The 72,089-nt window shown below is 45.5% G+C and overlaps 2 protein-coding genes across 4 annotated transcripts; both read left to right on the top strand.

The window, feature by feature from the left end:
• Nucleotides 1-9,043: 9,043 nt before the first annotated feature.
• On the top strand, nucleotides 9,044-11,384 carry LOC123092814 (uncharacterized). 2 transcript variants are annotated; one of them, XM_044514647.1, is made up of 4 exons: nucleotides 9,044-9,166; nucleotides 9,292-10,660; nucleotides 10,756-10,882; nucleotides 11,106-11,384. In XM_044514647.1, exons 2-3 carry the CDS (start codon nucleotides 9,378-9,380, stop codon nucleotides 10,871-10,873), a joined length of 1,401 nt encoding a protein of 466 aa, XP_044370582.1. In that variant the 5' UTR covers nucleotides 9,044-9,166; nucleotides 9,292-9,377; the 3' UTR covers nucleotides 10,874-10,882; nucleotides 11,106-11,384. The 2 variants fall into 2 exon arrangements, 1 of the variants encoding a protein (XP_044370582.1); XR_006444873.1 differs by lacking the exon at nucleotides 9,044-9,166 and having other exon boundaries at nucleotides 9,226-10,660; nucleotides 10,756-10,962.
• A 15,438-nt stretch (nucleotides 11,385-26,822) lies between these two features.
• LOC123092813 (uncharacterized) lies at nucleotides 26,823-28,980 on the top strand. Of its 2 annotated transcripts, none has more exons than XR_006444872.1 (3): nucleotides 26,823-28,248; nucleotides 28,344-28,550; nucleotides 28,694-28,980. XR_006444872.1 is itself a non-coding variant. In XM_044514645.1 (3 exons), exons 1-2 carry the CDS (start codon nucleotides 26,966-26,968, stop codon nucleotides 28,459-28,461), a joined length of 1,401 nt encoding a protein of 466 aa, XP_044370580.1. In that variant the 5' UTR covers nucleotides 26,824-26,965; the 3' UTR covers nucleotides 28,462-28,470; nucleotides 28,694-28,978. The 2 variants fall into 2 exon arrangements, 1 of the variants encoding a protein (XP_044370580.1); XM_044514645.1 differs by having other exon boundaries at nucleotides 26,824-28,248; nucleotides 28,344-28,470; nucleotides 28,694-28,978.
• Nucleotides 28,981-72,089: the final 43,109 nt, after the last annotated feature.

The raw sequence follows: 72,089 nt of genomic DNA, 5'->3' as shown, positions 1-72,089 counted from the left end.
TAAGAGCGTTTAGAATACTAAAGTAGTGATCTAAACGCTCTTATATTATTTTACAGAGGGAGTAGTACATTACACCCAGTATTAGGTCAAGATATAAGAAGGCAAGACTCTTCATTGAAGAGTAAGAAAAGGCACCATAATAAACATGTGGTCAGCAAAGGGCCAACTAATACAGAGAGAAATAATTAAAGGTCTTCCCGTCAGATGACTATAAAAACTTTAATTCTGTCCCTGCAAGAGCACAAGTCACATGCCAGTGCACGGAAGTTATAGACCATCAGCAGTTCTATTGTTATCATACGTTGAACATGTGTAATGTCATATTCTGCAGGTAAGTCGATAGGGATTTTCACAAGTTTAGCCTCTTCTTTTGGTCATACACCAGGTTGCTGAGTTTGGCCCTCCAAGACGACATCGACAAGGTGCTTATAATTGTTGAGGTTAGTGGTTCTTAGCAATCTAATGCAACATAACCTTTTTCGAGAATAACACAACTATGCCTATCAACCAATCAAAATTACATATCGTAGCATATCAATCACAATGCATGATGAAAAATTGTATGTCCTGATACATTGATTCTTTTAAATGCACTTCCAAAATATACGTACTCCCTCCGGTCCAAATTAATCGACGCAACTCTTGTACAACTTTAATACAAAGTTGAACTAAAGCTGCGTCAATTAATTTGGATCCGCGGGAGTAGTAAAATTCGTGTTGCATATAGCACATTCCGCTATATATGGCTCATTTCTGCACGTCCCCCTATTGTTTTTACTAAAAGAAGGCAAAGGGACCGTCGAATAGAAATACATATCTCAAAACTATCTTCTCAGAGATGGCAATATGTTCATGAAGCATAACACAATTAAATTTTTGTTTATAGCGACAGATTAGTTGTTTTATGCATAACAGTTTCAAAATTTACCTAAGACTCATTTCTTTTCATATACGGATAAAAAATGCAACAAATTTTGACTTCTCGTATTACTTCATATTGAAATGATAGCGGACTCTTAAAATAGCCATTTCAGTAGAACTTCAAGGTAGCCTAAAAATGGAGACAAAATAGAAACCTGAAATACATGGTCACTTGAAAATCCTTAGAAAAGATTTGGCCTTCTTAAAAAAGAGAATTTTCCTAACAAAACTCCAAAAGCCATAGGTTCCTTCGATACTTGAATTGTTGCCTATGTTACCTGCACACAGGAGCAGTTTAGATACTGATACAACACAAATATATGGCATGAGATGGAAACAATTCTCTTACTTGCTGCTGACCACCACTGATAAGTATTTCTGTATCTACTTGTCCAGTAGCACCTAACACCTTGCCAAAGCACAATTAAATATCAAATATGCTTGGGGAACACATTTCAATATTAATGGCTGAAATAATAGCATCAGAGTTAAAAAACACAAAATGACATTGGTGTAGAAGTTTAGTTTGAGAAGAAATATTGCAAGTGCAGCACAGCTAGAAGCTGATTGTCTAGTTCAAAAATATAGGAGCTTGGAAGTACATAAGATAGGAAGATTGCCGCAAGAGAAACAAAATGTCTGAATGAGCTAGACAACCATAACTCTATGAAAGACATTCAGATTCCGATGCCAGTTAACTCAATCAAAAAGACATATTAGAGGCTAGCCTGAACTATAGGCAGTTGGGTTCCCTTTTTCTTGAACAGTGCATCTGCAAATTGCAATTGTTTGAAACCTTCTGAAATCTCATCCATTTATTTATTTATACTACCAAGTACTCAGGTCTGTGCAAAGAAGAATTCTGTCCATAATACCCACATCCATGAATTTTGTATAACTTGTTTTTATATAGTTATATGTTAATTTCGAGTTTCATTTCATAATACTGAACTGTGAATGTCCTGTGTTTTGCACTTCAGAAACAGGTAATTAGAAATGATTAGGTTTTACAGGCAAGCCCATAGGGATTTCACAAGAACAAGACTCTTCTTTTGGTCATACACAGCAACACAACTAGACCATACATGAACCAATCAGATTTGTAAACCATGGTTTATCATTGACAATGGAGGAGTAAGAACATAGTGGGAGATTAATGATTGCTCACAGGAGATAAATTCGGCGTCCTCGTCGAGGCGCTTGCTGTTGATAGAAATTCAGTTCAGATTATCCTATTTCACATCCATAGAATATGTGTAGGAAAAATAATAATAATCATACATGTACTATACAGAATACTATAGTACTCAGTGTGAATCCTAGTCCATGCCAAAAGGAAAAAAATAGAAGAGGCTCTGCAATATTGGAATAAATTTAGAAAAGGACATATTGCCTTAGAATAAAGCAAGTAGAGGCGATAGAACAAGATTCCTGATAATGTCCAACCTAAATAAGAAACCTAAAGTTCTCCTTTAACGATCCATAGTAAAAATAGAATAAGAAACTGAAAATTCTACTCTTCCATATGTAACTTTCAATTACCATAATGGAAAGAATATCCTCTTGCCTTCACCATAAGCCATACATCAAATTGTTTATTTAGATACAACAAAAACCATAACTAAAACAGAGCCAACTTTCAGAAATAAGGACCTGATAGCATGTCCGAATTGGTCCAACTGACCATGAATCATGGCTGCAAGCATCAATCGACTGAATCTCGTAACTATGACAAACATGTAGTGGGATTGGTGAAGAATTACCTATGTATTTAGTCAGCGAAGGGAAAAGTAGTCTCATATGGGTAGCACAAAAGCCACTAACAGTGCTGACGTTCTCCACCATGGCTCCGTTCTGTTCCTCACACGTACATCGCTAGCAGCATGAATAGTGTTTGCCGCATCACCTACTATGGCTGGCATAGAGAATACTTGCAGAACAAACAGTAAAGCAAATAAATGAGCCACGAGTGTACATGCATCTTCTCTTGAATGCAGATTAGCGTCTACCGAAGCTGATGTTGCTACTGCAGATTGGCGTCCACCTGCAGATTAGAGAGACCGGTGACAAGCGCGCCGGCCAGGGCGCAACGATGACGGCGACCCGGGGTGGGGGTGGGGGCGACGGCGCTGAGGTGTGTGCTAGGTCCAGTGGGAGGGCGAGGAGCCCCGCTGAGAACGTGTTGGCGAGGGCGTCGGGAAGGCGGCGAGGAGGCCAGAAGAAAGGGTGCCCGTGAGAAGTAGTGGGCAGTTCGGGAGAGGGAAGTGCGAAGGGCATGGTGGGTCCTGGCGGCTCTGCTGGAGAAGGGTGAGGAAGGATGCAGCAGGCGGCGAACAGTGGCAGCTAACGGTTGCGGGAGGAATGGCGTAGGGGAGGAACCGCTCGTGATGTGCCGTTCGTTGGGAGGAGGAGGGGGCAGTAGGTTGTGCCTCGTGCGGGCGTGCGTTGTTGCTAGAGTTTTTTTTTGAGGAAAGCATAAGCTTTATAACTTAACTGTGCTGGCTAACATCGGCCGTAGCACGCACCGCAACAATGTCTGCTACATCATACTCCCACTGCATATAGTGGTACTAATCACACAAACGCCCTATAGTAGCAAGTTCATGGGCTACAGAGTTAGCCATACGGTGACAAACAAGGATTACATGGTGAGAAAACGACAGCTTTAGTTGGTACTTCATGTCCTCAATTATAGCTGCATAAGCCGAGGAGTCTGCTTTGCCCAAGTCCATCGCTTCCATAAGCAAATGTGAGTCGGTCTCAAAGATCACTCTGACAATGCCCAAGTCGGCAGCGAAACAAATTGCATGGGAGAGGGCAATTGTTTCTGCAGCAAAGGCATCATGCACATTCTCATGCCTCCCTGCCCTGGCTCCTATGATGGTTCCATCTGCAGTTCTTGCCACCACACCCCAGCCAGCAAAGTCATCACCAGGCATGAACAATCCATCCAGGTTGATCTTGATCATGTCACCATCCGGTGGCCTCCATCTATCTGGCGGAATTTTCTTTGGAGGGGGCGAGAAAATCTCTTTGTATTCAAGAGCATAGCATTTTGCTTGCCGTGACACTTCTTCTGCTGCGATGGGTAGCTCGGCCTCCCTTAGCTTGTTCCTGTTGCTCCACCAAAGCCACCAGAAAGTGAACACAAGAATTCTTTTTCCCTCAGGTAGACCCCAGAGGTAATCGAACATCGTATGCACCAAGTTAATGTCTTCCAGTTCCATTCTCTCCTTCTCTAGAGCCATTTTCTCTCCAGCCTAGTTAAACCGATTTGCATTTTATGAAAAGGTGTGCACCATCCTCATTCACCCTTCCACAGAACAAACATTTGGTGTCAGCAATGGGGATTCCTCTATGCTCGATGTTGGTCCTTAGGGCTAATGACTGATGCTTCATTCTCCATGCAAACATCTGAATGTTCTTCGGGAACAGTAACTTCCAGATTCGTTTCCACGTATCATCTTTGGTGCTATCTAGATTGCCTGGCGGTGATGTGCTCATCCCCGCACCCCCGTTTTGTTGTTGATTAGCTAGCTGTACATGAAGCTTGTAGGCATTTTTAACCAAGTGCGAGCCCTTTGCATCATACTGCCATGCTATGAAATCATGGACCCCTTCCCTGAGTGGGATTGCGAGTATGTGTTGCGTGTCGTCCGCCCAGAAAGTCTCCTTGACCAACCATTCATCCCAGTTTCCGGTCGCCGGGTCTATCAAATCGCACACTCGCTCCAGGAGATGTGCGCCTCTCGATGTGATAACATGCCGCAACCAGGGTCTTGGAATCCAAGGGTCCACCCAGATATTAACATCCATACCATCTCCAAATCTACAAATATAGCCCTCCTTGAACAGCTCAAGTCCATGCAACAAACTCCGCCAAGCATAGGAAATGCCATCTTTTCGGGCTGCCTCCAAGATATGCGTGTCGGGAAAGTATTTTGCTTTCAGTAGCTTAGCACAGAGTGTGTCTGGGTTCTGAATAAGTCTCCAAATTTGACGAGACAGCATCACTACGTTGAAGCTATACATATCCCGAAATCCAAGCCCACCCCTCGCCTTTGATTCTGTTAGTTTTCGCCAATTGATCCAGTGCATTGTGTTTTCCTTCTCTTGCTGACTCCACCAGTAATTGCCAATAAGTGAGCTGAGTTCCTTGCAAAAGGTTTTTTTCAAGTAAAAACAGGACATAGCAAAGGTCGGAATCGCTTGCGCCACAGCCGTGACTAGTGTTTCCTTCCCTGACTTTGCGATCATCCTCTCCTTCCACCCATAGACCCTTCCAGCCATACCACTCTTTACAAAGGAGAATGCCTTCTTCCTCGATCAACCCACATGTACGGGTAGGCCAAGGTATTTCTCATTCCATGTTTCACTCCGAATCTGCAGCACCTCCTTCACCTCTTCCTTCACTGACGTTGGAGTGTTTGGACTAAACATAATGGCAGATTTCTCAATATTGATGCACTAGCCCGAGCAGTCCTCGTAAAGGTCAAGTATTGCTCTCAACACTGCTCCATGTTCTTGGTTTGCTTTCAACAGCAGCACCGAGTCGTCGGCAAACAAAAGATGGGACACCACCGGGGTTGCACTACAAACTTTCACTCCGCTGATCCTGTCGGCCCTTTCTGCATCATGGAGTAAGGCTAAAAGTCCCTCAGCACAAATGACAAAAATATACGAGGACACCTGGTCCCCCTGTCTTAGGCCACACAAAGGACAGAACTGCTGAGTTAGCTCGCCATTCACCTTGATCTGATAGCGGACCGAGGTTATACATTTCATGATCAACTCAACCCAAGCATTGCTAAATCCCAACTTGGTAAGCATGGCTCGCACAAAGCTCCATTCGACACAATCATATGCCTTACTCATGTCAGCTTTCACCGCTGCCACCCCATCTCTTCCCTTCTTTTTATTGAGTAGATAGTGCGACACCTCATAGGCCATGAGGATATTATCCGTGATCAGCCTTCCAGGGACAAATGCACTCTGGTTCTCTGATATGATAGCTGGGAGGATCAATTTCAGACGATTAGCATTGACCTTGGACACATGCTTGTAGATTACATTGCATAAGCTGATGGGCCGGAGATCCTCAATCAGGTTAGGGTTCTTGACCTTCGGGATGAGCACAACCACCGTATCATTCCACCCTTCCGGCATCTCAGCCCCATTAAGAACTGCAAGTACTTCTTCGATAACCTTGTCCCCCATAAAGTGCCAATGACGCTTTTACACTAGAGATGGCATTCCATCAGGTCCAGGTGCCTTAAGATCACCAATATGGTCCAATGCCGCCTTGACCTCTTCTCTAGTAAATTTAGCTTCCAGTATAAGCCTCATGCCCTCTGTGATCCATGGCTTGACTTTCTGAATAAGCTCATTCATCCTGGTGCCTACTGATGAGGGGAGTAGTTCCTGAAAAAACGAGCAAATATAGTTAGAAAGTCCCTCTCCCTCCTTCACTACTGATCCGTCCTCCCTTCTTAACTCCTTCACTCTATTAGTCTTCCGTCTAGCATTTGCCACGGCAAGTACTTCGTGCTTCTATTACCATCCCGCAGCCATGTAACATGTGATCGCTGCTTAGCTTTTATCTTCTTCTTCTCTTCTAACTCTTCCACACCACACCGAAGTCTAGCCTCCTCCCTAATCTTGGTTTCTGACACCGGGGCACATATACACTTCTCCAAGTCTCATTTTGCTTTTTTAAGTCGGCCTTCTAGCACCCTCGCAACTTCTTTGTGCCATTTCGTCATTCTTCCTGCAACACTCCGCAGCGCTTGGGCCACATTTGCTGTCTCTCCCAGCACACCCTCCTCCCATGCTCCTTGTATTTCAGCGCTACAACCTTCTTCCTTGATCCACCAAGCCTCGAACCTGAACCACCTATCCCCACGTGCCGGCGTTCTGCCTTCTCCTTGGGTGCACACTATAACCGGCCGATGATCCGAGTGTCTGGGCGGCCCATCAAGCACAGAATAATTTGGGAACATCTCGCACCAAGCTGAGTTAGCCGTGGCTCAGTCCAGCCTTTCACATATGTAATTGTTGATGTCCTTGATGTGATTCCTCCAAGTATATTTATCCCCTGAATAGCCAATGTCGCTGAGTTCACAAGCTACCAAAGCTTCCCGGAAATTATACAGCATGATTTGTGGCCGCAACACTCCTCCAACCTTTTCATCATCCGAGAGGATTTCATTAAAGTCTCCTAGGCATAGCCATCGCCAACCATCCTGATGTTGTTGCCCCAACAGTCTTGGTGTACGCCATGTGTCTTTCTTCCGCTTTGTAACTGACTCACCATACACACCTATCAACCTCCATATCCTTCCATCCTCCTCCTTCACATCAACATCTATATGTCTCCTACCGTACGATCTGAACGCCACGTCTATACCGCGTCGCCAGAACAACACCCCCCCCTACTTCTTCCTTCCGAATTCCATGCTGTCATATGAACAAGGCCAGTCATCCACTTGAATTTCTCGAGCTCTTTCACCGTCATTTTCGTCTCCGCCAAGAACACAATGTCGGGCTCCTTCGTCCTCCCCGGGTCGAGGAGGCTGCGAACTACCGGGCCGTTCCCGAGCCCTCGGCAGTTCCAACCGATGATTTTCATTGCTCCTGGCGGGGCTGCTCTGACAACCCGGCCGATATGCTAGTAGTGATGACTTCCACCTCCTCCACCTCTCCTGGAACAACCATCTCTCACCAACAGTTTTTCCCTTCTTGTGGTCCCTCTCCAGATCTTCATCCACCAAACTCCTCTTCTAACCTAGCACCACTTCCCTCTCCTTCGACCTCTCTATTGGTCTCTCCCTCCCCTCCTTGCTAAGCTTCTTGAAACGTTTGCCATTTACATTTCCTTTCTTCCCTCCCCCCCCTCCCCCCGCAGTCCCCTTCCTACCAGCCTCCTTCTCGTCTCCACTCCCAACACCTTCATGCACAGCCTCGTGACCTTTCGGATCCACCACCATATCCTTAACCTGATCACTGTTATTAACTCGCTGGTCATCTCCAACCTCTAGGACCCCAACATTCACCGTATCCTTCCCCTCACCCCCTCCTCCTTCCAGCAGTAGTTTCTTGGGGTTGCCCGTTCTTTCTCGCGAGAAATCAATTTTTGATGGGTTGGGCACTTCTTCTCCTCCTTCTATCTTGCCATCAGCTCGTCCACTAGACCGAGAATCACTCTTCCTCCAAGAAAGACTGTCGCTGCCACTTCCCGTTTTATGACTCGACCTGTTATAACCAAGTGTATTGCTTCCACCACCAACACGCCTTGAGCTGCGCCAAAACCCCTCATCTGATCCTGTCTTCCTATACCCCATATCTGCTTTTCACCAACGGCAAATTGTGGTGCTTCTCCTTTCATCAGTTTTTCTTTACAGTCCTTCTCCCCATGTCCGATCATCCCACATGTGTAACAGAAATCGGGCAGGTACTCATACTCAAACCGGCACCATCCTCCTTCTCCTTCCCCCCTCATACTCTCAGCTACCTCCCCTTGCTTCCTCCCAGAACCCCGGCTCCCTTCATCCACCTCTTCATCCAGCGTGAACCCTCTCATGAGGGGCTTATTTATCATCATCCGGATCTTTATCCTCAAGAAGTTCCCTATTGCGTTTCCGTTAGAACCCTTATCCGCTTCCACAAACTGCCCTATAATGTTGCCTATCTCCTCAGCTGACTCCGCATTCATCATATCTAATGGCACATCAAAAACCGAACCCAGCTCGGAATATTAGTGAACTCATAGTCATCCAGTCTTTTGCTCGGGTTGAAATCTTCCACCACAACTAACACTTTGTCGAACATCCACGGCTCGCTGTCTATCGCCTTCCTCTTCCCGGATTCCTGGAAGAAAGCGAATAGGAACATGTTCTCCCCCACCTCCTAATCGATCCCTTTGATAGGGCACCACACTTTGCCTAGAGAAAGCTTCGCCGCATCAGGATGTGCAAGCTTCTCTGAGATCACTTTCCCCACCGCCTGCGCCTCGTCACTCTTCCCCTTCTCCTTGGCTGCGATTTTGATGGGTTAGTGACTTGATGCGTGTTTTTAGCGTTAAACAACGGAGGATTAAAGGGCCATTAGATCTTGTTGATAGATCTTGTAGTGGATACTCCGCTCGGAGGAAGTTCAGCAGATTCACCACATCGAAGCGAGGGAAGGGCGAGTGCTCCGCGGCGAATCCGGGGCGGCGTGCTTCCATCTCCTCGGGCGGCGTCGTCAGGTTCATCTTCGGACACCCCCCCCCGCGGTCGCAGTCACTGGGTTAACTGTGTAGACCCGTTTCCCCTCGACCCGTTTCCCCAGGCGCTCGGACTGATTTCCCCTCGATCCGAGCCACACTCGTAGGGGCTACCCCCATATAGTTGGTGGACGCGGGACGGAGAAGATCCCAGCAAGCCGATCGAGGTTCCAATTTGAAGAATCTGTGCAGGATGGGGAGAAAGTTGCCCCCTTTTGCCCCGGCCGTGGTGTCGACGCAGACGGCGGCCGGAAGGAAACGCAAAACAGCCTCCTTGGCTCCGCTCACCCCCAGGAAGCGCTGGGTGCGGGCAAGCGGTGGCTGGGCGTCTCTGCCCATCGACATAATCTGCCTCATTCTCCGGCAGCTCGTCGCCATCGGCGGCGGCGGCGACGTTGTGGACTACATCGCCTTCCGCGCCGTCTGCTTCGGCTGGCGCGCCTGCACGCCCACGCCGCGTGACCCCACACTGCGGGATCCGCGCCTCCGGCCGCGCGCCTGGGTTGCGCTGTGCGACGGTGACGCGGTACGCCCGGACGACGCCTGCGAGATCCCCTTCTTCCACACGCGCACGGCCAGGTGCATCCGCGTTCGCCTGCCAGAGCTCCGACGCCACAGAATCGTCGGCTTCACCGACGGCCTCGTCATCCTCCTGCACAAGAGCACCACCGCTGTCCGCGTGCTTCACCCCTTCACGCTTGTCGCCGTTGACCTCCCGCCCCTCGCCGCCGTGTACCGCGAGGTGATCGGGCCAAAGAAGCACCATCTGCTTGAAATGAATGCTGTGGTATGCAGCAGCGCGACCTCCGCGAACTCCATCGCTGTCATGGTCTGGTTCCACTCGGCAAGGGTGGTGCTCGTCGCGGAGCCAGGTTCAGACTGGAAGGTACTCCATCGAGGGATTTATGTTCGGAGCATGCTGCAATTCCAAGGAAGGCTCTACGCCACCTTCTCGGCTTCAAAAGAGATCGTGCAGCTATATCCACCGAGACAACCACGGCTTGAGAATTCGCTGGTGGTTGCTCGTATTCCAGATATATTTGGTGAGCACATTTTCTGTCAGTTTTTCCTGGTGGAGTCTGGTGGACGAATGCTGCTCGTTGTACAGTATCCCCCTGGTCATGGAAGAAAGATGGAATGGTCACGACAAGTAGGCTTCAGGCTCTATGCAGTGGATTTGTGCAGCAAAGGCATTGGTAACTTGATTCCGGTGAGCTGCCTAGGTGATCGTGCGTTGTTTCTCAACAGCGATCGATGCCTGGCTGTTTTGGCCAGGGACCTCCCTTCTCTGAGCAGCAACTCCATCTACTTCTCTTTACCGGACAGCCCTGTTGTGGTGCACTCATTGAGGACTGGATTGTCGGAGCAGTTGGCGGAGCACTGCCAAATACACAACTCGGTGGATAGGATCCGCCCCTCTGTGCGCCCATTTAGCATTGTTGATCATCTTCTCACCTACTGCCATCCTTCTCACTGGTAAGTATCACTGGCCAGTTTCCTTCCTTGCATCCACACTGTACGTCTAATTCTAAGTTAAGTTTGATGGCCTTCCCTTCCACCAACATGTGTAGGATTGAAGGACTCATGTTTCATGAGTACCATCATATACCTGATTCTTTCAAGGAATTGAGGAAGAACATCCAGGCAAAAGATTCACGACTGCGGATTCCGCGCATCATGGGCCAGTGAAAAATCAAGGTACGGCAACTACAATGCCAATGGAGACTAAACCTCTTGGAACGGTCCTAGTTAACTCTGTGTGCACAACTTCTAAGCTGGTAATCTGTTTACGTATCAAATTTTATCACGCTGTTGTACATTCTATTTGACTCGACTCAGACATTATCTTATTTTAATGCGATACAACTATTAAGAGTGAACCAATTCTAATTATCTTTTTGGTGAACAACAATGTTTATAGGTTCTGGAGACATATGCCAAAGAAGTGGGGAGAGTCTGAAGCCATGCTGAGAAATAGGGGCACCAGCCTGAATACAACAGCCTATTATTCTAACAGTCTCATCCGGCCACTACCGGTCTGCAACGTCCGCAGCAGTGTGTCATAAGAGCATGTTCTGCCACGTCCGCAGCAGTGTATCATAAGAGCATGTTCAACAGATGATGTAAAACGGTTGTTGCATTTTAAAAAACTGTCCGCAGCAGTGTATCATAAGAGCATTTTAAAAAATTTGCTTCCGCATCTCAGTATCTCAATTTGGTCCCTCAAACGTTTACAGCAACCCAAAATTTTAGTTTGATGTGCTACAACACCTCTAGCTGATAAAGCAAAACCAAAACGCAGGTGCGCCATCACCAACCGCCTCCAACCGATGATATAAAACGATTGGGGACACTTAAAGCCAAAAAAAATTGGTAAATGTTTGCATTCGGTCGACCGGCCGAGTTTCGGTCGGTCGCATTGCTCACTCCGCGTTTCGCTCGTCTGTAGGTGGTCCACCACCGAACGAGTGCATGGATTTACCTTATCTCTTCAGGGGCAAAATGAGATCCACTCATTCTTCTGGTCGTGCACACGTGCATCTCCTCTGCACGGCAGGCTGCACTCTATCCCCTCTTCCTTTCTGTAGATGCTCGCCTTCCCTCACCGGCGACAGGCTATGCCGGCCGTCCATGGCCACCGCCCCCTTCTGTTTTCTTCTCCATCCCATGGTGGTCGTGGCTGCCCCCCCCCTTTTTCCCCACTGCAAACAAGTGTTGCAAAACCGATGCTCAACGGTGCGGACGGCAGCGGTGACAAGTGCTGGAGACCAGCGGCGGCCGGTGTTGGGTATCCCGGCGACAAGTGATTGAGATCCGGTGTTTTGTATTTTTGCTGGAAGCAGCCCCAAATTTTGCTACCATTATCTTCTTTTGCTGGAACCAACCAATTAATTTTTGCTACAACATTTGTTTATTTTGTTGAAATCAGTGTATCAATTTTTTGCTTCTACCATCTTCGGTTTTTGCTGGAACCAATCCAAATTTTTGCTACCATGTTTCAGCAAGATGTGGATCGCTGAGATGTTTCGTTGAGACCGTCGGCAGGGACGACATGTATTCCAGTCGATTTGCTGGAACCGTCTTTTTGGTTTGCTACGACCGAAAAGTTTTTTTGCTGGATTGGCGAGATGTTTCGTTGTGATCGTCGATGATGACGGCGTGTTTTTTTGCTGGAACCGGCATTTTTTGCTGGAAGCGGCAATGTTTTTTGCTGGAACTGTGTTTATTTTTTGCTACCACCGGTGTTTTGAGTGTTGGAACCGGCTCTAATTTTTGCTACTACAGGAGTTTCTGTGTTGCTGGAACAACAACCATTTTTTCATTGTTTGCTACCAATTGTGTTTTGGTTTGCTGGAACCATCTCTATTTTTTGCTACCAATTGGGATTCGATTTGCTGGAACCATCTCTATTTTTTGCTACCACTGCGAGCCATGGCGTCCTCGCCATTGATTCTGCTGGGGGACTGGGTCGTGGGCAGCACTGGCAAGGGGCGGGGCGGGCGGCTACTGTCGATGGCGAGGGGACAGATATCTGCTGCACGATGCGGAGGGGCGAAAGCCACCATGGCTCCTTATGTTTTTCTTCTCTGCTCAAAAAGACAACCGGCGATGGCGGCGAGCATCGGCGGCGAGGACGGACGGCGAGGGCGCCGACCGGCGACGAGGACGCCGCGGTGGTGCATCAAGTTCGGTCGTTTTCTCAAGGGGGGTATGGCGGGTGTTGGGGAACGTAGTAATTCCAAAAAAATTCCTACGCACACGCAAGATCATGGTGATGCATAGCAACGAGAGGGGAGAGTGTTGTCCACGTACCCTCGTAGACCGAAAGTGGAAGCGTTAGAACAACGCGGTTGATGTAGTCGTACGTCTTCACTATCCGACCGATCCAAGTACCGAACGTACGGCACCTCCGAGTTCAGCACACGTTCAGCCCAATGACGATCCCTAGACTCTGATTCAGCAGGGTGTCGGGGAAGAGTTCCGTCAGCACGACGGCATGGTGACGGTGATGATGTTCTACCGACGCAGGGCTTCGCCTAAGCACCGCTACGATATGACCGAGGTGGAATATGGTGGAGGGGGGCACCGCACACGGCTAAGTAACGATCACGAAGATCAACTTGTGTGTCATGGGGTGCCCCCTGCCCCCGTATATATAGGAGGGAGGGGGGAGGTGCGGCCGGCCCCTAGGGGTGCGCCTGGAGGAGTCCTACTCCCACCGGGAGTAGGACTCCCCCCTCTTGCCTTGTTGGAGAAGGAAGGGAGAAGGGGGAAAGAGGAAAGGGGGGCGTCGCCCCCCCTTCCTTGTCCTATTCGGACTAGGGGGAAGGGGCCCTTAGGGCCCATGTAGGCCCATTAACCCCCGGGGGGGTTCCGGTAACCCCCCGGTACTCCGGTAAAATCCCGATTTCACCCGGAACGATTCCGATATCCAAATATAGGCTTCCAATATATCAATCTTTATGTCTCGACCATTTCGAGACTCCTCGTCATGTCCGTGATCATATCCGGGACTCCAAACAACCTTCGATACATCAAAACTCATAAACTCATAATATAACTGTCATCGTAACGTTAAGCGTGCGGACCCTATGGGTTCGAGAACTATGTAGACATGACCTAGAACTGTTTCCGGTCAATAACCAATAACGGAACCTGGATGCTCATATTGGCTCCTACATATTCTACGAAGATCTTTATCGGTCAAACCGCATAACAACATACGTTGTTCCCTTTGTCATCGGTATGTTACTTGCCCGAGATTCGATCGTCGGTATCCAATACCTAGTTCAATCTCGTTACCGGCAAGTCTCTTTACTCGTTACGTAATGCATCATTCTATAACTAACTCATTAGCTACATTGCTTGCAAGGCTTATAGTGATGTGCATTACCGAGAGGGCCCAGAGATACCTCTCCGACAATTGGAGTGACAAAACCTAATCTCGAAATACGCCAACTCAACATGTACCTTTGGAGACACCTGTAGAGCTCCTTTATAATCACCCAGTTACGTTGTGACGTTTGGTAGCACACAAAGTGTTCCTCCGGTAAACGGGAGTTGCATAATCTCATAGTTATAGGAACTTTGTATAAGTCATGAAGAAAGCAATAGCAACCTACTAAATGATCAAGTGCTAAGCTAACGGAATGGGTCAAGTCAATCACATCATTCTCCTAATGATGTGATCCCGTTAATCAAATGACAACACATGTCTATGGCTAGGAAACATAACCATCTTTGATCAATGAGCTAGTCAATTAGAGGCATACTAGTGACATTAAGTTTGTCTATGTATTCACACATGTATCATGTTTCTGGTTAATACAATTCTAGCATGAATAATAAACATTTATCATGATATGAGGAAATACATAATAACTTTATTATTGCCTCTAGGGCATATTTCCTTCAGTCTCCCACTTGCACTAGAGTCAATAATCTAGATTACACAGTAATGATTCTAACACCCATGGAGTCTTGGTGCTGATAATGTTTTGCTCGTGGAAGGGGCTTAGTCAATGGGTCTGCAACATTCAGATCCGTATGTATCTTGCAAATCTCTATGTCTCCCACCTGGACTTGGTTCCGGATGGAATTGAAGCGTCTCTTGATGTGGTTGGTCCTCTTGTGAAATCTGGATTCCTTTGCCAAGGCAATTGCACCAGTATTGTCATAGAAGATCTTCATTCATCCCGATGCACTAGGTATGACACCTAGATCGGAAATGAACTCCTTCATCCAGAATCCTTCATTTGTTGCTTCCGAAGCAGCTATGTACTCCGCTTCACATGTAGATCCCGCCACGACGCTTTGTTTAGAACTGCACCAACTGACAGCTCCACCGTTCAATATAAACACGTATCCGGGTTGCGATTTAGAATCGTCCGGATCAGTGTGAAAGCTTGCATCGACGTAACCATTTACGACTAGCTCTTTGTCACCTCCATAAACGAGAAACATATCCTTAGTCCTTTTCAGGTATTTCAGGATATTCTTGACCGTTGTCTAGTGATCCACTCCTGGATTACTTTGGTACCTCCCTGCCAAACTTATTGCTAAGCATACATCAGGTCTGGTACACAGCATTGCATACATGATAGAGCCTATGGCTGAAGCATAGGGAACATCTTTCATTTTCTCTCTATCTTCTGCTGTGGTCGGGCATTGAGTCTGACTCAATTTCATACCTTGTAATACAGGCAAGAACTCTTTCTTTGCCTGATCCATTTTGAACTTTTTCAAAACTTTATCAAGGTATGTGCTTTGTGAAAGTCCAATTAAGCGTCTTGATATATCTCTATAGATCTTGATGCCCAATATGTAAGCAGCTTCACCGAGGTCTTTCATTGAAAAACTTTTATTCAAGTATCCCTTTATGCCATCCAGAAATTCTATATCATTTCCAATTAACAATATGTCATCTACATATAATATCAGAAATGCTATAGAGCTCCCACTCACTTTCTTGTAAATACAGGCTTCTCCAAAAGTCTGTATAAAACCATATGCTTTGATCACACTATCAAAGAGTTTATTCCAATTCCGAGAGGCTTGCAGCAGTCCATAAATGGATCGCTGGAGCTTGCACACTTTGTTAGAACCTTTTGGATCGATAAAACCTTCCGGTTGCATCATATACAACTCTTCTTCCAGAAATCCATTCAAGAATGCAGTTTTGACATCCATTTGCCAAATTTCATAATCATAAAATGCGGCAATTGCTAACATGATTCGGACAGACTTAAGCATCACTACGGGTGAGAAAATCTCATCATAGTCAACCCCTTGAACTTGTCAAAAACCTTTCGCAACAAGTCGAGCTTTGTAGGCAGTTACATTACCATCAGCGTCAGTCTTCTTCTTGAAGATCCATTTATTCTCGATGGCTTGCCGATCATCGGGCAAGTCAACCAAAGTCCATACTTTATTCTCATACATGGATCCCATCTCAGATTTCATGGCTTCAAGCCATTTTGCGGAATCTGGGCTCATCATTGCTTCCTCATAGTTCGTAGGTTCTCCATGGTCAAGTAACATGACTTCCAGAATAGGATTACCATACCACTCTGGTGCGGATCTTACTCTGGTAGACCTACGAGGTTCGGTAGTAACTTGATCTAAAGTTTCATGATCAATATCATTAGCTTCCTCACTGATTGGTGTAGTTGTCACAGGAACCGGTTCTTGTGATGAACTACTTTCCAATAAGGGAGCAGGTACAACTACCTCATCAAGTTCTACTTTCCTCCCACTCACTTCTTTCAAGAGAAACTCCTTCTCTAGAAAGGATCCGAATTTAGCAACAAAAATCTTGCCCTCAGATCTGTGTTAGAAGGTATACCCAATAGTCTCTTTTGGGTATCCTATGAAGACACATTTCTCCGATTTGCGTTCGAGATTATCTGGTTGAAGTTCCTTTACATAAGCATCGCAGCCCCAAACTTTAAGAAACGACAACTTTGGTTTCTTGCCAAACCACAATTCATAAGGCGTTGTCTCAACGGATTTTGATGGTGCCCTATTTAACGTGAATGCAGCCGTCTCTAAAGCATAACCCCAAAACGATAGCGGTAAATCTGTAATAGACATCATAGATCGCACCATATCTAGTAAAGTACGATTACGACATTCGGACACACCATTTTGTTGTGGTGTTCCGGGTGGCGTGAGTTGTGAAACTATTCCTCATTGCTTCAAATGTAAACCAAACTCGTAACTCAAATATTCTCCTCCACGATCAGATCATAGAAATTTTATTTTCTTGTTACGATGATTTTCCACTTCATTCTGAAATTCTTTGAACTTTTCAAATGTTTCAGACTTGTGTTTCATCAAGTAGATATACCCATATCTGCTTAAATCATCTGTGAAGGTGAGAAAATAACGATACCCGCCGCGAGCTTCAATATTCATTGGACCACATACATCAGTATGTACGATTTCCAATAAATCAGTTGCTCGCTCCATAGTTCCGGAGAACGGCGCTTTAGTCATCTTGCCCATGAGGCACGGTTTGCAAGTACCAAGTGATTCATAATCAAGTGATTCCAGAAGTCCATCAGTATGGAGTTTCTTCATGCGCTTTACACCGATATGACCTAAACGGCAGTGCCACAAATAAGTTGCACTATCATTATCAACTCTGCATATTTTGGCTTCAACATTATGAATATGTGTATCACTACTATCAAGATTCAATAAAAATAGACCACTCTTCAAGGGTGCATGACCATAAAAGATATTACTCATATAAATAGAACAACCATTATTCTCTGATTTAAATGAATAACCATCTCGCATCAAACAAGATCCAGATATAATGTTCATGCTTAACGCTGGCACCAAATAACAATTATTTAGGTCTAAAACTATTCCCGATGGTAGATGTAGAGGTAGCGTGCCGACCGCGATCACATCGACTTTGGAACCATTTCCCACGTGCATCGTCACCTCGTCCTTAGGCAATCTTCGCTTAATCCGTAGTCCCTGTTTCGAGTTGCAAATATTAGCAACAGAACCAGTATCAAATACCCAGGTGCTACTGCGAGCATTATTAAGGTACACATCAATAACATGTATATCACATATACCTTTGTTCACTTTGCCATCCTTCTTATCCGCCAAATACTTGGGGAAGTTCCGCTTCCAGTGTCCAGTCTGCTTGTAGTAGAAGCACTCAGTCTCAGGCTTAGGTCCAGATTTGGGTTTCTTCTCTTGAGCAGCAACTTGCTTGTTGTTCTTCTTGAAGTTCCCCTTCTTCTTCCCTTTACCCTTTTTCTTGAAACTGGTGGTCTTATTGACCATCAACACTTGATGCTCCTTCTTGATTTCTACCTCCGCAGCTTTTAGCATTGCGAAGAGCTCGGGAATAGTCTTGTCCATCCCTTGCATATTATAGTTCATCATGAAGCTCTTGTTGCTTGGTGGCAGTGATTGGAGAATTCTGTCAATGACACTATCATCAGGAAGATTAACTCCCAGTTGAATCAAGTGATTATTATACCCAGACATTTTGAGTATATGTTCACTGACAGAACTATTGTCCTCCATCTTACAGCTATAGAACTTATTGGAGACTTCATATCTCCCAATCCGGGCATTTGCTTGAAATATTAACTTCAACTCCTGGAACATCTCATATGCTCCATGACGTTCAAAACGTCGTTGAAGACCCGGTTCCAAGCCGTAAAGCATGGCACACTGAACTATCGAGTAGTCATCAGCTTTGCTCTGCCAGACGTTCTTAACGTCGTCAGTTGCATCTGCAGCAGGCCTGGCACCCAGCGGTGCTTCCAGGACGTAATTCTTCTGTGCAGCAATGAGGATAATCCTCAGGTTACGGACCCAGTCCGTGTAATTGCTACCATCATCTTTCAACTTAGCTTTCTCAAGGAACGCATTAAAATTCAACGGAACAACAGCACGAGCCATCTATCTACAATAAACATAGACAAGCAAAATACTATCAGGTACTAAGTTCATGATAAATTTAAGTTCAATTAATCATATTACTTAAGAACTCCCACTTAGACAGACATCTCTCTAGTCATCTAAGTGATCACGTGATCCAGATCAACTAAACCATGTCCGATCATCACGTGAGATGGAGTAGTTTCAATGGTGAACATCACTATGTTGATCATATCTACTATATGATTCACGTTCGACCTTTCGGTCTCCGTGTTCCGAGGCCATATCTATATATGCTAGGCTCGTCAAGTTTAACCTGAGTATTCCGCGTGTGCAACTGTTTTGCACATCACGTGGTGTCTCAGCACGAAGAACTTTCGCAACGGTGCATACTCAGGGAGAACACTTCTTGATAATTTAGCGAGAGATCATCTTAAAATGCTACCGTCAATCAAAGCAAGATAAGATGCATAAAGGATAAACATCACATGCAATCAATATAAGTGATATGACATGGCCATCATCATCTTGTGCTTGTGATCTCCATCTCCGAAGCATCGACGTGATCACCATCATCACCGGCGTGACACCTTGATCTCCATCATAGCATCATTGTCGTTACGCCATCTATTGCTTCTACGACTATCGCTACCGCTTAGTGATAAAGTAAAGCAATTATAGGGCGTTTGCATTTCATACAATAAAGCAACAACCATATGGCTCCTGCCAGTTGCCGATAACTTCGGTTAGAAAACATGATCATCTCATACAATAAAATATAGCATCACGTCTTGACCATATCACATCACAACATGCCCTGCAAAAACAAGTTAGACGTCCTCTACTTTGTTGTTGCAAATTTTATGTGGCTGCTACGGGCTGAGCAAGAACCGTTCTTACCTACGCATCAAAACCACAACGATAGTTCGTCCAGTTAGTGTTGTTTTAACCTTCATAAGGACCGGGCGTAGCCACACTCGGTTCAACTAAAGTGAGAGAGACAGACACCCGCCAGTCACCTTTAAGCAATGAGTGCTTGTAACGGTGAAACCAGTCTCGCATAAGCGTACGCGTAATGTCGGTCTGGGCAGCTTCATCTCACAATACCGCATGTTGGTAAGCAGTATGACTTGTATCACCCACAACTCACTTGTGTTCTACTCGTGCATATGACATCTACGCATAAAACCTGGCTCGGATGCCACTGTTAGGGAACGTAGTAATTTCAAAAAAAATCCTACGCACACGCAAGATCATGGTGATGCATAGCAACGAGAGGGGAGAGTGTTATCCACGTACCCTCGTAGACCGAAAGCGGAAGCGTTAGAACAACGCGGTTGATGTAGTCATACGTCTTCACGATCCGACCGATCCAAATATCGAACGTACGGCACCTCCGAGTTTAGCACACGTTCAGCTCAATGACGATCCCCGGACTCCGATCCAGCAGGGTGTCGGGGAAGAGTTCCGTCAGCACGACGGCGTGGTGATGGTGATGATGTTCTACCAATGCAGGGCTTCGCCTAAGCACCGCTACGATATGACCGAGGTGGAATATGGTGGAGGGGGGCACCGCACACGGCTAAGGAACGATCACGAAGATCAACTTGTGTGTCATGGGGTGCCCCCTGCCCCCGTATATAAAGAAGGAAGGGGGGAGGTGCGGCCGGCCCCTAGGGTGCGCCTGGAGGAGTCCTACTCCCACCGGGAGTAGGACTCCCCCCTCTTGCCTTGTTGGAGAAGGAAGGGAGAAGGGGGAAAGAGGAAAGGGGGGCGCCGCCCCCCCCCCCTTCCTTGTCCTATTCGGACTAGGGGGGAGTGGGCGCGCGGCCTGCCCTGGCCGGCCCTCCTCTTCTCCCTTAGGGCCCATGTAGGCCCATTAATCCCCGGGGGGTTCCGGTAACCCCCCGGTACTCCAGTAAAATCCCGATTTCACCCGGAATGATTCCGATATCCAAATATAGGTTTCCAATATATCAATCTTTATGTCTCAACCATTTCGAGACTCCTCGTCATGTCCGTGATCATATCCGGGACTCCGAACAACCTTCGGTACATCAAAACTCATAAACTCATAATATAACTGTCATCATAACGTTAATCATGCGGACCCTACGGGTATGAGAACTATGTAGACATGACCGAGAACTGTTTCCGGTAAATAACCAATAGCAGAACTGGATGCTCATATTGGCTCCTACATATTCTACGAAGATCTTTATCGGTCAAACTGCATAACAACATACATTGTTCCCTTTGTCATCGGTATCTTACTTGCCTGAGATTCGATCGTCGGTATCCAATACATAGTTCAATCTCGTTACCGGCAAGTCTCTTTACTCGTTACGTAATGCATCATTCCGTAACTAACTCATTAGCTACACTGCTTGCAAGGCTTATAGTGGTGTGCATTACCGAGAGGGCCCAGAGATACCTCTCCAACAATCGGAGTGACAAAACCTAATCTCGAAATACGCCAACTCAACATGTACCTTTGGAGACACCTGTAGAGCTCCTTTATAATCACCTAGTTACGTTGTGACGTTTGGTAGCACATAAAGTGTTCCTCCGGTAAACGGGAGTTGCATAATCTCATAGTTATAGGAAATTTGTATAAGTCATGAAGAAAGCAATAGCAACCTACTAAATGATCAAGTGCTAAGCTAACGGAATGGGTCAAGTCAATCACATCATTATCCTAATGATGTGATCCCGTTAATCAAATGACAACACATGTCTATGGCTAGGAAACATAACCATCTTTGATCAATGAGCTAGTCAATTAGAGGCATACTAGTGACATTAAGTTTGTCTATGTATTCACACATGTATCATGTTTCTGGTTAATACAATTCTAGCATGAATAATAAACATTTATCATGATATGAGGAAATAAATAATAACTTTATTATTGCCTCTAGGGCATATTTCCTTTAGCGGGGCCGCGGGGATGCGGAGCGTCGGCGGCGCTCGGGGGCGTTGCAATTTTTATCGCAGGGGAGGGGTAGCGGGCGAGGGGAGACTGCGAGGAGGACAAAGTTGGGGTTAGATCTGACGTTTTTAATCGCGCGTATCGGGCGACCAGGGCTCGACCGGCCCAATCGTTCAGCTGGTCCGCCGGCGCCTAGCGTCGCCCCAAAAAAATTGCTTCCACATCTGCACTATCTCTATTGGCCAAAAAAATTGCTTCTGCTTCCGTGTATCTCTATTTGGTCCCTAAAACGTTTACAACAACCCTAAATTTTAGTTTCATGTGCTACAAATTTGCAGCACCTAGCCGATGCACGGATTTAGGGTTGCAAATTTTAGTTTCATGTGCTACAAATCAGGTGCTGCAAATTTGTAACTTCCCGATTCGTTTCCACGTGTCATCTTTGGTGATATCTAGATTGCCCGGCGGTGATGTGCTCATCCTCGCACTCCCGTTTTGCTGTTGATTAGCTAGCTGTACATGAAGCTTGTAGGCATTTTTAACCGAGTGCAAGCCCTTTGCATCATACTGCCATGCTATGAAATCATGGACCCCTTCCCTGAGTGGGATTGCGAGTATGTGTTGCGCGTCGTCCGCCCAGAAAGTCTCCCTGACCAACCGTTCATCCCAGTTTCCGGTCGCCGGGTCTATCAAATCGAACACTCGCTCCAGGAGATGTGCGCCTCTCGGTATGATAACACGCCGCGACCAGGGTCTTGGAATCTAAGGGTCCACCCAGATATTAACATCCATACCATCTCCAATTCTTCAAATATAGCCCTCCTTGAACAGCTCAAGTCCATGGAACAAACTCCGCCAAGCATAGGAAATGCCATCTTTTGGGGCTGCCTCCAAGATATGCGTGTCGGGAAAGTATTTTGCTTTCAGTAGCTTAGCACAAAGTGTGTCTGGGTTCTGAATAAGTCTCCAAATTTGACGAGACAGCATCACTACGTTGAAGCTATACATATCCCAAAATCCAAGCCCACCCCTCACCTTTGATTATGTTAGTTTTCGCCAATTGATCCAGTGCATTGTGTTCTCCTTCTCTTGCTGACTCCACCAGTAATTGCCAATAAGTGAGCTGAGTTCCTTGTAAAAGGTTTTTGTCAAGTGAAAACAGGACATAGCAAAGGTTGGAATCGCTTGCGCCACAGCCGTGACTAGTGTTTCCTTCCTTGACTTTGCGATCATCCTCCCCTTCCACCCATAGACCCTTCCAGCCATACCACTCTTTACAAAGGAGAATGCCTTCTTCCTTGATTGACCCACATGTACGGGTAGGCCAAGGTATTTCTCATTCCATGTTTCACTCCGAATCTGCAGCGCCTCCTTACCTCTTCCTTCACTGACATTGGAGTGTTTGGACTAAACATAATGGCAGATTTTTCAGTATTGATGCACTGGCCCGAGCAGTCCTCGTAAAGGTCAAGTATTGCTCTCAATGCTGCTCCCTGTTCTTGGTTTGCTTTCAGCAGCAGCACCGAGTCATCGGCAAACAAAAGTTGGGACACCACCGGGGATGCGTTACAAACTTTCACTCCGCTGATCCTACTGGCCCTTTCTGCATCATGGAGTAAGGCTGAAAGTCCCTCAGCACAAATGACAAAAATATACGGGGACACCTGGTCCCCCTGTCTTAGGCCACGCGAAGGACAGAACTGCTGAGTTAGCTCGCCATTCACCTTGATCTGATAGCGGACCGAGGTTATACATTTCATGAACAACTCAACCCAAGCATTGCTAAATCCCAACTTGGTAAGCATGGCTCGCACAAAGCTCCATTCGACACGATCATATGCCTTACTCATGTCAGCTTTCACCGCTGCCACCCCTTCTCTTCCCTTCTTTTTATTGAGTAGATAGTGCGACACCTCATAGGCCACGAGGATATTATCCGTGATTAGCCTTCCAGGGACAAATGCACTCTGGTTCTCTGATATGATAGCTGGGAGGATCAATTTCAAACGATTAGCAATGACCTTGGACACAAGCTTGTAGATTACATTGCATAAGCCGATGGGCCGGAGATCCTTAATCCGGTTAGGGTTCTTGACCTTCGGGATGAGCACAACCACCATATCATTCCTCCCTTCCGGCATCTACGCCCCATTAAGAACTGCAAGTACTTCTTTGACAACCTTGTCCCCCATAAAGTGCCAATGACGCTTGTACACTAGAGATAGCATTCCATCAGGTCCAAGTGCCTTAAGATCACCAATATGGTCCAATACCGCCTTGACCTCTTCTCTCGTAAATTCAACTTCTAGTATAAGCCTCATACCCTCTGTGATCTGTGGCTCGACTTTTTGAATAAGCTCATTCATCCTGGTGCCTGCTGATGAGGTGAATAGTTCCTGAAAAAATGAGCAAATATAGTTAGAAGTCACTCTCCCTCCTTCACTACTGATCCGTCCTCCCTTCTTAACTCCTTCACTCTATTAGTCTTCCGTCTAGCATTTGCCACGGCAAGTACTTTGTGCTTCTATTACCATCCCGCAGCCATGTAACATGTGATCGCTGCTTAGCTTTTATCTTCTTCTTCTCTTCTAACTCTTCCACACCAGACCGAAGTCTAGCCTCCTCCCTAATCTTGGTTTCTGACACCGGGGCACACATACACTTCTCCAAGTCTCGTTTTGCTTTTTTAAGTCGGCCTTCTAGCTCCCCCGCAACTTCTTTGTGCCATTTCGTCATTCTTCCTGCAACACTCCGCAGCGCTTGGGCCACATTTGCTGTCTCTCCCAGCATACCCTCCTCCCACGCTCCTTGTATTTCAGCGCTACAACCTTCTTCCTTGAGCCACCACGCCTCGAACCTGAACCACCTATCCCCACGTGCCAGCGTTCTGCCTTCTCCTTGGGTGCACACTATAACCGGCCGATGATCCGAGTGTCTGGGCGGCCCATTGAGCACAGAATAATCTGGGAACATCTTGCACCAAGCTGAGTTAGCCGTGGCTCGTTCCAGCCATTCACATATGTAATTGTTGATGTCCTTGCTGTGATTCCTCCAAGTATATTTATCCCCTGAATAGCCAATGTCGCTGAGTTCACAAGCTACCAAAGCTTCCCGGAAATTATCCATCATGATTTGTGGCCGCAACACTCCTCCAACCTTTTCATCATCCAAGAGGATTTCATTAAAGTCTCCTAGGCATAGCCATCGCCAACCATCCTGATGTTGTTGCCCCAACAGTCTTAGTGTACGCCATGTGTCTTCCTTCCGCTTCGTAACTGACTCACCATATACACCTATCAACCTCCATATCCTTCCATCCTCCTCCGTCACATCAACATCTATATGTCTCCTACCGTACGATCTGAGCGCCACGTCTATACCGCGTCGCCAGAACAACACCCCCCCTACTTCTTCCTTCCGAATTCCATGCTGTCATATGAACAAGGCCAGTCATCCACCTGAATTTCTCGAGCTCTTTCACCGTCATTTTCGTCTCCGCCAAGAACACAATGTCGGGCTCCTTCGTCCTCCCCGGGTCGAGGAGGCTGCGAACTACCGGGCCGTTCCCGAGCCCCCGGCAGTTCCTACCGATGATTTTCATTGCTCCTGGCGGGGCTGCTCTGACAACCCGGCCGGTATGCTAGTAGTGATGACTTCCACCTCCTCCACCTCTCCTGGAACAACCATCTCATCACCAACAGTTTTGCCCTTCTTGTGGTCCCTCTCCATATCTTCATCCACCAAACTCCTCTTCTGACCTAGCACCACTTCCCTCTCCTTCGACCTCTCTATTGGTCTCTCCCTCCCCTCCTTGCTAAGCTTCTTGAAACGTTTGCCATTTACATTTCCTTTCTTCCCTCCCCCCCCCCCCCCCCCCGCAGTCCCCTTCCTACCAGCCTCCTTCTCGTCTCCACTCCCAACACCTTCATGCACAGCCTCGTGACCTTTCGGATCCACCACCATATCCTTAACCTGATCACTGTTATTAACTCGCTGGTCATCTCCAACCTCTAGGACCCCAACATTCACCGTATCCTTCCCCTCACCCCCTCCTCCTTCCAGCAGTAGTTTCTTGGGGTTGCCTGTTCTTTCTCGCGAGAAATCAATTTTTGATGGGTTGGGCACTTCTTCTCCTCCTTCTATCTTGCCATCAGCTCGTCCACTAGACCGAGAATCACTCTTCCTCCAAGAAAGACTGTCGCTGCCACTTCCCGTTTTATGACTCGACCTGTTATAACCAAGTGTATTGCTTCCACCACCAACACGCCTTGAGCTGCGCCAAAACCCCTCATCTGATCATGTCTTCCTATACCCCATATCTGCTTTTCACCAACGGCAAATTGTGGTGCTTCTCCTTTCATCAGTTTTTCTTTACAGTCCTTCTCCCCATGTCCGATCATCCCACATGTGTAACAGAAATCGGGCAGGTACTCATACTCAAACCGGCACCATCCTCCTTCTCCTTCCCCCCTCATACTCTCAGCTACCTCCCCTTGCTTCCTCCCAGAACCCCGGCTCCCTTCATCCACCTCTTCATCCAGCGTGAACCCTCTCATGAGGGGCTTATTTATCATCATCCGGATCTTTATCCTCAAGAAGTTCCCTATTGCGTTTCCGTTAGAACCCTTATCCGCTTCCACAAACTGCCCTATAATGTTGCCTATCTCCTCAGCTGACTCCGCATTCATCATATCTAATGGCACATCAAAAACCGAACCCAGATCGGAATATTAGTGAACTCATAGTCATCCAGTCTTTTGCTCGGGTTGAAATCTTCCACCACAACTAACTCTTTGTCGAACATCCACGGCCCGCTGTCTATCGCCTTCCTCTTCCCGGATTCCTGGAAGAAAGCGAATAGGAACATGTTCTCCCCCACCTCCTTGCAATCGATCCCTTTGATAGGGCACCACACTTTGCCTAGAGAAAGCTTCGCCGCATCAGGATGTGCAAGCTTCTCCGAGATCACTTTCCCCACCGCCTGCGCCTCGTCACTCTTCCCCTTCTCCTTGGCTGCGATTTTGATGGGTTAGTGACTTGATGCGTGTTTTTAGCGTTAAACAACGGAGGATTAAAGGGCCATTAGATCTTGTTGATAGATCTTGTAGTGGATACTCCGCTCGGAGGAAGTTCAGCAGATTCACCACATCGAAGCGAGGGAAGGGCGAGTGCTCCGCGGCGAATCCGGGGCGGCGTGCTTCCATCTCCTCGGGCGGCGTCGTCAGGTTCATCTTCGGACCCCCCCCCCGCGGTCGCAGTCACTGGGTTAACTGTGTAGACCCGTTTCCCCTCGACCCGTTTCCCCAGGCGCTCGGACTGATTTCCCCTCGATCCGAGCCACACTCGTAGGGGCTACCCCCATATAGTTGGTGGACGCGGGACGGAGAAGATCCCAGCAAGCCGATCGAGGTTCCAATTTGAAGAATCTGTGCAGGATGGGGAGAAAGTTGCCCCCTTTTGCCCCGGCCGTGGTGTCGACGCAGACGGCGGCCGGAAGGAAACGCAAAACAGCCTCCTTGGCTCCGCTCACCCCCCGGAAGCGCTGGGTGCGGGCAAGCGGTGGCTGGGCGTCTCTGCCCATCGACATAATCTGCCTCATTCTCCGGCAGCTCGTCGCCATCGGCGGCGGCGGCGACGTTGTGGACTACATCGCCTTCCGCGCCGTCTGCTTCGGCTGGCGCGCCTGCACGCCCACGCCGCGTGACCCCACACTGCGGGATCCGCGCCTCCGGCCGCGCGCCTGGGTTGCGCTGTGCGACGGTGACGCGGTACGCCCGGACGACGCCTGCGAGATCCCCTTCTTCCACACGCGCACGGCCAGGTGCATCCGCGTTCGCCTGCCAGAGCTCCGACGCCACAGAATCGTCGGCTTCACCGACGGCCTCGTCATCCTCCTGCACAAGAGCACCACCGCTGTCCGCGTGCTTCACCCCTTCACGCTTGTCGCCGTTGACCTCCCGCCCCTCGCCGCCGTGTACCGCGAGGTGATCGGGCCAAAGAAGCACCATCTGCTTGAAATGAATGCTGTGGTATGCAGCAGCGCGACCTCCGCGAACTCCATCGCTGTCATGGTCTGGTTCCACTCGGCAAGGGTGGTGCTCGTCGCGGAGCCAGGTTCAGACTGGAAGGTACTCCATCGAGGGATTTATGTTCGGAGCATGCTGCAATTCCAAGGAAGGCTCTACGCCACCTTCTCGGCTTCAAAAGAGATCGTGCAGCTATATCCACCGAGACAACCACGGCTTGAGAATTCGCTGGTGGTTGCTCGTATTCCAGATATATTTGGTGAGCACATTTTCTGTCAGTTTTTCCTGGTGGAGTCTGGTGGACGAATGCTGCTCGTTGTACAGTATCCCCCTGGTCATGGAAGAAAGATGGAATGGTCACGACAAGTAGGCTTCAGGCTCTATGCAGTGGATTTGTGCAGCAAAGGCATTGGTAACTTGATTCCGGTGAGCTGCCTAGGTGATCGTGCGTTGTTTCTCAACAGCGATCGATGCCTGGCTGTTTCGGCCAGGGACCTCCCTTCTCTGAGCAGCAACTCCATCTACTTCTCTTTACCGGACAGCCCTGTTGTGGTGCACTCATTGAGGACTGGATTGTCGGAGCAGTTGGCGGAGCACTGCCAAATACACAACTCGGTGGATAGGATCCGCCCCTCTGTGCGCCCATTTAGCATTGTTGATCATCTTCTCACCTACTGCCATCCTTCTCACTGGTAAGTATCACTGGCCAGTTTCCTTCCTTGCATCCACACTGTACGTCTAATTCTAAGTTAAGTTTGATGGCCTTCCCTTCCACCAACATGTGTAGGACTGAAGGACTCATGTTTCATGAGTACCATCATATACCTGATTCTTTCAAGGAATTGAGGAAGAACATCCAGGCAAAAGATTCACGACTGCGGATTCCGCGCATCATGGGCCAGTGAAAAATCAAGGTACGGCAACTACAATGCCAATGGAGACTAAACCTCTTGGAACGGTCCTAGTTAACTCTGTGTGCACAACTTCTAAGCTGGTAATCTGTTTACGTATCAAATTTTATCACGCTGTTGTACATTCTATTTGACTCGACTCAGACATTATCTTATTTTAATGCGATACAACTATTAAGAGTGAACCAATTCTAATTATCTTTTTGGTGAACAACAATGTTTATAGGTTCTGGAGACATATGCCAAAGAAGTGGGGAGAGTCTGAAGCCATGCTGAGAAATAGGGGCACCAGCCTGAATACAACAGCCTATTATTCTAACAGTCTCATCCGGCCACTACCGGTCTGCAACGTCCGCAGCAGTGTGTCATAAGAGCATGTTCTGCAACGTCCGCAGCAGTGTATCATAAGAGCATGTTCGACAGATGATGTAAAACGGTTGTTGCATTTTAAAAAACTGTCATTTGGGATACTTAAGCCAAAAAATTTGCTTCCGCATCTCAGTATCTCAATTTGGTCCCTCAAACGTTTACAGCAACCCAAAATTTTAGTTCGATGTGCTACAACACCTCTAGCTGATAAAGCAAAACCAAAACGCAGGTGCGCCATCACCAACCGCCTCCAACCGATGATATAAAACGATTGGGGACACTTAAAGCCAAAAAAAATTGGTAAATGTTTGCATCCGGTCGACCGGCCGAGTTTCGGTCGGTCGCATTGCTCACTCCGCGTTTCGCTCGTCTGTAGGTGGTCCACCACCGAACGAGTGCATGGATTTACCTTATCTCTTCAGGGGCAAAATGAGATCCACTCATTCTTCTGGTCGTGCACATGTGCATCTCCTCTGCACGGTGCTCAACGGTGCGGACGGCAGCGGTGACAAGTGCTGGAGACCGGCGGCGGCCGGTGTTGGGTATCCCGGCGACAAGTGATTGAGATCCGGTGTTTTGTATTTTTGCTGGAAGCAGCCCCAAATTTTGCTACCATTATCTTCTTTTGCTGGAACCAACCAATTCATTTTTGCTACAACATTTGTTTATTTTGTTGAAATCAGTGTATCAATTTTTTGCTTCTACCATCTTCGGTTTTTGCTGGAACCAATCCAAATTTTTGCTACCATGTTTCAGCAAGATGTGGATCGGTGAGATGTTTCGTTGAGACCGTCGGCAGGGACGACATGTATTCCAGTCGATTTGCTGGAACCGTCTTTTTGGTTTGCTACGACCGAAAAGTTTTTTTGCTGGATTGGCGAGATGTTTCGTTGTGATCGTCGATGATGACGGCATGTTTTTTTGCTGGAACCGGCATTTTTTGCTGGAAGCGGCAATGTTTTTTGCTGGAACTGTGTTTATTTTTTGCTACCACCGGTGTTTTGAGTGTTGGAACCGGCTCTAATTTTTGCTACTACAGGAGTTTCTGTGTTGCTGGAACAACAACCATTTTTTCATTGTTTGCTACCAATTGTGTTTTGGTTTGCTGGAACCATCTCTATTTTTTGCTACCAATTGGGATTCGATTTGCTGGAACCATCTCTATTTTTTGCTACCACTGCGAGCCATGGCGTCCTCGCCATTGATTCTGCTGGGGGACGAGGTCGTGGGCAGCACTGGCAAGGGGCGGGGCGGGCGGCTACTGTCGATGGCGAGGGGACAGACATGTGCTGCACGATGCGGAGGGGCGAAAGCCACCATGGCTCCCTGTGTTTTTTCTTCTCTGCTCAAAAAGACAACCGGCAATGGCGGCGAGCATCGGCGGCGAGGACGGACGGCGAGGGCGCCGACCGGCGACGAGGACGTCGCGGTGGTACTTCAAGTTCGGTTGTTTTCTCACGGGGGTATGGCGGGGCCGCGGGGATGCAGAGCGTCGGCGGCGCTCGGGGGCGTTGCAATTTTTATCGCAGGGGAGGGGTAGGGGGCGAGGGAAGACTGCGAGGAGGACAAAGTTGGGGTTAGATCTGACGTTTTTAATCGCGTGTATCGGGCGGCCAGGGCTCGACCGGCCCAACCGTTCAGCCGGTGCGCTGGCGCCTAGCGTCGCCCCAAAAAAATTACTTCCGCATCTGCACTATCTCTATTGGCCAAAAAAATTGCTTCCGCTTCCGTGTATCTCTATTTGGTCCCTAAAACGTTTACAAAACCCTAAATTTTAGTTTCATGTGCTACAAATTTGCAGTACCTGATGCAGCAAAACCAAAACGTAGGTGCACGAACACCAACCGCCACTCCATGCTGATTCCGGATGGATTTCGTTGCACTCTACCACGGTGAGTCTATCGTCCGTCCCCGGCCTAGCCGCCATCTTGCTACCGTAGGATCGTAAGTATGTCTAGAGGGGAAGGGGGTTGAAAAGATTACTAAACACAAAAATGACTTTTTCCCCATGTTTTAATTTTCTTAGCAGATTTTACGCTTTTCTAGCTGTCACGCCCAATATGTGACCCTATCCAAAAGGAACTCGAAGGTCCCACCAAGGATAGACCCGCATATTGAAACGCTTTTGCAAGGTGGATATCATTACATCAACATTACATAAATAGATGGGGATACATACAAGAGGCATACAATGCCACATGAATACAACATCATCTTACATAAGAGCACCATCCGACTACGGATGAAACACAAACAGATACTCAAACGACATCCACCCTGCTAGCCCAGGCTGCCGACCTGGAACCTATCCCCTGATCGAAGAAGAAGCGGAAGAGAACTCCAAAACAAGCAAACATTGCTCTCGCATCATGATCATCGCATAACCTGTACATGCAACTGTTGTTGTAGTAATCTGTGAGCCATGAGGACTCAGCAATCCCGTTACCATGGGTATCAAGACTAGCAAAGCTTAATGGGAAAGGAAGGGGTAAAGTGGTGAGGTTGCAGCAGCGACTAAGCATGATATGGTGGCTAACATACGCAAATGAGAGCGAGAAGAGAAACAAAGGAACGGTCGTGAAGCTAGTAATGATCAAGAGATGATCCTGAACTCCTACTTACGTCAAACATAACCCAAAAACCGTGTTCACTTCCCGGGCTCCGCCGAAAAGAGACCATCATGGCTACACACGCGGTTGATGCGTTTTAATTCGGATCTGGTGTCAAGTTATCTACAACCGGACATTAACAAATTCCCATCTTCCACATAACTGCGGGCACGGCTCTCAAAAGTTTATACTCTGCAGGGGTGTCCCAACTTAGCCCATGATAAGCTCTCGCGATCAATGAAGGATATACCTTCTCCCAGGAAGACCCTATCAGTCTCGGAATCCCGGTTTACAAGACATTTCGACAATGGTAAAACAAGTCCAGCAAGACCGCCCGATGTGCCGACAATCCCGATAGGAGCTGCACATATCTCGTTCTCAGGGCAACACCAGATGAACACTACGTACAACTAAAACCAGACCTCAAGTTTCCCCGAGGTGGCGCTGCAAGTGGCTCTAGTTCGGACCAACACTTAGACAAGCATTGGCCCCGGGGGGGCTGAATAAAGATGACCCTCGAGAGAGCGACTCCCAAAGAAAAGTAGGTGGTGGTGAGGCAAATGGTAAAACCAAGGTTGGGCCTTGCTGGAGGAGTTTTATTCAAAGAGAACTGTCAAGGGGGTCCCATAAATCACACGACCGTGTAAGGAACGCAAAATCCGGGAACATAATACCGGTATGACAGAAACTAGGGCGGCAAGAGTGGAACAAAACACCAGGCATAAGGTCAAGCCTTCCACCCTTTACCAAGTGTATAGATGCATTAATAATATAAGAGATATTGTGATATCCCAACATAACCCTGTCCGCCATGGAGCAATCTTCAACTTCACCTGCAACTAACAACTCTATAAGAGGGGCTGAGCAAAGCGGTAACATAGCCAAACAACGGTTTGCTAGGAAGGGTGTCAAAGGTTAGAGGTTCATGGCAATTTGGGGAGGCTTGAAGAACAAGTGATAGGAAGCGCGGCATAGCGATAGAACGAAGCAACTAGCATAGCAATGATAGTAGTGAGATCCAGGGTAGCGGTCATCTTGCCTGAAATCCCACAAGGAAGAAGAACGTGTCCATGAAGAAGATGAAGGCACGAAGATGAACCAAGCCTAGACGAACGAATCCTCACGATCGCAACGAAACGGGAACTATCGAGAAGAAGCACACAACATAGTAAACACACCACACATGAACAAGGCATGATGCTCAATCAAGTATGATGCATGACAAGGCTACATGAAGCTACTCATGGCAAGAGATGATGCAAACAAGAACAACACATCAATGCAAGTTTAAATGAGGCCGGAAACAACATATAACAAATCCGGTAAGTCCTCATATGCAACTTTCGAAGTTGGTCCAGAACTGATTAAACCTTATTTTTCAAGTTGTTAAACAGCAAGTTAAGATGCACTACGATGAACTACACGAAATTCTAGTCAAGTTACATATGAAGTTCATTTAATTCGGAGCTACGGCCTAGAAGATATGAGCAAAACAAGTTAAACATGGCATTGATGCTAAATGCATCCAAACATCAAGTAAACACCTCCAAACAAGGATGCAACATGATAATATGAAACTACATGCAAAATCAAGCAAGTTTCATATGGAGCACACTCAAAATGGAGCAACGGTTCAACACATACACTCTATACAAGTTTAAAGGACAAGCTGTCCAAAACAGCAACTTGGCATATTGCAAGCATCAAAACAACAAGCTACAGCATCCCAACGTAATAACAAAAGGCATGGGCATGAAGTACAGGTAAAGCATGACAAAAGATGAACACTGAGCTATCTCCAGAAATCAATAGATCATGCTCAAAAGGACATGGCAAGATTGCAAATAATAACAGTTTCAGGCTTAGCAGAAATAACATCAGGTTGCAACGTTTAGAGCTATCAAAAAACATGTTACGGGAACATATCATAGAAACTTAAGGCATGTCATGAATCTACTAATTGCATATAACAAAAGTCCCTTACTGACCATGAGCCAAAAAGGAGCAGAAGATATGATGACACCCATGTAAACATGGCAAATTATATGACAGATTCATACATGGCAGGAACAATAATAAGTAGGCATGTTGGTGAGCTTGAAACACTCACCACAGAGCAATACATGGCATGGCAAGGCAACCAACAGTAAGAGTACATGTTTAAGAAGCTAAGCATGGCAATAACAAGTTCATAGGATGCATGGATCACTAACAACAAACATGGCAACATTGAACTTAATGTTAACAGGCTGACAGCAACATTATTTAGCAAGTTGAGAGCACGATTACAACAGGTTACAACAGGCTATAAATGCAACCAGGGGCATGGATGTAATTTTTAGTGACATGCTTTGGCATTTTCTTAGGTAAATCTATGGTCAAAATTTTATACTAAATACGAGGTAGTATTCCCTCCGTCCCAAAATTCTTGTCTTACATTTGTTTAGATACGGATGTATCTAACACTAAAATGTAACTAGATACATCCGTATTTAGACAAATTTAAGACAAGAATTTTGGGACGGAGGGAGTACAAAAGTGGGCTATGTAGGCCAAAACACGTGCCAAATTCACTTATGATGCATTTGGCATCGATGCCCCTCCATTGCTCACCTAGTGCCCCAATCTGGATCACATACTTTGCTCCGGTGCCAAATAACTCACGCAATGGAAAAACACTGTGTGTTGATTTGACATCGATGCGTATTATGTGGCATACTTTTGCGAAACATGGCATCGGCCACATAGTGGAAGGCAACAAATGCCCAAGCTCTTCATGTGCTCCTAGTTAAATGAGAGGAAACAGAGAGAGAGAGAGAGGGAGAGAGAGAGAGAGAATATCACTAGCCAGCCAACCCTATCGTATGAGCGAATGATATTGGTACCTCTTGATGACACGGCAATCTTATACAGCCAGCTGCTCTAATATGTTCACTTCTTTTGCAGATAAAAAAAGACCCGAAAGTGAAAATTGTGTTGCACTATAACAATCTCCATCTTACAGAAATTGATTTGATCGACTACCGAGGCAGCACATCTGAGATTAAATTGGCCAGATTCTTTGTTCTGGAGGCAAGTGTGCTCAAGGTAATGAGGTTTGGTGTTCTCTGGCGCAACAATAAATGGCATGCTGATCACCGCAAGCGTCTAAGCCTAGATGACAAAGTCTCCGCAGAAGCTGAATTTGTTTTTGAAACATCAAGTGGCCAGAGATTCGAAAACTTATTTGCCCATTAGTGACTTGTCAGGGCGGTGGATTTTAGTTTGTACGATAATGCTGCATCCACCTAAAGTAACGAAAGTTCTTATGTAAACTTCCTAGTAATTCCCTCTTCGTAGGTGCAGCATTACTCCTAACATTTGTAATATCAGTTTGAAACTTGTAATATTGCCGTGTCCTATTCCTGCGTTTTCAAAATCCTACGAATTAAACAGGTCCTAAGTTGGTGATGATGTTGTGCCTCCCATCTTACACCAATAGCCGTCGGATCTAGATCTGATGCATACAAACCGAACTTCTCCATTTTTGCAAAAAGATGCCCGCATTTGTTCCCTATTTACAAACAACTCCTTGTCTCTCACAATCAGCCTTATCTCCTCCCCGCCACATCTAGAAGGCTGTGGAAAAATCTGGCGCGATGGCCGCTGCCGGCGCTGTCCACCCCCAATCTTGGTGTTCCGTGCAATGCACGGACATCTACGCACGGGAAATTATGTCGAACAGGGCTAGTTGTAAGCAGGCTAGCTCTACAGCCATGATGATAGTGACTGCAGACGGTGAGGCTGACTATGGTATGCCGAACACGGTGCCTATACTCAGGTGTCATGTCCGATGCAGGGTCTTGTCACTTCACTGTGAGGAGCAACACATAATAATTTGACCAACGGGTAGTACAGTGCTAGTACTCCTACTACATTGGTAGTACTACTATTAGTACTAGTAGCACCACCGTCTGGATTTAGGAGTACTACCACGTCCATCTGGATTTTAGTATTTGACTAGCAATATCTAGTAATGCATGTCACAAAAAATGTACTACTCCCTCTGTAAATAAATACATGGTGGTATTGTTTTATTCCTATCGGCGAGAGAACTTAATGTCTTTTTGCTAACTAATAGGATTACATGCAATGAACTAAACACTGCATGTCATGTTTGGTAGTCTCAAGTCAATGAAAGCATTCAAGGCCCACATCTCTCATTGGTTGATATGTCACGAAATAAGAAACAAGGAGGGAGTTAATGTATCGTGCCTAAGTGTTTTAGGATTATTTGGTTTTCGTAAGGTGACTTACACAACATTTTTGTTTACATGCATTAACATTTCATTAGTTAAATCAAAGGTCAAAACTTGGCGCAAAATGCAAAGGGGACCAATAAACCAGTAAACATCAAACTTCTCTCGTTTGGCCCCAACTAGAGGTCCAGTGAGATGACTATACTGCATCGGCACGGAGGGGGACGCAGCTTCATTGACTTACTGCAACTGCCTTTGGGTGAATGACACATGGGCCCAACGGGTGGCTAGCCCACCTATCATACGGCCAAAGGCAGGTGCAGTAGAGGGCCGAGGAGTAGTACGAAATCCTACGCACCTACGCACGCTAACCAAGGGCAAGAGTGATCACTCGAATCGCAAGATCAGTTGACTAGAAGCTAAGCTAGACCCATGGAGGCGATGAGCGCGAGCATCAGCCGGCTGTGCCAGATGGTCCACGATGCCGGCCAGTGGCCCGAAACCGAGCAACGTCTCCAGGTATTGCTTGAGGCCGCCAGGGCGAGGCGTCGCTTGGACGACAGCTTCGTCTCCTTGTTCGACGAGGTCCTCGTTGGTTTCCTCGACAAGTTCACCGTCATCAAGAAGCTCGCAGACGACTTTGACATACGCCTCCAGCAGACGCGCCCAGGCTCTACGATGACCGCCACCCTCATAGGCCACTATGGTGACAACCTCTTCGATGCACTGGTAGCCCTGCGACTGCCCGCCGTCGCACCGGAGAATGTCCACCTCGAGGTCACGCTCGCCGCGCAGCGCCTGGTGTAGCAAGACACCATCGACATAATCACCCACGTCTACGCGCAAATCGTCCACAAGGACTACTACATGAAAGAGGAGGACAATAGGACGCTGGCCTTCTTGGACCGCAAGGCAACCTTGGACGGCATTGTTCAGAAGCTGCTCCTCACACGTCGGTTGGTGACCCGGCGCACTAGGGAGTGAGGATGTCGTTGATGGATCCGCATGTATTTTTATCTTTCCGTCAAACCCATGTAGTAGTATATGGTACTACTAGTAATTATCTTACCTTCGCATCAACTTCATAATTTTTGTACGTACTCCATGCATGAACGGCGCCAGAACCAAACTTCTCATTACTCTAGGCAAAATCGTTATTTTCTATCTATCGGTCGCACCATGGAGCAGAACCAAATTTTACAACTTACGAGTTCAAAAGGAAAAGCCTGCCGTGTTCGTGTCGCACCCCCACATGGTTGGTCCGGCACGCCGCTCAAGGGGGAATGCGTGCGGTGTTTCTCCCTTAAAATATTGGCCAGGGGTAAAATTCAAACCAATATTTTTAGGAGCTCATAAATTTTTATTTTGGGCATTTGGAGTTAATGCAACAACTATTTGCATGGATTTATATTTGCTATATATTTAATATAAGTCCAATAATTTTGTAAAATTGTGTGGGGCTCTGGAATAGCTCAACTAGCCCACACAATATTTATCAGAAGCAGTAAATTTGATTAAGTTTGAAAACTAAATTAAAAACAAATTACAAAAAATAGAAAACAAAACAGAAAATATAAAACAGAGAAGAAAGACTTACCTGCACCCACCTGCGGCCTGCTACTGTAGCCTGCTGGTAGCCCAGCCCACCAACGCCCCCTTGTCATCTTCCTCCTCTGCCAGGAGGACAACCAGGTGCATGGCGAGTGCCGACGCTGCTCTGGACACCTCCTGCTTCCTCGGCCCCTTCTAGCGACGCCACGGAGACGCCCCAAAGCCCCTGTCCCCTCTCCCTCACTCGCCGCTCTCTCTCCCGTCCCCTGGCTCTCTCCCTTGAGCTCACCCGAGCGCAGCCGTCGTCGCCGACCAGCGCTCGCGCGGCCACAGCCACCCCCTTGCTTCCCTGACGTGTCTGAGAGCTCTGCCACATCGTCCTCGTCTTCTTCACCGAGTCACAGGAGTTGGGTCGCCCTGTGTTGCCGCCATCATCGTCTTCTTCCTTGTCAGCCGTCGGAGATCCCTCTCGCTGCTCCACTCACTCTGGTGCTTCCCCGAGCTCGTCAACCCGCCAAACATGCTCACCGTGAGATCCTGCCCCGAACCCCCCTCTCCTTTGCCTCGTTTGCACGTCACAGCCACAGTGTCGTCTGTGCTCGAATGCGCCGCCGCCGAGCTCGTCGCCGACGAGGCTCCGGTGACCATTTGGTCCCGTGCTTATGCCTGTTGGCCTTGTGAACGCGTGTAGAACACGTAGGTACTAATCGCTTGTTTCCCCGCACGCTACACCGTCGGTTTCGTCGACGTCCGAGCTCCGGCCGCCGCCGAAGTCGACACCGTGCTCAACTCCGGCTAGCTCGCGTCCTCCCACTGCCACCGCTGGATGCGGACGAGCTCCAGCTCGCCGTAGAATCCACCCGCATGACCAGCCGTGACCGGAAACAGCCGGCCGGTGATCGCCGCCGTACACTGCTTAGCGTCGGCGATTAGTTGCCGGCTAAACCCCATTGTTAGTGCTAATTAACCCCCCTACTCTCACTGACATGTGGGCCCCAGTGCCTAATTACTTAGTTAACTTCTCTGTTAGATTAGCACCGATCTCAGGGGGGCCCACCTATCACCTTTGACTTGGCCACATCACACGTTGACCAACCCCACACGTCAGTGTTGACCCGACTGACGTGGCTGTTGACCAGGCTCACCTTTCAGCTACACTAACCAGCCCTGGGTCATTGACTAGTGGACCCCACTGGTTAGATTTGACCTGGACCCGCCCCGTTGACCTGCTAACATCAGGGTGATGTCGTGCTGATGCGGTAAGTAATTTTCAGTATTTAAAATAATTTAGAAAATTCCAGAAAATTGTATACACTTGTAAAATTCGTAGAAAAATATCTGTAACTCCAAATAAGATAAATTATATATGAAAAATGATCAAAAAAATCCAATCTATCCATTTGTACCATTTTCATGCATGTTAGAACAACTTATAGCTGCTGTTTAGCACAAATCATATAAATGGCATTTGAAAATCCACATATGGAGTTTGAACTTGAATATTGTGTTCAAACCAACTCCATTTCAATCGTTGCTAGCTGCATTAGGCCAAATCACAGCATATTGCCATGTCATGATCATGCATCATATTGTGCATTGCATTGATTGTGTTCTTCCTTGTTTGCCGGTGTTTGTCCCCTCTCGATAGACGTGGTTTCGACAATGAGATCGATGACACCGATGAAGAACTATACTATCTTCAGATGTGCCAGGCAAGCAAAACCCCCTTGTTCATTCCGGTACAATCCCACTCCCTCGATTCTGCTCTCTTTTACTGCATTACGACAACAACGATTCAGCTGTTACTTGCTGCGGTAGTTGAACCCCTTTTCCTCTGAATGACCTGCCATTGCCACAGTAAATAGATGAAACCCACTAGCATGAGTAGGAGTTGTTTGAGCCCTGATGTGCCTACTCATTCATGCTTGTTTGTCATGCCTGCTACTGCCTAGAGTTGAGTCAGGTATGATTCATCGGGGATGAATCAGAATGGTGATGAACATGTCCTACTATGTGTGAGCTAAGTGTGTGAACACGATTTGGTAAAGGTATCAATGAGAGGCCATGTAGGAGTACATGGTGGGTTGTTTCATTGGAACCGTCCTTAAGCACTGAGATCTATATGTGTGATTTAAGATTCAGCTACTACCATGCATTGGGCCCTGAAATATGACCCCGCTCGATTTCTTAACCACCCTAGTCCTCTATCTAGGAGTTGCAAGTAGTTTCTGGTGTTTGTAGTTGCTGGAGGCCGTGCGCAGCGCTTACCGGAGGGGTGGGCTATGATGCGGTAGGCATGTGGCCGGGCATGCCGGGCGCCCGTTTGGTGTCGCGGAACCCTATACACATCGTTCGGGGCTGTATGTGGAAACCTCGGCCGGACTCCCTGCGGATGGAACCTGAATAGGAGATAAACCTGGACTAGAGACTTGAGTGTTTAGGTAGGTCATGGTCTACACCCACGTCGGCTTTCGCTTGAAGTCTGCCGAGCACATGTCGTGTGCAGACGCTAAGTGGTGGAAACATGTATGAAGAAGTACACCCCTGCAGGGTTAACATCATCTATTTGAATAGCCGCGTCCACTGTAAAGGACTACTTGGTTGCCTATATAGTTCATAGACAAGTGAAAGTGGATATTCTAAAATGCGCAAGATAAGCATGAGTGCTATGGATGGCGTTCTCATAGGAAGACGGGAGCGGATCCATAGTGGTGTATTGGTTGGTGAATATGTGGACTCGTGTGCGCCACCTCAAAAGAGTTACTTGCAGTCGTAGTTCAGGATTGCCAGCGAGTCAAAGTTGGCTTGCTGCAGTTAAACCCCACCATCCCCTTTGTTGATAATGATGCATATGTGGTTAGTTCTGATGTAAGTCTTGTTGGGTACATTTTTACTCACGTTTGCCTATTTTATGTTTTTGCAGAGACTTCTGACTCACTAGTAGTTTCGCGTGGACTTCGATGTTTAGCTTGTTACCTCAGCTATGATCTTGTGCCCTCGGCCGGATCTGGTAGATAGTCAGGCTTCTCAGCCTTTTTCATTTATAGATGTCTGTACTCAGACATGTTGAGCTTCCGCATGTGCTTTGACTTGTATGCTCTGAATGTTGGGTCATGAGACCCATGATTGTAATATCTCGCTCCTCGGAGCCTATTGAATAAATACTTGAGTTGTAGAGTCATGTTGTGATGCCATGTTGTATTTGCACATATCGAGCATATTGTGTGTATATTATTGAAATGCTTGGTATGTGTGGGATCTGACTATCTAGTTGTTTATCCTTGGTAGCCTCTCTTACCGGGAAATGTCTCTTAGTGCTTCCACTGAGCCCTGGTAGCTTGCTACTCCTCCGGAACACTTAGGCTGGCCGGCATGTGTCCTTCTTCGTTCCAGTCTCTGTCCCTTCGGGGAAATGTCACGCAGTGTCTACCTGAGTCCTGTTAGCTTGCTACAGCCTGGATTCTCCGAAGTCCTGCTAGCCCAGCTGCTACAGCCCGGATTCACTCGCTGATGACCGACATGTTCGTTGCTGGGTCACGTATGCCTGTCCCTGTAAGTTAGCACCACTTTGGGTTCACGACTAGCCATGTCAGCCAGGATTCTTTGACATATGGATGCTAGCGACACTATCATATACGTGTGCTAAAAGGCGCAAACGGTCCCGGGCCTGGTAAGGCAACACCCGTGGGAATACCATGCGTGAGGCCTGATACGTCTCCAACGTATCTATAATTTTTGATTGTTCCATGCTATATTATCTACTGTTTTAGGCAATATTGGGCTTTATTATCCACTTTTATATTATTTTTGGGACTAACCTATTAACCGGAGGCCCAGCCCAGATTTGCTGTTTTATGCCTATTTCACTGTTTCGAGGAAAAGGAATATCACACAGAGTCAAAACGGAATGAAATCAACTGGAAAAGTTATTTTTGGAAGGAAACCCACCTGATGGACTTGGACTCCACGGCAGAAGATACGGGAGGTGATCACGAGGGTGGGGGGCGCGCCCACCCCCTAGGGCGCGCCCCCCTGCCTCGTGGGGCCCCCGTAGCTCCACCGACGTACCCCCTGCACCCATATATACCTATGTACCCTAAAACTTCCAGAACAGAAGATAGATCGGGAGTTCCACTGCCGCAAGCCTCTGTAGCCACCAAAAACCTCTCGGGAGCCTGTTCCGGTGCCCTGCCGGAGGGGGAACCCATCATCGGTGGCCATCTTCATCATCCCGACGCTATCCATGACGAGGAGGGAGTAGTTCACCCTCGGGGCTGAGGATATGTACCAGTAGCTATGTGTTTGATCTCTCTCTCTTGTGTTCTCTCTTGTGTTCCCTCTATGGCACGATCTTGATGTATCCCGAGCTTTGCTATTGTAGTTGGATCTTATGATGTTTCTCCCCCTCTACTCTCTAGTGATGAATGTTGTTTCCCCTTTGAAGTTATCTTATCGGATTGAGTCTTTTATGAGAACACTTGATGTATGTCTTGCCGTGATTATCTGTGGTGACAATGGGATATCATGTGCCACTTGATGTATGTTTTGGTGATCAACTTGCGGGTTTCGTGACATTGGGAACCTATGCATAGGGGTTGGCACACGTTCTTGACTCTCCGATAGAAACTTTGGGGCACTCTTTGAAGTACTTTGTGTTGGTTGGATGAATCTGAGATTGTGTGATGCATATCGTATAATCATGCCCACGGATACTTGAGGTGACAATGGAGTATCTAGGTGACATTAGGGTTTTGGTTGATTTGTGTCTTAAGGTGTTATTCTAGTACAAAATCTTTTATAGATCGATCCAAAAGAATAACTTTGAGGTGGTTTCGTACCCTACCATAATCTCTACGTTTGTTCTCCGCTATTAGTGGCTTCGGAGTGACTCTTTGAAGCATGTTTAGGGCTTGTTATATGATCTATCTATGTTATTATTGTTGAGAGAACTTGCACTAGTGAAAGTATGAACCCTAGGCCTTGTTTCCTATCATTGCAATACCGTTTACGCTCACTTTTATCATTAGTTACCTTGCTGTTTTTATTATTTCAGATTACAAAAACATATATCTACTATCCATTTTGCACTTGTATCACCATCTCTTCACCGAACTAGTGCACCTATACAATTTACCATTGTATTGGGTGTGTTGGGGACACAAGAGACTCTTTGTTATTTGGTTGCAGGGTTGCATGAGAGAGACCATCTTCATCCTACGCCTCCTATGGATTGATAAACCTTAGGTCATCCACTTGAGGGAAATTTGCTACTGTCCTACAAACCTGTGCACTTGCAGGCCCAACAACGTCTACAATAAGAAGGTTGTGTAGTAGACATCAAGCTCTTTTCTGGCGCCATTGCCGGGGAGGCTAGGTAAGTGAAGGTATATCTTTAGATCTTGCAATCGAATCTTTTTGTTTCTTGTTTTAGCACTAGTCTAGTTTATAAAAGAAAACTACAAAAAAATGGAATTGAGTTTGTCTCATACGCTTCATCTTTTTAATATCTTTCGTGAGTATGATGGAAAGGAAAATTGTGCCAAAGTATTAGAAGAAGAATGCACTAAATTGTTTGGCACTAAATATTTGAATGATGAGCATGATTGCAATGTTGTTAGTACGAATTCTTGGAATATCCATGATGCTAATGATGATTGCACTAGTTATGATGAAAATGTCTCCTATAAACATGTCAACTTTTGTGGAGTGCATTGGGTTTGTAAGTACACACCAAATAGGGAAGATAGATATTGCAAGAGGCATAAGTACTTAGAAACCAAATTTTTGCAAGAAGAGCTAGATGAATGTGCTGAAAGATTCAATTTTTTTCATGCCCCTTGTGAACTTTGCAATGAACATGGTCATTTAAAGCTCCAATGCTATTTGTTTCATGATCAAGTCGTGTCCAAATATTGTGATAACTTGATTACCCTTGAGCATCATAAAGAACTTAGCCTTCTTTTGGGTTATGAAGAAATGAAACGTATAACTGAGGGTATTCCAAAATTTAGTCTTGATAAAATTCTTGATCTAGAAAAGATTTATATGTATTGTGCGGTGAATTGCATTGAAAATCCTTATATTGCCAATTACAGAAAGAAAAGAAAACAAATAGAAGATGAAGAGAATACTAATGAAAGGGAAGAGACTTCCCAATATCCTCCTATTATTTCTTATGATGAATCAGGTAACGAGGAGGAGCTTTCTATTCAACCAATCTCATCAATAAGGAGCTCAAAGAGGAAGGTTGAACACATAATGTGAAGAAGAAAAAGAAAATAAGGAGCAAGAAAGGTAGAAAGGTATCCCTCCCAAATGATGTTGCTCCTACTACTCATTGTGATGATGATAATTGCTTTACTATTGGTGTTATCCATACTATTAATGATGAGAGTGATTATGCTTATGATATGAAAAGGCCCAAGATTGGGGAAGCTATGTTTGATGAGGATGACATATTTGAGAATATATTTGCTGAAATTAATGTTTGTCCCAAGCTTGGGGATGCTATGTTTAATGAAGATGATAATTTTAGCCTCCCAAGTTTTGATATGCAAATGTATAGTGATGATAACATGCCTCCCACTTACGATGATTATATTGATGAATGTGGGTTTCGAAGAGTGTCAACTTTAGGAAGTAGTGATCCCACTATTTTGGAGGATGTTGAATTTTATGATATTTATGAAAGTGGATTTGGAGAGGTCATGACTTTACTTAGTAATGATTCCACTATCTTGGAAGAGGTTTCAATCGATTATGATGAGAACAAAGTTGCTACTTATGATGATTATTGTGATGAAACTTATGCTATAAAGAGTAGTGATGATTATATTTACAAATCTTGTCATGATTATGAATACCCTTTTTCTGAACATTACTCTTTTAATGTGGAAACAATTTTCAGTGTTCAAGTCTCTTATGATACTCCCACTATTTCGAATGAGAAGAATTTTGCTTATGTGGAGAGTAGTAAATTTTTTATGCTTGTAGATCATGAAAATAATGCTTTAGGTGCTGGTTACATTGTTGAATTCATTCATGATGCTACTGAAAAGTATTATGAGGGAGGAATATATGCTTGTAGGAATTGTAATAATGCCAAGTTTCCTCCCTATGCGCTTAAATTTTTGAAGTTATGCTTGTTTAGCCTTCCTATGCTTGTTGATTATTGTTCCCATAAGTCGTTTGCTCAAAAAATCCCTATGCATAGGAAGTGGGTTAGACTTAAATGTGCTAGTCATATGCTTCATGATGCTCCCGTTAAGTTTCAATTCTTATCTTTTGTGTGAGCATCATTGCCATCATCATGCCTAGCTAGAAAGGCATTAAAGAAAAGCGCTTGTTGGGAGACAACCCAATATTTATCCTTACTGTTTTTTTGTGTTCACATGATTATGCTACTGTAGTAATCATAATCATGTTTTATAGCTTTTGGTGATAGTTGTGTTGATCCTGTTTTGTTAATTCACAGAAACGTGCTTCTGATCTGATTATTTTGCTCTGGATTGGTACAAAAATTGCTTAGGACTTCCTAATTTGGTAGAATTTTTGGAGTTCCAGAAGTTTGCGTTAGCTACAGATTACTACAGACTATTCTGTTTTTGACAGATTCTGTTTTGCGTGTGTAGTTTGCTTATTTTGATGAATCTATGGCTAGTAAAATAGTTTATAATCCATAGAGAAGTTGGAATACAGTAGGTTTAACACCAATATAAATAAAGAATTAGTTCATTACAGTACCTTGAAGTAGTCTTTTGTTTTCTTTCTCTAACGGAGCTCACGAGATTTCTATTGAGTTTTGTGTTGTGAAGTTTTCAAGTTTTGGGTGAATTCTTTTGATGGATTATGGAACAAGGAGTGGCAAGAGCCAAAGCTTGGGGATGCCCATGGCACCCCCAAGATAATCCAAGGACACCAAAAAGTCAAAGCTTGGGGATGCCCCGGAAGGCATCCCCTCTTTCGTCTACTTCCATCGGTAATTTACTTGGAGCTATATTTTTATTCACCACATGATATGTGTTTTGCTTGGAGCATCTTGTATTATTTGCGTCTTTGCTTGTTAGTCTACCACAATCATCCTTGCTGTACACATCTTTTGAGAGAGCCATACATGAATTGGAATTTGCTAGAATACTCTATGTGCTTCACTTATATCTTTTGAGCTTGATAGTTTTGCTCATAGTGCTTCACTTATATCTTTTGAGCTAGATAATTTTTTCTCTAGTGCTTCACTTAGATCTTTTAGAGCATGGTGGTGGATTTGTTTTAAAGAAACTATTGATCTCTCATACTTCACTTAGATTGTTTTGAGAGTCGTTAATAGCATGGTAATTTGCTTAATGTTAATATACTTGGTATTCAAGATATGTGAAACTTTCTTTTGAGTGTGTTGAATACTAAGATAAGTTTGATGCTTGATAATTGTTTTGAGATATGGAGATGATAATATCAAAGTCATGCTAGTTGATTAATTGTGAATTTGAGAAATGCTTGTGTTGAAGTTTGCAAGTCCCGTAGCATGCACGTATGGTTAAAGTTGTGTAACAAATTTGAAACATGAAGTGTACCTGGCTTGTGCATCCTTACGAGTGGCGGTCGGGGACGAGCGATGATCTTTTCCTACCAATCTATCCCCCTAGGAGCATGCGCGTAGTACTTGGTTTTTGATGACTTCTAAATTTTTGCAATAAGTATATGAGTTCTTTTGACTAATGTTGAGTCCATGGATTATACGCACTCTCACCTTTCCGCCTTTGCTAGCCTCTTCGGTACCGTGCATTGCCCTTTCTCACCTTGAGAGTTGGTGCAAACTTCGCTGGTGCATCCAAACCCCGTGATACGATACGCTCTATCACACATAAACCTCCTTATATCATCATCAAAACAGCCACCATACCTACCTATCATGGCGTTTCCATAGCCATTCCGAGATATATTGCCATGCAACTTCCATCATCATCATTATGACATACATTACTTTTGTCATATTGCCATTGCATGATCATGTAGTTAACATCGTATTTGTGGCAAAGTCACCATGCATTATTTTTCATACATGTCACTCTTGATTCATTGCACCATCCCGGTACACTGCCGGAGGCATTCATATAGAGTCATATCTTGTTCCAAGTTTTGAGTTGTAATCCTTATGTTGTAATCAATAGAAGTGTGATGATCATCATTATTAGAGCATTGCCCAAAAAAAGAAAGGCCAAAAAAAGGCCCAAAAAAAGGGCAATGCTACTATATCTTTTTCCACACTTGTCCTTCAAAGTAGCACCTTGTTCTTCATATAGTGAGTCTCATATATTGTGCTTCAAAGTAGCACCTTGTTCTTCATGTAGTGAGTCTCATAAGTTATCTTTTTATACTAGTGGGAATTTTTCATTATAGAACTTGGCTTGTATATTCGTACGATTGGCTTCCTCAAATGCCCTAGGTCTTCATGAGCAAGCGAGTTGGATGCACACCCACTAGTTTTCTTTTGTTGAGCATTCATAGCTCTAGTGCATCCGTTGCATGGCAATCCCTACTCCTCATGTTAACATCAATTAATGGGCATCTCCATAGGCCGTTGATTATCCTCGTCAATATGAGACTTTCTCCTTTTTTGTCTTCTCCACACAATCCCCATCATCATATTCTATTCCACCCATAGTGCCATATCCATGGTTCACGCTCATGTATTGCATGAAGGTTGAAAAAGTTTGACATTATTTGAGTATGAAAGAATTGCTTGGCTTGTCATCGGGGTATAGAAGTTGGGAACATCTTTCTGTGACGAAAATGAAGCATAGCCTAACTATATGATTTTGTAGGGATGAACTTCCTCTTGCCATGCTATTTTGAGAAGACATGATTGCTTCGATTAGTATGCTTGAAGTACTATTATTTTTATGTCAATATGAACTTTTGTCTTGAATCTTTCGGATCTGAATATTCATATCACAAGTAAGAAGAGTTATATTGAAATTATGCAACTACCATTCCACATCAAAAATTATCTTTTTTATCATTTACCTACTCGAGGACGAGCAGGAATTAAGCTTGGGGATGCTTGATACGTCTCCAACGTATCTATAATTTTTGATTGCTCCATGCTATATTATCTACTGTTTTAGGCAATATTGGGCTTTATTATCCACTTTTATATTAATTTTGGGACTAACCTATTAACCGGAGGCCCAGCCCAGATTTGTTGTTTTATGCCTATTTCAGTGTTTCGAGGAAAAGGAATATCAGACGGAGTCAAAACGGAACGAAATCAACTGGAGAAGTTATTTTTGGAAGGAAACCCACCTGATGGACTTGGACTCCACGGCAGAAGATACGGGAGGTGCTCACGAGGGTGGGGGCGCGCCCCCCTGCCTTGTGGGGCCCCCGTAGCTCCACCGACATACCCCCTGCACCCATATATACCTACGTACCCTAAAACTTCCAGAATAGAAGATAGATCGGGAGTTCCACCGCCGCAAGCCTCTGTAGCCACCAAAAACCTCTCGGGAGCCCTTTCCGGCGCCTTGCCGGAGGGGGAACCCATCACCGGTGGCCATCTTCATCATGTCGGCGCTATCCATGACAAGGAGGGAGTAGTTCACCCTCGGGGCTGAGGGTATGTACCAGTAGCTATGTGTTTGATCTCTCTCTCTCTCGTGTTCTCTCTCGTGTTCCCTCTATGGCACGATCTTGATGTATCCCAGGCTTTGCTATTTTAGTTGGATCTTATGATGTTTCTCCCCCTCTACTCTCTTGTGATGAACTGAGTTTCCCCTTTGAAGTTATCTTATCGGATTGAGTCTTTTATGAGAACACTTCATGTATGTCTTGCCGTGATTATCTGTGGTGAGCATATCATGTGCCACTTGATGTATGTTTTGGTGATCAACTTGCGGGTTTCGTGACATTGGGAACCTATGCATAGGGGTTGGCACACGTTCTTGACTCTCTGATAGAAACTTTGGGGCGCTCTTTGAAGTACTTTGTGTTGGTTGCACTATAGGAATCAGCTACTTTGCCGTCCGCCACAGCGGACGGCAAAGCCAAGGATGGCGGACGGCAAAATGCTTTGTAGTCAGCGGCGGACGGCAAAGAGTGACGGCAAAGACAGGGTCGGCAAACAGGCCCTTTGCCGTCCGCTTTTTATGGCGGACGGCAAAGAGTGCTTTGCCTACAGCGGCGGACGGCAAAGAGGACTGACGGAAAAATACTGGCCGTCCGCCAGCGTTAGTCCGTTAGGCGGCTAACAGCAGCCTTTGCCGTCAGCCAGCGGACGGAAAATTTGCCAAATGTCTCATCTCTGAGAAAGCACAGGTGGCCGCCACGTGTCCCCTTTGCCGTCTGCCACGGGTCGGGGTGTCGGGGTTGGGGTCTCGGGGTCGGGGTCTCATGTCGGGGTGCCGGGTCGGGGTCATGGTGCCGTGTCGGGTCGGGGGTTTTTCCTCTTTTTTCCTTTTCTTCTTCTTCCTCTTCTTCCTTTTCTTCCTTTTCTTCCTTTTTTCCTTCTTCTTCTTCCTCCTTTCCTTTTTCCTCTTCTTCTTCTCCTCCTCTCCTCTTTTTTCTTCTTCTTCTTCCTCTTCTTCTTTTTTTTCTCCTCCTCCTCTTCTTCTTCTTCCTTTCCTTTTTCCTCTTCTTCTTCTCCTCCTCTCCTGTTTTTTTCTTCTTCTTCTTCTTCTTTCCTAAAACTGAACAAAACCTAAAACTAAACCTAAATCTAAAACTAAAACTGAAACTAAAACTAAATCTAAACTAAACATAAACATAAAACTAATAAAACAGAAAAAAGGGAAAAAACTAAATCTAAACCTAAAACTAAACTAAAACTAAACCTATGGGGCGGGGGGCCGAAGGGGCGACGGGGCGGGGGGCGGCGGGGCGGTGGGGCGACCGGGAGGCGGCGAGTGGTGGGGGCGGCGGCGCGCGTGTGGGAGCAGGGAGAGAAACAGAGAGAGAGGGCGGGGTGGGGCGCGCCGTTAGATATGTTAAATGTTTGTCGTCCGCCCTCTTTGCCGTCCGCTTTTTTGCTCTTTGCCGTCTGCTAGCAGACGGCAAAGAGGGGGGCGTTAAGTATTTTTTAAGCAGCTCCTTAGTGGGGCCCCCTCCATCTTTGCCGTCTGCTAGCCGACGGCAAAGAATCTTTGCCGTCAGCTAGCGGACGGCAAAGAACTGGCTGATGGCAAAGACTTTCTTTGCCATCAGCCAGTGCTTTGCCGTCTACTTTTGGTTAGCTGATGGAAAAGAGCGTCTTTGCCGTCTGCTAGCAAACGGCAAAGAGCTGGCAGATGGCAAAGTAGCTGATTCCAGTAGTGTTGGATGAATCTGAGATTGTGTGATGCATATCGTATAATCCTGCCCACGGATACTTGAGGTGACAATGGAGTATCTAGGTGACATTAGTGTTTTGGTTGATTTGTGTCTTAAGGTGTTATTCTAGTACGAACTCTTTTATAGATCAATCCGAAATAATAACTTTGAGGTGGTTTCGTACCCTACCATAATCTCTACGTTTGTTCTCCGCTATTAGTGGCTTCGGAGTGACTCTTTGTTGCATGTTGAGGGCTTGTTATATGATCTATCTATGTTATTATTGTTGAGAGAACTTGCACTAGTGAAAGTATGAACCCTAGGCCTTGTTTCCTATCATTGCAATACCGTTTACGCTCACTTTTATCATTAGTTACCTTACTGTTTTTATTACTTTAGATTAACCTATATCTACTATCCATTTTGCACGGGTATCACCATCTCTTCGTTGAATTAGTGCACCTATACAATTTACCATTGTATTGGGTGTGTTGGGGACACAAGAGACTCTTTGTTGTTTGGTTGCAGGGTTGCTTGAGAGAGACCATCTTCATCCTATGCCTCCTACGGATTGATAAACCTTAGGTCATCCACTTGAGGGAAATTTTCTATTGTCCTACAAACATGTGCACTTGCAGGCCCAACAACGTCTACAAGAAGAAGGTTGTGTAGTAGACATCAAGGCCGCAAAGTTATATGAGGTGTTAAATGCTAGCTGGTGTGGCATAGGATCGGGGTCCTGACATAGGCAGGTCCAATTGCCGAGTCAGTGAGGCCGGCGCGGTTGCGGTGGCGAGCGGCGGCAGGGAAATAGCGATGTCACGACGGTCGACGGCTACGGGGAAGCAGCGCCGGGACTCTGGATGGATCCGAAGTTGGAGCCGCTCCGGTGCCGTGAACAAAGGCGGGGGTGAATCGGCTCCGGTACGGTTCACGCGACCGTCGTCGAGGCAGCTCCAGCAGCACGGAGTAAGAGGCACACGGCCCAGTGCATGACGGAAAAAGGACAGCGTCTCCGGCATTGGGGAGGAGGGCGGCTGTGAAATTGGTGCAGTGGGGGCACCATGGAGGAGGGGCTGAGGTTTCGCGGCTCGGGAGAAGGGAGCTTCCCGGGGAGAAGGTGATTTGGCTCCCACGAGGTATGAATGGGGGGGCGGGGCGGGAATTGGGAGGGGAGTGGAACCATGTCTTACGGACGCATTTGTCTGAAATGTGAGGGGGAGTTACAGTTCTACCCCTGCCTTTAGGCTTCTCGGCTTGGATCTGTGTACTGAGGGTCGGGGATAGTAGAGTAACTTTGCCTCTCCCCAAATAGTGGGCGGGAGCGATTTCGCGCGAGGAGGGCGTGTTTTGAAATATAGTGGGAGGGAGCGATTTCGGGCGAGGAGAGCATGTTTTGAAATAGTGGGGGCGAGCTATTTCGGGCAAGGAGAGTATGTTTTGCTAACCATGGTTTACAAATTATTCAGCACATGTCATTTCGGCCAAGGAGAAGGCGCGCGTGGATGAAGTTACGAACCTACCCTCGATGTTCAACGGGCCAATTGATGCGTGTCCCACATAGGACGGTAATTTTGTGTCTCCCATTTATTTGCTCGGGCGAATTCCACCGAGCAGAGGATGTTTAACGGTTCGTTCAAATTTTGGGAGAACGAGCATCCACATCTACCTTACCAAGTCAATTCGAATCAAATTTTGAAATATTAGCTTGCCACTTCTTTTTTAGATGGAGAGATGATGCTCGGGAGTAATGTGTTTTTACATGCTCGTTGCTAGCGATTTACTATATGAAAAATAGTTGACCCACTCAAAAACGCGAATCAAACCCAAAATGAAATATCTTGATTCAATGAAATAGCTCGTTCACTAGGTCAAAATAGTGAACTAAATCCAAAATTGAACACCTCAATCGAGTAGCATGTTGTACAGTATTATAGTACTCCATGAACATGCTGAATGTCAAATTAATGAACTTGTTTGATATATGCATATATCCGTTCTTGTGTGGATTGCAGACAATATGTTCTCCAATTTAAATATTTGAATGCAATTTTATATCGAAACATGGTTTATATCAGTCTTTGATGCATAAAACGCGACCTCCCCCTCTCCCGAACTCCTGTTCTCTCTCTCTCTCTCTTTCTCTCTCTCTCTCTCTCTCTCTCTCTCTCTCTCTCTCTCTCTCCGACAATCTTCAATTTTGTCGCACGCATCCGACACAAAAACCTTGTTGGTCCCTGATACGTCTCCAACGTATCTATAATTTTTGATTGCTCCATGCTATATTATCTACTGTTTTGGGAAATATTGGGCTTTATTATCCACTTTTATATTATTATTGGGACTAACCTATTAACCGGAGGCCCAGCCTAGATTTGATGTTTTATGCCTATTTCAGTGTTTCGAGGAAAGGGAATATCAGACGGAGTCAAAACGGAACGAAATCAACTGGAGAAGTTATTTTTGGAAGGAAAGCCACCCGATGGACTTGGAGTACACGTCAGGAAAGAAGGGAGGTGCTCACGAGGGTGGGGGGCGCGCCCACCCCCTAGGGCGCGCCCCCCTGCCTCGTGGCCCCCCTTCGCTCCACCGACGTACTTCTTTCACCCATATATACCTACGTACCCTAAAACTTCCAGAACAGAAGATAGATCGGGAGTTCCGCCGTCGCAAGCCTCTGTAGCCACCAAAAACCTCTCCGGAGCCCTTTCCGGCGCCCTGTCGGAGGGGGAACCCATCACCGGTGGCCATCTTCATCATCCCGGCGCTATCCATGACGAGGAGGGAGTAGTTCATCCTCGGGGCTGAGGGTATGTACCAGTAGCTATGTGTTTGATCTCTCTCTCTCGTGTTCTCTCTCGTGTTCCCTCTATGGCATGATCTTGATGTATCCCGAGATTCACTATTGTAGTTGGATCTTATGATGTTTCTCCCCCTCTACTCTCTTGTGATGAATTGAGTTTCCCCTTTGAAGTTATCTTATAGGATTGAGTCTTTTATGAGAACACTTGATGTTTGTCTTGCCGTGATTATCTGTGGTGACAATGGGATATCATGTGCCACTTGATGTATGTTTTGGTGATCAACTTGCGGGTTTCATGACATTGGGAACCTATGCATAGGGGTTGGCACACGTTCTTGACTCTCCGATAGAAACTTTGGGGCACTCTTTGAAGTACTTTGTGTTGGTTGGATGAAGCTGAGATTGTGTGATGCATATCGTATAATCATGCCCACGGATACTTGAGGTGATAATGGAGTATCTAGGCGACATTAGGGTTTTGGTTGATTTATGTCTTATGATGTTATTCTAGTACGAACTCTTTTATAGATTGATCCGAAAGAATAACTTTGAGGTGGTTTCGTACCCTATCATAATCTCTACGTTTTTTCTCCGCTATTAGTGGCTTCGGAGTGACTCTTTGTTGCATGTTGAGGGCTTGTTATATGATCAATCTATGTTATTATTGTTGAGAGAACTTGCACTAGTGAAAGTATGAACCCTAGGCCTTGTTTCCTATCATTGCAATACCGTTTACGCTCACTTTTACCACTTGTTACCTTGCTGTTTTTATATTTTCAGATTACAAAAACCTTTATCTACTATCTATTTTGCACTTGTATTACCATCTCTTTGCCGAACTAGTGCACCTATACAATTTGCCATTGTATTGGGTGTGTTGGGGACACAAGAGACTCTCTATTATTTGGTTGCAGGGTTGCTTGAGAGAGACCATCTTCATCCTACGCCTCCTACGGATTGATAAACCTTAGGTCATCCACTTGAGGGAAATTTGCTACTGTCCTACAAACTTGTGCACTTGCAGGGCCAACAACGTCTACAAGAAGAAGGTTGTGTAGTAGACATCAAGCTTTTTTCTGGCGCCGTTGCCGGGGAGGTTAGCGCTTGAAGGTATATCTTTAGATCTTGCAATCGAATCTTTTTGTTTCTTGTTTTATCACTAGTTTAGTTTATAAAAGAAAACTACAAAAAATGGAATTAAGGATGCCTCATATGCTTCATCTTTTTAATATCTTTCGTGAGTACGATGGGAAGTAAAATTGTGCTCAAGTACTAGAAGAAGAATTACATAGAATGCTTGGCATAAAATATGTGAATGATAAGCATGATTGCAATGTTGTTAGTATGAATTCCTTGAATATCCATGATGCTAATGATATGCAAAGCCACAAGCTTGGGGAGGCCATGTTTGATGAAGATGATATTTTTTGTCGCCCAAGCTTTGATGAGCAAATTTACTATGATGAAAGCATGCCTCCTATCTATGATGATTATTGTGATGACACGTATGCTTTAGAGAATAATGATAACCATGAAACTTGTCATCTTGATCCTAATTTTAAATCATATGATAGTTATTTTGTTGAGTTTGCTCCCAGTGCTATTCATGAGAAGAATTTTGCTTATGTGGAGAGTAGTAAATTTTCTATGCTTATAGATCATGAAAAGAATGCCTTAGGTGCTGGTTATATTGTTGAATTCATTCATGATGCTACTGAAAATTATTATGAGGGAGGAACATATGCTTGTAGGAATTGCAATAATATCAAGTTTCCTCTCTATGTGCTTCAAGTTTTCAAGCTATGCTTGTTTTACCTTCCTATGCTAGTTGGTTATCGTTCCCATAAGTTGTTTGCTCGCAAAATCCCTATGCATAGGAAGTGGGTTAGACTTAAAAGTGCTAGTCATATGCTTCATGAAGCTCCCGTTATGTTTCAATTCTTATCTTTTATGTGAGCATCATTGTCATCATCATGCCTAGCTAAAAGGCATTAAAGAAAAGCGCTTGTTGGGAGGCAACCCAATATTTATATTTACTGTTTTTGTGTGTCCACATGATTATGCTACTGTAGTAATCATGTTTTATAGATTTTGTTTCAATAAAGTGCCAAGTAAGACCTTTAGGATGGCATACGGTGATAGTTGTGTTGATCCTGCTGAATATCAGAAACTTTTGCACCAAGTAAATTAGTTTTGTTAATTCACATAAACGAGGTTCTGCTCTTATTCTTTTTGATCTGGATTGGTACACGAATTACTTAGGACTTCCTAATTTGGTAGGATTTTTGGAGTTCCAGAAGTATACGTTTGATACAGATTACTACAGACTGTTCTGTTTTTGATAGATTCTGTTTTCTATGTGTTGTTTGCTTATTTTGATGAATCTATGAGTAGTATCGGAGGGTATGAACCATAGATAAGTTGGAATACAGTAGATATTACAGCAATATGAATTTAGAATGAGTTCATTACAGTACCTAAGTGGTGGTTTTATTTTCTTATACTAACGGAGCTTATAAGATTTCCTGTTGAGTTTTGTGTTGTGAAGTTTTCAAGTTTTGGGTAAAGATTCGATGGACTATGGAATAAAGAGTGGAAAGAGCCTAAGCTTGGGGATGCCCAAGGCACCCCAAGGTAATATTCAAGGACAACCAAGAGCCTAAGCTTGGGGATGCCCCGGAAGGCATCCCCTCTTTCGTCTTCGTTCATTGGTAACTTTACTTGGAGCTATATTTTTATTCGCCACATGATATGTGTTTTGCTTGGAGTGTCATTTCCTTTTGTTAGTTTTTGCTTGCTGTTAGTTAGAATAATGTTTTGCATCTTTAGTTTCAATAAAGAAGTCAAGGATAGCCTTTGCCATGCTTATTTTGCTAGTATACATGTTGTTGTTTGAAAAACAGAAAGTAACCGCTGTTGCAAAAATTCCCTAGAAAAGTCAGAGAGTGGTATAATGTTGAATATTTTTGCATATTGAGCTCTGATAAATTTATTACAGTGAGAATTTTAGTTCATAATTTTTGGAGTCAGGGAAGTATTGATACTCTTGCATTCTTTACAGACTGTACTGTTTTGACAGATTGCTGTTATGGTTGCATTGTTTGCATATATTTGCTTGATTAATGATTCTATTTGAGCATAGGAGTATTAAATATGCAGAGGCATTTAGTATGCAATGTTGAATAATTATTTAAGTGATTTGTTACAGTGGAAAATGATAAGGTTTTGCATTGGTTTATACTAACCTATCTCACGAGTTCTTGTTGAGTTTGTTGTGGATGAAGCTTTTGATAAACAGAGAAACCATGATATGAGAGGAATTAAGGGGACACAAAAGTTCAAGCTTGGGGATGCCCAAGGCACCCAAATATAATATTTCAAGAAGTCTCAAGCATCTAAGCTTGCGGATGCCCCGGTAGGCATCCCACCTTTCGTCTTCAACAACTATCGGTTAGTATCGGTTGAGCCTAAGTTTTTGCTTCTTCACATGAGTTGTGCTATCCTTGCAATGTAGTTTTCTTTATCTTTGCTTGCTAGTTGAATAAAGTATCAAGATATGAAATTATTAAATGATAGAAAGTATTCGCATAGTTGCATAATTATTTAGCTACTCATTGACCTTCACTTATATCTTTCGGAGTAGTTAGTCATTTGCTCTAGTGCATCACTTATACCTTTTAGAGCATGGTGGTAGTTTTATTTTGAAGAAACAGATGAACTCTCATGCTTCACTTATATTATTTTGAGAGTCTTAAATAGCATGGTAATTTGCTTAAATAATCATAATATGCTAAGCATACAAGATTTGTAAGAATTCTTATGAGTGTGTTGAGTACTAACAAAAGTTTGATACTTGATAATTGTTTTGAGATATGGAGGTAGTGATATTAAAGTCATGCTACTTGGGTGATTATGAATTCAAAGAATGCTTGTGTTGAAGTTAGCAAGTCCCGTAGCATGCACGTATGGTTAAAGTTGTGTAACAAATTTGAAACATGAAGTGTACCTGGCTTGTGCATCCTTATGAGTGGCGGTCGGGGACGAGCGATGGTCTTTTCCTACCAATCTATCCCCCTAGGAGCATGCGCGTAGTACTTGGTTTTTGATGACTTAAATTTTTGCAATAGGTATATGAGTTCTTTTGACTAATGTTGAGTCCATGGATTATACACACTCTCACCTTTCCGCCTTTGCTAGCCTCTTCGGTACCGTGCATTGCCCTTTCTCACCTTGAGAGTTGGTGCAAACTTCGGCGGTGCATCCAAACCCCGTGATACGATATGCTCTATCACACATAAACCTCCTTATATCTTCCTCAAAACAGCCACCATACCTACCTATCATGGCATTTCCATAGCCATTCCGAGATATATTGCCATGCAACTTCCATCATCATATTCATGACATACATTACTTTTGTCATATTGCCATTGCATGATCATGTAGTTGACATCGTATTTGTGGCAAAGCCACCATGCATTATTTTTCATACATGTCACTCTTGATTCATTGCACCATCCCGATACACCGCCGGAGGCATTCATATAGAGTCATATCTTGTTCTAAGTTTCGAGTGTAATCCTTATGTTGTAATCAATAGAAGTGTGATGATCATCATTATTAGAGCATTGCCCAAAAAAGGCCAAAAAAAAGAAAGGCCCAAAAAAATAAAAAATAAAAAAGGGAAATGGTACTATCTCTTTTTCCACACTTGTGCTTCAAGTAGCACCTTGTTCTTCATGTAGTGAGTCTCATATATTGTGCTTCAAAGTAGCACCTTGTTCTTCAGGTAGTGAGTCTCATAAGTTGTCTTTTTTACTAGTGGGAATTTTTCATTATAGAACTTGGCTTGTATATTCCTACGATGGGCTTCCTTAAATGCCCTAGGTCTTCATGAGCAAGCAAGTTGGATGCACACCCACTAGTTTTCTTTTGTTGAGCATTCATAGCTCTAGTGCATCCGTTGCATGGCAATCCCTACCCCTCATGTTGACATCAATTAATGGGCATCTCCATAGCCCATTGATTATCCTCGTCAATGTGAGACTTTCTCCTTTTTTGTCTTCTGCACACAATCCCCATCATCATATTCTATTCCACCCATAGTGCTATATCCATGGCTCACGCTCATGTATTGCGTGAAGGTTGAAAAAGTTTGAGATTATTTAAGTATGAAACAATTGCTTGGCTTGTCATCGGGGGTATAGAAGTTGGGAGCATCTTTGTGTGACGAAAATGAAGCATAGCCTAACTATATGATTTTGTAGGGATGAACTTTCTTTTGCCATGCTATTTTGAGAAGACATGATTGCTTTGATTAGTATGCTTGAAGTATTATTATTTTTATGTCAATATGAACTTTTGTCTTGAATCTTTCGGATCTGAATATTCATACCACAATTGAGTAGATTTACATTGAAATTATGCCAAAGTATCATGCCGCATCAAAAATTCTTTTTTATCATTTACGTACTCGAGGACGAGCAGAAATTAAGCTTGGGGATGCTTGATACGTCTCCAACGTATCTATAATTTTTTATTGCTCCATGCTATATTATCTACTGTTTTGGGCAATATTGGGCTTTATTATCCACTTTTATATTATTTTTGGGACTAACCTATTAACCGGAGGCCCAGCCCAGATTTGATGTTTTATGCCTATTTCAGTGTTTTGAGGAAAAGGAATATCAGACGGAGTCAAAACGGAACGAAATCAACTGGAGAAGTTATTTTTGGAAGGAAAGCGACCCGATGGACTTGGAGTACACGTCAGGAAAGAAGGGAGGTGCTCACGAGGGTGGGGGGCGTGCCCACCCCCCTGGGGCGCGCCCCCTGCCTCGTGGCCCCCCCTTCGGTCCACCGACGTACTTCTTTCACCCATATATACCTATGTACCCTAAAACTTCCAGAACAGAAGATATATCGGGAGTTCCGCCACCGCAAGCCTCTGTTGCCACCAAAAACCTCTCGGGAGCCCGTTCCGGCGCCCTGCCGGAGGGGGAACCCATCACCGGTGGCCATCTTCATCATCCCGGCGCTATCCATGACGAGGAGGGAGTAGTTCACCCTCGGGGCTGAGGGTATGTACCAGTAGCTATGTGTTTGATCTCTCTCTCTCTCTCGTGTTCTTTGTTGTGTTCCCTCTATGGCACGATCTTGATGTATCCCGAGCTTTGCTATTGTAGTTGGATCTTATGATGTTTCTCCCCCTCTACTCTCTTGTGATGAATTGAGTTTCCCCTTTGAAGTTATCTTATCGGATTGAGTCTTTTATGAGAACACTTGATGTTTGTCTTGCCGTGATTATCTGTGGTGACAACGGGATATCATGTGCCACTTGATGTATGTTTTGGTGATCAATTTGCGGGTTTCGTGACATTGGGAACCTATGCATAGGGGTTGGCACACGTTCTTGACTCTCCGATAGAAACTTTGGGGCACTCTTTGAAGTACTTTGTGTTGGTTGGATGAATCTGAGATTGTGTGATGCATATCGTATAATCATGCCCACGGATACTTGAGGTGACAATGGAGTATCTAGGTGACAATAGGGTTTTGGTTGATTTGTAATCATGCCCACGAACCCTAGGCCTTGTTTCCTATCATTGCAATACCGTTTACGCTCACTTTTACCACTTGTTACCTTGCTGTTTTTATATTTTCAGATTACAAAAACCTTTATCTACTATCTATTTTGCACTTGTATTACCATATCTTTGCCAAACTAGTGCACCTATACAATTTGCCATTGTATTGGGTGTGTTGGGGACACAAGAGACTCTCTGTTATTTGGTTGCAGGGTTGCTTGAGAGAGACCATCTTCATCCTACGCCTCCTATGGATTGAAAAACCTTAGGTCATCCACTTGAGGGAAATTTGCTACTGTCCTACAAACCTGTGCACTTGCAGGCCCAACAACGTCTACAAGAAGAAGGTTGTGTAGTAGACATCAGTCCCTCTCCCTTTCTCTCCATATCTCTCTCTCTCTTTTTATGTGGGGGGGGAGTCTTTCTAGTTCGCATGCATATATACACCATCTATAGGTCTCTCTTGCACACTATGTATGATACTCTAGCTAGTCCAACCTTGATATGTTGGGTGCACTCATCGTACGCACACAAATTCCTTGGATCATTGCCCGTAACTCTCTCACGCACCACTCTGTCGTCTCGGAGCTCTTCCCCCACTCTCTCAAACTCTCCATCTTCCTGGGTCACACATACACATGCATATCTCACTCGCACTCGATAGGCCCATCTAAAACTCTATCTCTCTCCCTCGTTCTCTCTCCATCTCACACGCACACACACACAATCTCATGCCTAGCTAGCCAAGTATGATGGTCTCTCACTCAATTGTAGGCACAGGCAGTCCCCCCTGTATGTATATGACTAGCTAATCTTAGTCTCCATCACAAACATGTGCATGGTCTATCTCGATTTCTCTTGGGGCATCTTTCTATCGCACACGCACCTCCCTCGATCTCCCACCCATATAGTCCCCTCACGATATCGAGGGGATCTCTCTATCACAAACACACCCTCTCTCCCTCCCCATGCGTACATGTCCTCCATGTGTCCCTCTCGACCTTTGTTCCTTGTTGGCCAGACCTCTATTGCACATGTGCTACAGGGGTGTCTCTCTCTGTTGCAAAAAAATCACACACTAGCTATCTTCGTGTATCTCCTCGCCTCGCTTTTCTATCTCGGAGATGCATGCGTGATATGTTCGCATAAGAAACGAAAAAACACATTCTCTCTCTAATTTATCATTTGTTGTCACTTTCTCTTTCACAGACATACTCTTTTTGCACACTTACTCATTCTCCTTCACGCGCACTTGATCTGTCTCGACTTAGGCACCCTCCTCGGTCCATAGCATATATATTTATTGAAAAGTCAAACATCACAAAGTTTGACCAAGTACGTGGAGGAAAACAATTACATCTAGAACGGCAAACATATACCATTAGACACCATGAGATGTAGTTTTGTATGATGTATCTTCGGTATTGTAGATATAATTAACATTTGCATAAACCTGATCAAAGTTTCCAAAGTTTGACTTCTAAAAAATTTACATGCACTGCATTATCTGGCGGATAGAATATCTCTTTCCCCCTCTCAGCTATCTGACGCACCACTCCAGGCGGGCTTTCTTTTTCACAAGGTAGCAACCAAATAAGCGTGCATGAAATCCAGCCACAACCCCAGGCCGGGAAAAAGATGCTCAGGACGCAAGCCAAACTGACCTTATATCTCCCTGGTTCACACATACACATGTCTCGCTCGCGCTATACATATAGACCCATCCAACACTCTCCGCCCTTGTTCTCTCTCCATGTGACACGCACCCCCCCTAAGTACCATAATCCCTCACTCCATCATAGGCGCAAGCACTCCCCCCCTCCTAAGTATGATTATCTCTTACTAGCCATCAGGAACACACGTATTGTCTCCTTCCATCCATACGTCTATCTCGATATCTCTCGGGGCATCTTCTATCACGCACACACCTTGTCACTCGATCTCCCACCCATGTAGTCCCATCACGATCTCCAGGGGATCTCTCTATGACAAACATACACTCTCTCATCCCCATGTCTGCACTTTCTCTGTACGTCTCTCACGACCTCTCTCCCTTGTTTGTAAGACCCCTCTTGGCCACGTGCTAGGGGTCTTGCTCTCTCGGTTCCAAACAACCACACACTATCTCTCACCTTGCCTCCATTGTCGAATATGCATGTGTGATATGTTTGCATAAGACACGCATGCTTTTTCACACACGCACACACACTTTTTTCACTCACTCTTTCTATCTCTCTCTCTCTCTCTAGTTAGGGACTTTGTCACGTCCATAAGCATATGGATGTTTTGAAAAGTCAAACCTCAGAAAAGTTTGACCAGGTATATGTGGAGAGAAACATTTACATCTGGAACGATCATTAGATTCATCACAACATGTACTTACTTCATACTGTCATTTATCTTTGGTATTGTAGATATAAGTAATTTCTTTATAAACTTGGTCAAAGTTTCAAAAGTTTGACTTTGAAAAAAATGTTGGAACTACATTATCGAATGGAGGGAGTAGCTCTTTCTCTCTCTCTCTCTCTCTCTCTCTGCTATCTCTCACGGGCCTCCCCTCTCACTCAAACTCTCTATACCGACGGATTATACGCTCATTGTGTCAGCGTATAGCTCTGTATATTGTTTAATTAACCGGTCAACCAGTCGACATGCTGCCTTGTCAGCTCGTGTTCTGTATCTTCGTGTGCTGGCCCATGTAGCAGTGGGTGAAAATAAGTAAACTAGAGGCCCATCTGACACGTGATGAAGTAAACAGAGTTGAAACCACTCGGGGTAGCACCCCACACACTAGTAAACTGAGGGTGCATTGAGGACACACTTCTTGCGCGTGAAGGACACACTCGCGCACAATTCACCACTGCGCGGCGGCATGCATAGAAGGACACACTCGCGCACACCCATCACACAACACACACCAGCACACGTGTACACCGGCATCGCTGCCGGTTGAGATGGACGGTGAGGCAGCCAACAAGCGGCTCGAGCCAAAACCGCATCCGTTGAGCCTGGACGTCATCAGCAGCCTCCCCAACGACATGTTGCTCATCATCATCGGCCTCCTCCCCACCAAATCTGCCGTGCGGACCGCCCTGCTCTCCCGGCGGTGGCGCCCCCTGTGGCGCCGCGTCCCCCTCAACCTCACTATCGATAGCTGCCTCTGCGACGGAGATTGCAAACGCATGGCCGCAGTCTCCAAGATCCTTTCATCGCACCCTGGGCCAGCCAGATGCCTTGACATCCGCATGTTCAGTACCAACTGCAAGGTCCAACCCAAGTTCGACGAGTGGTTCTTATCCCCCGCCCTAGATCAGCTCGAGGAGCTCAGCTTTGAAGCTAGACGATGTCGCTCTCTACCGTCGTCCGCGCTCCGCCTCACGCCAACGCTGCGCCACGCCAGCTTCAGCTCCTGGTATCTTCCCTAGATTAATGCCACGCCCGCCCTTATTCTCCCTCAACTCAAGCAGCTCGACCTCTTCAATGTTTTCATCTCAAAGAAGGCTATGGAGCACCTGCTCTGCAGCTGTACTGTGCTTGAGTACCTTTGTCTTGAGCAGATCCACGGGTTCATTAGCCTCCACATCGCCTCGACGAATCTCTGATGGATTTATGTGACTTGCTGGCCCCACAACAAGACATCAATTGGGAAGAGATCACTCCAGCTGTTCCACGTTATGGTCATTGAGAATGCGCCTTTCCTTGAGAGATTGCTTGTATCGGATCTAGAAGGTCCAACAAAAATCAGGGTCATTGATGCGCCAAAATTGACAGCGTTGGTGTACTCGTCTGCCAAATTCTCCGGACTCTTTATTGGATCCATAATCATTCAGGTATAGCACTCATCTTCTTCTTCGTCTTCTTGAAATTCACATTTTTAAATTTCTTCTTGATGTATTTATGACCGTCTTCTAGAAAATGATTCCCACAAGCTTGACCCAGTCCATGCGCACAGTGAAGATCTTAGCACTAAAATCTATCGGCCCCAATCTGGATCAAGTTGTTGGATTCCTTACATGCTTTCCGTGCACGGAGAAGCTACTCATCGAGGTGAAACTTCTTTCCTATTAGTAAACAGTAATCACAACGTAGCTCAATTTTTTCGTAATTTTCCCAAATTATGATGACAAGTGTAGTGTTCAAAACTGCATCTATGCACTGCACCGAAAGAAATGTTTTTAGTATCTTCTTCTCACGTGATCACCTACATCGTTTTTATGCTGTACTACTATAGTAGCCTAGGCTAGTCATAGTGGAAAGTAACTTAGACTACTCCAGTAACTCCATGGTTACCCTAAGAGCAAGTACTACCTCCGTCCTGGTTTACTCTTCCAATTTTGTAGTATCAAAATTTGACCATAGATTTAACTGACAAAATGTTAATGCACGTCACTAAGAACTATATCGTCGGATTCGTATTTGAACATAATTTCAAATGGTGTAATTTTTAGTGACATGCTTTGGCATTTTCTTAGGTAAATCTATGGTCAAAATTTTATACTAAATACGAGGTAGTATTCCCTCCGTCCCAAAATTCTTGTCTTACATTGTTTAGATACGGATGTATCTAACACTAAAATGTAACTAGATACATCCGTATTTAGACAAATTTAAGACAAGAATTTTGGGACGGAGGGAGTACAAAAGTGGGCTATGTAGGCCAAAACACGTGCCAAATTCACTTGTGATGCATTTGGCATCGATGCCCCTCCATTGCTCACCTGGTGCCCCAATCTGGATCACCTACTTTGCTCCGGTGCCAAATTAACTCACGCAATGAAAAAACACTTGCGTGGGAGAGAGAGAGGACTGAGGCAATAAAAAAACACTTGTTTGGGAGAGTGAGAGGCTGGTTAGTTGGTTTGATTGATTTGTTTATACATGTGGGTCTGTGTGCACAGCGGTGCCAACTCTCTCACATCGGAGAGCGGTGCCAAAATCTTTTGATTTGACATCGATGCGTATTATGTGGCATACTTTTGCGAAATATGGCATCGGCCACATAGTGGAAGGCAACAAATGCCCAAGCTCTTCACGTGCTCCTAGTTAAATGAGAGGAAACAGAAAGAGAGAGAGAGAGAGAGAGAGAGAGAGAGAGTGAAAAAATATCACTAGCCAGCCAACCCTATCGTATGAGCGAATGATATTGGTACCTCTTGATGACACGGCAATCTTATACAGCCAGCTGCTCTAATATGTTCACTTCTTTTGCAGATAAAAAAAGACCCGAAAGTGAAAATTGTGTTGCACTATAACAATCTCATCGAATGCCTTGATCTCCATCTTACAGAAATTGATTTGATCGACTACCGAGGCAGCACATCTGAGATTAAATTGGCCAGGTTCTTTGTTCTGGAGGCAAGTGTGCTCAAGGTAATGAGGTTTGGTGTTCTCTGGCGCAACAATAAATGGCGTGCTGATCACCGCAAGCGTCTAAGCCTAGATGACAAAGTCTCCGCAGAACCTGAATTTGTTTTTGAAACATCAAGTGGCCAGAGACTCGAAAACTTATTTGCCCATTAGTGACTTGTCAGGGCGGTGGATTTTAGTTTGTACGATAATGCTGCATCCACCTAAAGTAACGAAAGTTCTTATGTAAACTTCCTAGTAATTCCCTCTTCGTAGGTGCAGCATTACTCCTAACATTTGTAATATCAGTTTGAAACTTGTAATATTGCCGTGTCCTATTCCTGCGTTTTCAAAATCCTATGAATTAAACAGGTCCTAAGTTGGTGATGATGTTGTGCCTCCCATCATACACCAATAGCCGTCGGATCTAGATCTGATGCATACAAACCGAACTTCTCCATTTTTGCAAAAAGATGCCCGCATTTGTTCCCTATTTACAAACAACTCCTTGTCTCTCACAATCAGCCTTATCTCCTCCCCGCCACATCTAGAAGGCTGTGGAAAAATCTGGCGCGATGGCCGCTGCCGGCGCTGTCCACCCCCAATCTTGGTGTTCCGTGCAATGCACGGGCATCTACGCACGGGAAATTATGTCGAACAGGGCTAGTTGTAAGCAGGCTAGCTCTAAAGCCATGATGATAGTGACTGCAGACGGTGAGGCTGACTATGGTATGCCGAACACGGTGCCTATACTCAGGTGTCATGTCCGATGCAGGGTCTTGTCACTTCACTGTGAGGAGCAACACATAATAATTTGACCAACGGGTAGTACAGTGCTAGTACTCCTACTACATTGGTAGTACTACTACTAGTACTAGTAGCACCACCGTCTGGATTTAGGAGTACTACCACGTCCATCTGGATTTTAGTATTTGACTAGCAATATCTAGTAATGCATGTCACAAAAAATGTACTACTCCCTCTGTAAATAAATACATGGTGGTATTGTTTTATTCCTATCGGCGAGAGAACTTAATGTCTTTTTGCTAACTAATAGGATTACATGCAATGAACTAAACACTGCATGTCATGTTTGGTAGTCTCAAGTCAATGAAAGCATTCAAGGCCCACATCTCTCATTGGTTGATATGTCACGAAATAAGAAACAAGGAGGGAGTTAATGTATCGTGCCTAAGTGTTTTAGGATTATTTGGTTTTCGTAAGGTGACTTACACAACATTTTTGTTTACATGCATTAACATTTCATTAGTTAAATCAAAGGTCAAAACTTGGCGCAAAATGCAAAGGGGACCAATAAACCAGTAAACATCAAACTTCTCTCGTTTGGCCCCAACTAGAGGTCCAGTGAGATGACTATACTGCATCGGCACGGAGGGGGACGCAGCTTCATTGACTTACTGCAACTGCCTTTGGGTGAATGACACATGGGCCCAATGGGTGGCTAGCCCACCTATCATACGGCCAAAGGCAGGTGCAGTAGAGGGCCGAGGAGTAGTACGAAATCCTACGCACCTACGCACGCTAACCAAGGGCAAGAGTGATCACTCAAATCGCAAGATCAGTTGACTAGAAGCTAAGCTAGACCCATGGAGGCGATGAGCGCGAGCATCAGCCGGCTGTGCCAGATGGTCCACGATGCCGGCCAGTGGCCCGAAACCGAGCAACGTCTCCAGGTATTGCTTGAGGCCGCCAGGGCGAGGCGTCGCTTGGATGACAGCTTCGTCTCCTTGTTCGACGAGGTCCTCGTTGGTTTCCTCGACAAGTTCACCGTCATCAAGAAGCTCGCAGACGACTTTGACATACGCCTCCAGCAGACGCGCCCAGGCTCTACGATGACCGCCACCCTCATAGGCCACTATGGTGACAACCTCTTCGATGCACTGGTAGCCCTGCGACTGCCCGCCGTCGCACCGGAGAATGTCCACCTCGAGGTCACGCTCGCCGCGCAGCGCCTGGCGCAGCAAGACACCATCGACATAATCACCCACGTCTACGCGCAAATCGTCCACAAGGACTACTACATGAAAGAGGAGGACGATAGGATGCTGGCCTTCTTGGACCGCAAGGCAACCTTGGACGGCATTGTTCAGAAGCCTGGCTCCCCCCCCTCACACGTCGGTTGGTGACCCGGCGCACTAGGGAGTGAGGATGTCGTTGATGGATCCGCATGTATTTTTATCTTTCCGTCAAACCCATGTAGTAGTATATGGTACTACTAGTAATTATCTTACCTTCGCATCAACTTCATAATTTTTGTACGTACTCCATGCATGAACGGCGCCAGAACCAAACTTCTCATTACTCTAGGCAAAATCGTTATTTTCTATCTATCGGTCGCGCCATGGAGCAGAACCAAATTTTACAAGTTACGAGTTCAAAAGGAAAAGCCTGTCGTGTTCGCGTCGCACCCCCACATGGTTGGTCCGGCACGCCGCTCAAGGGGGGATGCGTGCGGTGTTGCATTTTCACTTACAAGTGGGACCGCAGCTGAGCAAACCGACTATCAGCAAACCCCCACCCCGCCCACCGCGTGATGACTGAGAAAACAGGAGGGAGAAGAGATGGTTGTAGCACGCACTCCAAGAAAATTGGTGTCGGATGGAACTCGTGTGGGTGGCTTGTGCCGTACTGCTAGACATGAATGCTAGTTATGGCCCATGCCACCCCACTATATCGAGCCTATATCGAGGTGCTGGTTACATAGAACAAATTTCCTGGAGTCCGTGCTCAGCCCTCCTCTATCTCTCTTCTCAGCCAGCCAGCGGACGCACGGAGCCCATCGTCTGTTTGCTCACATGCGGTCCCACATGTTAGTGAAAATGCAAGAGGACCCACTGAACCTGCACATCTTTCACCTCGACGTGCTGGTGATGAAAAACAAATCCAATAAAGATCTTCGGTGGCCGCTTTTGGAGTTACTCAAGAGTAGTAAGATTCTATTTACAGTTTAACCCAAGATGCACATCACGTGGCTTCAACTACCAATCTATTTTCTTGCATGACATGACCTGGATGCTGGATGTCCCATGTGTCAGCAAAAGGAGGAAGAACCTGACCAAATCTTCGGTTGTGCTCTTGGATTAGACAAGTTGTGGTAACTTAAATTTTATTGTGTAGTAGAATGGATGCAAGTTTTGGTATTGGGAAGAAGAGTACATCGATATATTGATAAAGCGCAATTTAGTAGATGTTCTAGCACTTCTAGCTAGCATAGAGGCTAAAGATGAGACTGGTGCACTTGTTGATACTCCTACTAGAATAGAGGCTAAACATGAGACTAGATGCGAGGAAGCAACGCCTACTTCTTTACACTCGAAGAAGAAAGAAGCACGCAAGATCGAGCCTCCGCAGATCAACAATGAATGCATCGAGAAGGCACTAATCCAACTTACATGAGCAGTTATGGAAGTTGGATATCTTCTAAAATGTATTCTTGTGGTTCTTTTTTCTTTGGTCTTGCTTTTATAGTCAAAATTATTGTTGGAGTTCGTGCAAAATGAAGGTCCGTTTGGGGTCGTGCGCTGGAGTTGGCCTTACAAGTGGGACCGCAGTTGAGGAAACCGACTATCGGCAAACCCCCACCTCGCCCGCTGCGCGATGGCTGAAGTTAGAGAAACGACGAGGTTGAAGAGATTGCTCTAGCACGGACTCCAAGAAATATGGTGTCAGATGGATGTCGTGCTGGTGGCGTGCGTCGTTCTCCTGGACGTGAATGCTTGTTCTGGCCCATGCCACCCTACTACTCCTACTACTTATATAGTACTCCTACTAGTAGTATCGAGGATTCAAGGTGCTGGTTACGTAAAGCGAACACATTAACATATGGCTACAGTAAAAACACCCGCCCGATGCGCGAAGCATGTGAAGCTAGTACAAATAGTGTACTACTATTGTTGATTGGTCTCATCTGATAACCTTTTGCAATGCATATACAATTATGTATTCAGAAAATATTTTTTTGCCTCATCGCACCACTCACTCAGAGAAGCGACTCAAAAGCCATTCATAAATATAGTAAGTTTATCACAGGCATAACATTTTATTACATACAATAGGTCATCAACCCACATCGACAACGAGGATACATTATAAATACTAAAGTTTTCATCACACAACAAATTACAAGCAACGAAATGAACTTCAACTCAACCAATCCTCGGTGTTGGAAACGCTTGCTTTGAACCATAAGTGATTCTCTAGGAAGGGCCATCCATTGTCGATCTCGAGACCAACGCAGGACTGATCATCCAGGCTGAAGCGGCCTACTATATCAGTACCAGGGTAGGGAACCACCCAAATGTCCGAGGTATAAATACATTTGCTTCTCATAAATGGTAGTAATGTTGTGTCAACAGCAGTTGGATTGCCTTTCACCATCATTGGAAGTTTTGTCCAAGGAAGAGTGAGTTTTCTCCAAGACTATCAATTCTGTACCAGGGAGAAGGTGCTGGCACTAGCACACTAGTATCCATCCCGAATACCATGTAACGGGTGTTGGAATAGGTCTGGAGAGTTCGACCATGGGAGACTACACCTTCTTCCTTAGTAGTCACACAAGCAGAGGTGATCCATCGGAATTAGTTGCCAGGCGCCACTGAGTATATGGGCGCTGCTCGTCCTCATGCTCGTGATCATCACCATCGTCTTCTCCCCCTTGGTTATAAAAACTTTCAAGTATAGGTGGTGGAATGTTCACAGGACCTTTGAAACACAAGAAGAAGGTTAATTAGTAAAGGGAAACTTGCTAACCCGCATGCATGTCGATGAAACAATTATAATTACGGTGGAAGACAAATGTACCGAAACTACGAGGACCCCATGCAAAAACAGTGCCATGAGTGGTGGAAGCAAACACAAGGCCCTCATATTGAATTGCATCACAGTACTCATCCATGTACAGAAACTGGTTTTTGAGCAATATCCATCCAGTCGAACCACGAAGGACGGCAACAAGCTTGTCGAAGATAGCAACAACTTCATAGTTCTTGTAATTCCAAGAGCGGTTGGGAACTCGACAAATTGCTATCTTCCATAGAAGACAGTCACCATGATCGTATTTGAACGTGCGTACAATACCGGTGTGCTCAACCTCTGGGTAGTCTGCTGAGATTTTTGGAAGTGGAACCCGGTGACGAGTGTACACATTCACAAGTTCCCACTCACAGTTGGACCCAATGTAAACAACCCAATCTCCATTTGCGCCTGCCCAAGCCTTACCCTCAAGCGATGGCATCTTAACATCATACGTATCATTATCAAGCGGCATCAACTTGCACAAGGCGAGGCCTCCGTCGTCCCCGCGCCAGTCATCAGGGTCACGGCGAAGAAGATAGGGGAGATCAAACCGCTCCTTGACTCTTGGGTTCCTTGTAATGATGTTATTAGTTGAGTCGAGAATGGTCTTGAACGAACCTGCCATGCTAGCCGAGGTGATGACGTCGCACCGATCAATGAGTTCCTCCACCACGTCATCTTTCAGATCGGGGCAAGAATAACGGGGTCGTTTCCGGCCTGTTCCCTCCATGGAGAAGACGATCGAACAATGGCAGAAGGAAGGGTGAAGGGCTGAAGGCAAATGGAGGAGGGAGAGGAAGAGCGTGCGACAGCAGTTCCAAATCGAGAGGGAAAGGCGAAGAGTCGGTGGACGGTTGCCAGTTTGCCACGGTTCACGAAGAGGCGCCCCGGCCTACACGTCCGTTCAGAAATACTAGTAGAAAAGGACTCGCCATCGTCTCACTGATATGTTGGAACAGGACCACATGTCAACGAAACATGGTGTGTAATTTCTCGTGCAAAATGCGATCTGGCCGCGTTGGCCTGAGGTGCCGCATTAGTTATCGACCTTTATTTTTTTAATGGTGTGCCGTTCAGTTTTGAAGCACGACTAACTGGTACTGTACGCAGAGAAAATATAAACTACTCTACCACTACTCCACCTCCAGTACTAGTAGTATAAAAAAGATATATAGGCTGGAGCTTCAGCACTTTATTGCTAAGGGCTGCCCACTTGCTTCTCACACTATCACCCTCTCTCCAGATCTAAAAAAGACGGCCTCTCTCTCCCTCCTCACCGGTGGTCACAGATCCACCGGGGAAGAAAAGGACGTGCAGCGTTGACGCACTCGTCGTCGGCGAGCGAGGTCACGCACTGACGACAAGGCCGTCCTCTCAGACCTAGCGCCCGCGCGGGATGGCCTCCGTCCCCAAGCTCGCTGCCGTAGTGTGTGCGGAGGACGACGACTACGAGCGAAGCCACTTCCCGCCGACCCTCAGGTATGCTACCTCTTTTCGAACCATACCCTTGTTCTATTGCCCCATCTGCCACGTCGTTGCATGTGGATCTTTTTCCACTCCACCATCTTCCCAATTTGCTATCCTCTGCTCTGCTGGCCACGCAGACGAAAACCATAATTTGCACTATTAAAGGAAACCCTACTTCATGCAGACTAATCCATGTCTGGGTTTAATAAGGAAAGGAAGGGAGACTGTACTGTCCAAGAGAGTAGGCATCGAACCCGCATCTAGGTTGAAAAGGGGAAAATCAGTAGCTAAGGAACGAGTCTCGTGTCTCTTGGTTGAAGAAGGGTAGAAAGGCATGACAACGCAATAGAGAATGACCAGGTCGATCGGTTTGTTGTCCTCACATAGGAAAAAGGTGGCTAAAGAGAACAAAAATGGGACGTAATCCACATATGCTGCCTGGATATTTGTTGCTCTGGGCAACCATACCTCCCTCACCACTCTGCGTCCGTGGAGGTACATCGTACTGGTGCGCCCACTGTCCGAATGGGCCTCCCATGCTCTTATTGCCACTTTTTTGCTGTTAGTATAACGCCAGCAGTCAAGTCAAGCAATGCTACTGCTAAAGTGATGCCACATTTAACTAATGCCGCACTCAGTCTAATGCCACCGATAAATTTAAGCAATGCCATTTAATGTCACTGGATTATTTCAGGGTTAGCTGTTGATTGTGGATGTATTAAAGATTTTTCAGCTAAGGCATTCTAATGTTGTTGCACAGCCAGTATACCAACGATGAAACTTGTTACTACCTTCAGATTTTTGCACTGTTAATGCTTATAGATTACATACCTCACTTTCATGAGATAAGTTAATTTTTTTGTACAGTGTCACCAAAATGCCAAGGCGCTGATGTCATTTTATTTTGGTTAAACTGCACAAAAAATTATGAAGACAAGAGGAAAGGTCAAGAGTGGGCACCTCCTCCTCCGGCTGTTCTCTTGATTCGTTCGATCAAGTTTTTATGTTTGATCGATTATCAAGATTGGGATAGCAATTTTTAAGGTCCCCACGAGTTCGAAATGATATTTACCTTGGAGGTACATGGTTTGCAATTTTTTATACTGTCATTAGTTAATAATGCTAGTTACCTTCAGACTTTTGTATTTGGTTTAATGCTCATGCACAGCTAGTATACCAATGCTGAAACTTGTTACCTTTACATTTTGTATTGTTAATTCTTATAGAAATCTTCCAGTGCTAGAGTTTATTGAAATCTGTTCAGTAAAACCATTGTACTGTACCCTGTAATAAACTAACTACTCTACTGTTGCACTAGCCACTGGATTAGTGTATATTTGTAGTATTCGAATGGTGTTGCATTAGCGTATGGACATAAATAAAGTGTGGCAAGCTTTCCCAGATATGTGCTCAAGAAAACTACTACCTGTTTTTCTAAATACTAGACGTTTGGGTACTTTAAATTGAACCGCGAAAACGTCTTATATTAAGGAACAGAGGGTGTAGAGTTCACTCAAATTATCCCGGTAAAGCT

This window comes from Triticum aestivum, chromosome 4B, assembly GCF_018294505.1.
Source record: "Triticum aestivum cultivar Chinese Spring chromosome 4B, IWGSC CS RefSeq v2.1, whole genome shotgun sequence".
In the NCBI taxonomy this organism is placed as follows: Eukaryota; Viridiplantae; Streptophyta; class Magnoliopsida; order Poales; family Poaceae; genus Triticum; species Triticum aestivum.
This window is presented reverse-complemented; position numbering and strand designations above follow the sequence as displayed.

Excerpts from the sequence above, each read along its gene's own strand:
- LOC123092814 (XM_044514647.1), top strand. The coding sequence starts at position 9,378 with ATGGGGAGAAAGTTGCCCCCTTTTGCCCCGGCCGTGGTGTCGACGCAG. Across the intron at positions 10,661-10,755 it reads TACTGCCATCCTTCTCACTG|GATTGAAGGACTCATGTTTC; the intron begins GTAAGTATCACT and ends CAACATGTGTAG.
- LOC123092813 (XM_044514645.1), top strand. The coding sequence starts at position 26,966 with ATGGGGAGAAAGTTGCCCCCTTTTGCCCCGGCCGTGGTGTCGACGCAG. Across the intron at positions 28,249-28,343 it reads TACTGCCATCCTTCTCACTG|GACTGAAGGACTCATGTTTC; the intron begins GTAAGTATCACT and ends CAACATGTGTAG.